A 72,089-nucleotide genomic window follows, 5' to 3' on the forward strand; every position below is an offset into this window, starting at 1 on the left:
TCAACTTGCCCTTGGTGTTGTAAGAGAGTGTTAGAGAGGAATTCCCAAGCTGACTGAGAGACAGAGAGAGAGAGAGAGAAACTGAGGGAGGGGCAGGAAGAGGGGGACATAGAATCCAAAGCAGGCTCCAGGCTCTGAGCTCAGAGTGTGTCAGCACAGAGCTGGACGCAGGGCTCAGGAACCATGAGATCATGACCTGAGCTGAAGTCGGACACTTAACCAACTGAGCCACCCAGTCATCCCTAAATCTATGCTATTTTTATTTTTATTTTTATTTTTTTTAAATTTTCTTTTTTTTTTTTTTAATATTTTTATTTATTTCTAGGAGAGAGAGAGAGGCAGCGTGAGCAGGGGAGGGTCAGAGAGAGAGGGAGTCACAGACTGAAACAGGCTCCAGGCTCTGAGCTGGCAGTCAGCACAGAGCCCGACGCGGGGCTCGAACCCGCGAACCGCGAGATCATGACCTAAGTGAAAGTCGGACGCTTAACCGACTAAGCCACCCAGGCGCCCCAAATCTATGCTATTTTTAAATTAAGGTATAATTGACATATAACATTATATTAGTTTCAGGTGTATAATGTAATGATTCAATATTTTTACATACCGTGAGATGATCACCACAAAAATCTAGCTAACATCTGTTACCATACATTGTTACAAAAAAATTTTTTTCCCTTGTGCTAAGGACTTAAAAATATTTTTAAATGTTTGTTTATTTTTGAGAGAGAGCACGAGCGGGGGAGGGGGAGAGAGAGAGAGAGGGAGCAGGCTCCAGGTTCCTAGCTGTCAACCATGAGCCTGACATGGGGCTTGAACCCACAAACTGTGAGACCATGACCTGAGCCAAAATCAGATGCCCAACCGACTGAGCCACCCAGGCGCCCTACCTTGTGCTAAGGACTTTTAAGATTTGCTCTCTTAGAAACTTTCAAATATGCAATAAAGTATTATTAACTATAATTACCATGGTGGACATTACATCCCCAGGACTTATTTATTAAAGTTTATTTTTGCATACGGTGTAAGAAAGTGGTCCAGTTTGATTCTTTTTTTTATTTTCAGTTTAAGTTTGTTTCTCTGGTTTCATTCTTTTGCATGTTGTTTTCCAGTTTTCCCAGTACAACTAACATCCTGGTCACTAGTGGAAAAACTGAGATCTTTTCCTCTAAGATCAGAAAAAAGACGAGGATGTCCACTTTCATCACTTTTTTTTTTCAACATAATACTGGAAGTCCTAGTCACAGAAGTCAAACCAGAAAAAGAAATGAGGTATTCATATTGGTAAGGAAGAAATTAACTGTCACTATTTTCAGATGATATGATACATACACATAGAAAAACCTGAAGACTCCATCAAAACACTACTAGAAGTAATAAATTTAGTAAAGTTTCAGGATACAAAATTAACACCCAGAAAATAATCTTGTTTCTATACTCTAGCAACAAAGTAGCAAAAAGAGAAATTAAGAAAATAATTGCATTTATTATTGCACCAAAAAGAATAAAATACCTAGGAAAAAAACTTAACCAAAGAGGCAAGAGTCCTGTACTTTGAAAACTATAAAACATTGATGAAAGAAATTGAAAATGATACCAGTGGAAAGACATACCTTGCTCATGTATTGGAAGAGTTAATATTGTTAAAATGTCCATACTACCCAAAACAATCTATAGATTTGATGCAATCCGTATCAAAACACCAACAGGATATTTCACAGAGCTAGAAAAAATAATACAAAAATTTGTATGGAATTACAAAATACCTCAAAAGCAAAAGCAATCTTAAAAAAAAAAAAGAACAAAGCTGGAGGTATCACAATCCCAGATTTTAAGATATACTACAAAGCTATATTAATCAAAACAGTATGGTAGTGGCACAAAAATAGACAGATAGATCAATAGAACAGAATAGAGAGCCCAGAAATAAACCCACACTTACATGACAAAGGAGGCAAGAATATACAGTGTGGAAAAGAGTCTTTTCATTAGATTGCCTTTTCATTTGATGGTTTCCTTTTTTTTTTTTTTTTTTTTTTTGCAGAAGCTTTTAGCATTATATAGTTTCACTTATTTAGTTTTGCTTTTGGAGTCAGATCAAATCCAAAAAATCATCACCAAGACAGATGTCACATAGCTTCCTGCCCATGTTTTCTTCTAGGAGTTTTATGGTTTCAAGTCTTACATTCAGATGTTTATTCCATTTTGAGTTAATTTTTATGCATGGTGCAAGATAGTCTAATGCTTTTGCATGTCACTGTACAGTTTCAAGAGCCTTTATTGAAAAGACTATCCTACTAGCATTTGATGCAGTCTCTAATGGCTTTGTTCTCTGCCATGACAGCTCCTCTATTAATAATCCATTTTCAGGGCGCCTGGGTAGCTCAGTTGGTTAAGCGACCAACTCTTGATTTCAGTTCAGGTCATAATCTCATGCTTCATGAGATTGAACCACACATTGGGCTCTGTGCAAACAGTGCAGAGTCTGCTTAGGATTCTCTCTCCCTCTGCCTCTCCCCTGCTCATTCCTCTCTCTCTCTCACGTGCACGCGCGTGCGCACGCACACACACACACACACACACACACACACACTAAATCAATAACATTTAAAAATTTTTCTTCAGAGGAGAGGAAGGTAATGGCAGCATAGGAGGACCCTATGCTTGTCTCATCCCATGAACACAAGATAACTATCAAATCATCCTAAGTATGCCAGATATCAGCCTGAACACTGACAGAACAAACTCTACAGCTAAAGGGAGATAAGAGGCCACACTGAAGAAGGTAGGGAGTGCAGAGACGTGGTTTAGGGAAGAAACAGATCATGGCTGCTGCAAACAGGAGGGAACCATGGTCCTGGAGAAGGGTGAGAGAGAGGAACACACAGAGGAACACACAATAAGAATGTTTTCCCCAAACTACTGGCTTGGAAAAGAAGAGGGGCTGATTTTTGTGCGTTCTTACAACCAGTGGGGGTTAAAGCGTGGAGTTTTAAGTTCAGCAGGCTTGGCTGAGGTAGAGCCTGAAAGGCACTGTACTGTTCCTGGAGAGAAGAGAATTATGTTCTCATAATTGTTTATATTTCTGTGTTAATGGTTTTTATTTCTCTCTTTCATTTGTGATTTTTATTTATTTGAGTGCTTTCTCTTTTCTTTTTGCTAAGTCTGGCTAGAGACTTTCTACAGTATGGCTATTCCAGCTTTCTTTTGACATTCATTATGTGATAAATGTTTCTCCATCCCCTCACTTTCAATCTGCAGGTGTCTTTAGGTCTAAAAGGAGTCTCCTGAAGGCAACATATAGATGGGTCTTGTTTTTTCATACATTCTGACACCCCATGTCTTTTGATTGGAGCATTTAGTCCATTTACATTCAGAGTAATTAGTGATAGATATGTATTTAGTGACATTTTTTTACTTGTTGTCTCTGGAGATTTCTCTGATCCTTTCTTGTCTTTATCACTTTTGTTCTCTCTTTTGTGCTCAAATTGTTCTTTGTTATATTTCTTACAGGGCTGGTTTAGTAGTCATGAACTCCTTTAATTTTTGTTTATCCGGAAACTCTTTATCTCTCCTTCTATTCTGAATGCAGCCTTGCTAAACAGTGTATTCTTGGCTGCAGATTTTTCCCACTCAGCACTTTGAATATATCATGCCACTTCCTTCTGGCTTGCCAAGTTTCTTTTGATAAATCTGCAGCTAGTCTTATGGGTCTTCCCTTGTAAGTTAAGAACTTATTATTTATTTATTTATCCATTTATTTATTTGTTTTACTGTGAATGTTTTATTTAATCATTTTTTTGTTTACAATGGAAACTCTGGGAACTCAAAGTTAACATCCTTGCCCGTGAGCTTTATCCAAATGAACCCTTATGAGCTGTTGCCATCCAGTTTCACACAAATTCTCTTGCCCACAATCTCACTTGGGAAAACTAAGCCCTCCAGGATCACGTCATGCACAGCTATCAAAGTGTGGCTCCTGGGACACTTTTGCTTATTTTTTGTACGGCTTTTTCAAGTTGGCTTAGGCAGAGTTCTCCTCTGAACAATAAAAACAACGTGCTTCCCACTGAACTTACATGACAACCAGCATAGAGTCTCTATCTGCCCATCAATAAATTCATCATCTGTGTAAAATCTTATTGTTAAGTAATCTCTACACCCAATCTGGAGATTGAAGCCACAACCCCAAGATCAAGAGTTGCATATTCTGCTGACCAAGCCAGTGAGGTACCCCTAGGTAAGACTTCTTTTGTCCTGCTACTTTTAAGAGTTTTTCTTTATTAAATTTTGCAAATTTAATTATAATATATCTTGGTGTTGGCCTGCTTTTGTTGATTTAGATGGGAGGTCTCTGTGCCTCTTAGATATGGATGTCTTTTTCCTTCCCCAGAATAGGATATTTTCAGCTATTATTTCCTCAAATAAATTTTCTGCTCCCTTTTCCCTCTCTTCTTCTTCTTTTTTTAATGTTTATTTATTTTTGAGAGAGTGCAAGTGGGGTAGGGACAGAGAGAGGGAGACAGAAGATCCCAAGCAGGCTCCGTACTGACAGCAACATGCCTGATGTGGGGCTTGAACTCACGAACCATGAGATCATGACCTGAGCCGAAGTCGGACGCTCAACTTAGTGAGCCACCCAGGTGCCCCTTGTCTTTCTTCTTCTGAGACTCCTATAATATGAATGTTATTACATTTGATGGAGTCACAGAGTTCCTTAAGTCTATTCTTGTTTGCATAATTCTTGTTTCTCTTTTTTTTAGCTTCATTATTTTCCATTGGTTTGTCTTCTAATTCCTTTGCTTCTTCCAGCTCACTGTTTATTGTATCAAGCCTATTTCCAATCTCATTTATTGAATCCTTCATCTCTGACTGATTCTTTTTAAAGTCTTTTATCTCCGTGGTAAGGGTCCCACTGATGTCTTCTATTCTATGAATATCCTTATGATTGTTGCTTTAAATTCTCCATCAGACTGGGTGGCTCAGTTGGTTAAGCATCTGACTTTGGCTCAGGTCATGATCTTCCAGTCCATGAGTTTGAGCCCCGCGTTGGGCTCTGTGCTGACAGCTCAGAGCCTGGAGCCTGCTTTGGATTCTGTGTCTCCCTCTCTCTCTGCCCCTCCCCCTCTTGCACTTGGTCTCTCTCTTTCTCAAAACTAAATAAACATTAAAAAAAATTCTCCATCAGGCATGTTAGTTATATCTGTTTTGCTTAGATCTCTGGCCATGTCCTTTCCTTGTCTTTCATTTGGGATAAATTCCTACATCTTGGCATTTTATCTAAGTCTCTGCCTTCTTTGTGTTAGAAAAGCCAGTTATGTTTCCTGCTTCTGAGAATAGTGGCTTTATAAAGAAGAGGTCATGTAGTGCCTCAGGCCTGGTGCTTCAGGGAATATCTCTGGTGTGTGCTGCATGCACTCTGCTCTTGTATTCTAGCTGCTCTGTCCTTAAAACCAGGCATCTGCAGAGGCTCCCCCTTGCTCCTATGGGCAGTGTTTGGTCCCTGGTCTAAATGTAGTGGGTGTTGACTAGGTGTGCTCTGGTCTGCTTGTGAAATGAGACCTGACATCACCCCCGCCAGAACTGAGGCTGCCATCTCCTCAGCAGCTTTCTGATGCCTCCAAATAAATATTGTCTTTTATCCACTTTTTTACTTAACCTCAGCAAGAAACTTGCTCTGCTAAAAGCTGCTCTTTCATCACAAAAAGCAGAAGTTTCTCTAATTAGATTTTTGTTTCTCTTCCAACATTTAACAAAAACCAAGTTGAATGCAGGTGTTCTTTTTTGTGAGCAGAGAAGATGTTCCCACGTATCTTTTCCTCATCACCCAAGGATGGAGTCATGTGTCATTACAAAATCAGTGATGTTTGAGGATGAGGAAGAAACATAGCTTTCAAAACCTAAAAGTAAAAGGTACCATGTAGGACATAATAACCATAAACACCAAATTGCCTGGGGGAGCCTTCCTTGCCCAGGGACCGGGTGGCTGTAATTCTCCAATATCACATCTCCACACAGAGTTTTTTGGTCAGGGCCCAGGTGCTGCCACTCTTGCCAGGTGAAGTCATCAGCCTTATCTTCAAATGTCACTTATCTTGTGATGGCTCCATCTGAAATGGTCATCTGTTAGAGAAGGTCATCAAGAGAATGTGACCACCAGGTGCACTGTGAGCTGGACCCAGGCAGTTGGAGACTCCTCATCTTGTCTCCTGTCCTGATCTGTCTTTGAAATGTATACTCTACCCACCATTCCCACAGTGGGAGCTGTTTGCAAGGATGTACCTTAAGAGAGTGATGTGTTGCAGAGACTACTTGGGTTGTATACATGACTAAATCTCATTAAGGCCTCTGAATAAACTGTTAAGATTCTGGCAGGCAGATATGGAGATCTGATCATCTTAGGACCACCCAAGACAAGCCTCATAAGTTCCCTTGCTTATTAAAGCTGCCACTTACCAATATAGAGTGGGTTGCCTCTTTTTTTTTTTTTTTTTTGGTCTCTCATTGCCCTCCATGAATGGGGGCCAGTTTGTGAAACAATAATTGGTGAGCCTCCAAAAGTCCAGAGAAATGCATTGGTTTGCAACCCTCTTGGGAGCTCCCAGAGTGTAATCTAAAACTGCCCCCTGGTACTCAGAGGGCAGGGAGAGAACCAAGAAAGAGGCAGGCCACTCCAGGTTAGTATGTAGCAGGTTTAATAAGCAAAGGAAACTTACATACAAGATTTGTCTTAGGCAGGAGCAAGATTAGTTGATTCCTGCACCTACCCAGCAAATCTTAAATGTTTATATAGAGAGAAGCTTTAACTGTGTTAAGTCAAGTATATTGTGCAGATGTTCTCAACACCGCATCATTATCTCAAGGCTCTGTCCTCAGAGAAGCCTCTGGGAGCAGGAAAGGCAAGTGGAACCTTCAAGGACAGGATGGTGAGTAAGGATCCTTCAGTTGCCTGGGGTCCAACTCACAGGTTAACTGTCAGACACCTCTTCTTGATGACTTTCTCCAACAAAATGGGCCTTGGGAAAAAGGCATCCACAGGGGAAATCCCGAGGTGGCCATCAACCTCTCTGTGGGTAGGGGTAGCCCGGATATTAGATGCTTGTGGACTTCCATGTGAGTAGGGGGATGCCCCATAACACTGGCTGGTTTGATGTGCTTGTTTGAGGAAATACGCAGAGTGTACTGCAGCAGAGAAGGTAAATAAATGGCTGCCACAGTGGGCTGTCTACCTCTGTAAACAGTTCATCTGCCCAACTAGAGGCTGAAACTCAAATTAGAAAGTTGGGAGAAGGGCTGACATTAGAGAAGGACATGCTTTGCTAGTTGCATGCTGTCCACTACTTTGCTAGTGTTCAGGCTGGTGGACAAGGTGGGGGAACAGGATACTAAGTTGGAGACCTTAGCATGACATTTTGCAAAGCTAGGAGGGTGCAAGCTGCTACAGATTAAGGTCTGAACACTTGTGGAAAAATAAAAATCTGATTAGGATGCTGAGAGGAAGAATCCTGAGGAAAGTGAGGATAGTGAAGAGGAGGGAGTTGTGGTGATTGACAGTGGAAGAGACAAAGTGCCTCATGCTATATGACCCTGATACAAAGGAAAATCTTAAATAGTATTTATCCTAGACTTTTTTATTTTATTTTTTTTAATTTTTTTTAATGTTTTTTTATTTATTTCTAGGAGAGAGAGAGAGACAGCGTGAGCAGGGGAGGGTCAGAGAGAGAGGGAGTCACAGACTGAAACAGGCTCCAGGCTCTGAGCTGGCAGTCAGCACAGAGCCCGACGCGGGGCTCGAACCCATGAACCGCGAGATCATGACCCAAGCGAAAGTCGGACGCTTAACCGACTAAGCCACCCAGGCGCGCTATCCTAGACTTTTTTAAATGTTTTATTTATTTTTGAGAGAGAGAGAGAGACAGAGTACAAGTGGGGGAGGGGCAGAGAGAGAGGGAGACACAGAATCCGAAGCAGGCTCCAGGCTCTGAGCTGTCAGCACAGAACCTGACATGGGGCTGGAACTCACATTCTGCGAGATCATGACCTGAGCTGAAGTCGGATGCTTAACCGACTGAGCCACCCAGGCACCTCCCTCCCCCAGACTTCTGATAATAGAGAAATATGCCCCAAAACTCCTAGGAAAAAAATTGCATTCTTTCTCTGTCGCTTGAGGTTGTAAATCTCATCATATCTTTGAAAAGTAAACAGCCAGGAGATAACTAAAACACTGCCCAGGATTGCCTGAGACTGAAGAGAAAAAAAGGAGAGAGTGTTTTTAATATACTACTACAGAAGCTACCTTGGCCAAAATCCAGCCCACAGTTTCCATAAGGTTACTTGTTAAGGGCAAATACAAATCTTAAAAGTCCCCACAAATGTTAAATGAAAAGTTTTAGCCGCGTAAGTGGGTAACCTTAACTTGTTCCATCTACCAGAGACACAATTTGGATTCAACTATCATCTAGTAACCAGTAAGTTTTGTGTTGTTGTACCTGATTTATGACTCGAGTTTTGGAATGAAAGCTATGAGGTCTCTGTGCCTCTATGTTTAAGTATGTCTGTGGATATATGTTATGTTTATGTGATGTTTTTCTACCTGTGAAGGGTATTGCCAAAATTAATTTGTAAAATAGCTCTAATTGGCTTAAAAAAAAATAAGTTTTAATGTCATTAGTGTGCTTATGTAAAACTAAAACTTAATTTTCTTTCATCAGCTAGAAGTACAAGGTTTTCTTGTACTATTGATCTGGTCTTAACGAAGTTGTAAAGGTTTTTCTTTCCCTTTTAAGAGAACAAAGATTCTGTGTTTTATCAAAATAATTTCCTGTGCTCAATGTTGTCTTTATGTCTTTGATTACTTGAGAAAACAGTATTCCCTATTGAAACAGTTAAGTTTTTTGTAACTACATAACTTTCTGTATTTGCTTTGTCACTGATTAAATGGACAACTAAGTATTGTTTCACAGTGATCTATGATTCTATTTAATCAAGTGTTTGAAATTCTTTTGATATTTTTGACAAGTGTCAAAAAATCAAATTCTGAAGTTATTTTTACTTCAAACTGACTTTGGGACTTTCTAGATGATCCCTGGAACATCTCAAAAGATGTGTTCTCTCTCCTTATAAAAGGAAGATATTAAACTAATTAGGCTTATTTGATATGTTAAATTACAAGGGAAGCATTGTCAAATAAGAAAGAAGTGATGCTGAACTTTCATTAGGTTATATTTGTATATGTTATATTTATATAAGTGTTCCTGAAATTGTATGAAAGTTCTAAAATTCTCATATGCCCTGGCATAATGTTATCAATCATAATTCTAGTTATTTTTAAAGGATATCACAGAAATAGCCAACTTTCCCCCAGAACTTTTTTTAAATTTTTTTTAATGTTTTATTTATTTCTAGGAGAGAGAGAGAGAGAGACAGCGTGAGCAGGGGAGGGTCAGAGAGAGGGAGTCACAGACTGAAACAGGCTCCAGGCTCTGAGCTGGCAGTCAGCACAGAGCCCGACGCGGGGCTCGAACCCACGAACCACGAGATCATGACCTAAGTGAAAGTCGGTTGCTTAACCGACTAAGCCACCCAGGCGCCCCTCCCCCAGAACTTTCTTACCACTTTTCCCAGACTCCTTCTCTCCCAGCAGGGCCTCAGGTAGCCTGTCACCCCCTGCCTTTTCTCCTGGGCCATAGCCACACTTTTCTTGGTGTGTCTTTTGCTAAATATGCCCTTTTTGTATAAATAAAAGATAATTTAGAGTTCTCTCCAAAAAAAATAATAAGAAAGAAAAAAAAGGAAAAACTTTCTTTGTCAATTGCATTTTAATGAACTCTCATCAGGTCTTTAATCATGACCATATTTAAGTCTTGTTGTCATTTATAGACGGTTATTCTTTTACTATACTGCTTTTGCAAAAGTGTTCCTATGAAAGTGCATCGCCTTCAAGGAGATTCATGGAAAAGACTGACAGGTACAGGTTTCATTTGGGAGGGACAACAATGGGCCTTTCAAGGCTTCCCGAAGGCTACTTGCACAGCCCCACAGTATGACATGGGATTGTAGCCGGAGACCTGTCCCTGTTCTCGCTCCCCACATTGGTAAAATGAGCCCATTACATTATTGATATAATATTAACATGTGAAGATTTTCCTCTGCTGTAGGACACTCTACTGACTTTGCTGGAACATCTGTGAGTAAGAGGATGAGCCATTGATCCCACAGATAATTCAAGGCCCAGGCACAACGGTAGCTTTTGGAAGCTGGGTAAGATGTTCATTCTCTCAGACAATGAACTTGTGACAATGTCTTGTGATTGATAAAATACAAGTCTATCCAACCCCTAAGAACATGAAAGAAATGCAAGCCTTTGTAGGAATTTTGGGTTTGGGGAGGACTTTTATTCTCCACCTGGCACAGTGCCTTCTACATCCTAGGTCATAAGGCACTGACACCCCCTGGCCATCAGGCAGCTGATGCCCCAATTTGGGTACAAGCCCTAACAACAGACTCTTCAGTAAATACAACAGATTAGGCGTATAGCAAGAGCGGCCACTGTAGCACCCATGTGGGGTGGCATATTGCCTTTGAAGTGCAGCGACTTGGTCAATGCAGTAGCAGCATATCCTTGTGTTCTCACCTGTGCCCAAGGCAGCTGCTGGTAAAATCTGAGAACATCCATGGGAGTTTTCAACTGGTGAGAGATTAGCAAATTGGTTATTTTGTCCTCCCTCCCTCTGAGTGAAGGTTCTAAATATGCCTTGGTTTGTATGGACATTGCATCTGGCCTAACCTAAGATTTTCCCCATCACTGTGCGAACCAGGCTGCCACTATCAGGGGATTAGAGAAGCTACATACCAAATACAGATAACCTCATTGACTAGACAGTTATGGGGGTCGGAGTTCAAAGGTCATGATGTGCAAGATTGGGCAAAAGAACATGGCATTCAACAGAGGTTCCATCTCCCCTGTAACCCACAAGCAGCAGGGCTGGAATATTAAAGCAGCAGATTAAATTACTAACAGGTAGGGGTGCACCTGGCTGTCTCAGTTGGTGGAGCATACAACTCTTGATCCTGGGGTCATGAGTTCAAGCCCTACATTGGGCATGAAGCCTTCTTTAAATTAAATTAAATTAAATTAAATTAAATTAAAACATTTTTAAGTGAAATAAATTACTAACAGGTAAAACCACATTGGCCAGGTAGACTAAAGTATTGTTGCAGCCTTTAAAACATTTTACTGATGAACTAGTAGGGTCTGTTGCCCCCTATGCCAGACAACGGACAGTTTATGAGACATCCAACACAAATAAGGTATGGAAGTCACAGGAGACAGCCATTGCCCTAACTTTCACCATGGATCAACAAGCTATGCTGCTGAGAACACACCTGGGAAAGGCATTATCTACTGGAATTTGCAATGGGACATTTCACCAGGATGGTCAAGTTCCTAAAACTTCCAATCTGCCTTTCCTCAAGGCCAGGTAGGCACATTCTGTTTTCCACTGGTATGATCATCTGGCCACCAACTTTGTCCCCTCCATTGGCCTGGAGGGTGTTATAGCATACATAGAAACCTTACTAAACTCACCCAACAAAATGATGGATAGCAAAGTCTTCCTTTTATTTAACACTGAAATGTCTTTAATGAAAAAAAACTGTCCTCCAGAATAGGATGGCCTTGGACATTATTACTGCCTTGCAAGGAGGCACCTGTGCTGTTATCCAATGTTGTGTCTATACCTGATGAGTCTGCTAATGTATCATCCTTATTAAATCACATGAGTGTACAAGTGAATGTCTTGAGTGACCCAGCCCCAAGCCTATAGGAACTAATAACTCAGTGGTTTGGGTCATGGGGTTCTTGGTGGAAAAAACTTACTTATTTGGAGAATTATCTTAATCTGGGTTTCCTCTTGCATGTGCCTATACTGTTGCTGTGGGTGTCCGCCTCCGATGCAACCAGATAGCCTCCAAAGGAGTTTCTTTCATGCTAGTGATGCCTTTTGCTGACTGATCAGGGTCCTTGCAGAAGAGGGGCATGTGTAAGACTATAAGAGCCAATCACAAGGGCTGGAATGTTGGAGGAGGTCATCAAGGGGACATGACTTCCAGTGGATCCATGAACTGGACCCAGGCAACGAGAGGCTCCTTACCCTCCTCTCCTGTCCTTGGAATGTACACTCTGTCCACCATTCTCACAGTGGGAGTTTCAAGGATGCAGAATTCAGAGTAATGTGTTGGTATATGGCTGGTATATGTGACTGAACCTAGTTAAGGCCTCTGTGTAAACTTAAGGTCCTGGCTGGCAGGTGTGGAGATCTACCCATCTTGCAGCCAACCCAAGACAAGCCTCATAAGTAAGTTCCCTTGCTTATTAAACTTACCACCTACCAATCTGAAATAGTCTGCCTCTTTGGTCTCTCCTTGCCCTCTGTCTACAGAGGCCAGTTGGCAAACTAAAATCATCCGTAGGTGATGAAAAGATATATGGGACCTTCTTGCCTGTAAAGTGCTAAAAATGTTCAAGGGTGAAAAGATTCTCATCCCTTTTGCACCATGGAGGAGCTTGTTCTCTCATCTCCCAAGGGAAATGGCCAGGCGTGTATATATATACTTCCTGGTGAAGTCTGGCCATATATATGTATATATATACTGGCTCTATACACACACACACACACACACACACACACATATTTGGGCAGCTTTGTTATCTAGTCCATGAAACTATCCCTTTCTCAGTCTTCAGGGGTCCCCAACTCCAGACAGGTGCCTTGAATCCTGAATCATGTCCTCTTATAGTTGATCAAGTTACCAAACCGAACCTGATCTTCATGTTTGAGAAAGAAGAGACTTGGATGGCAGAAAAATCTAAAGTTGCATAGGTGAGTGAGAACTAGGAAGACTGGGGATGTCACATAGAAGGTTCTAGCTGGTGGGAGGGAGGTTTCTTTGACATGCCGTCAACATACCTTTGGTCTTCCTTAAAGGAGAGGAGGTAGGCCTTCGGTGATTATAGGACATGGGTGTGAGCCCCTCAAATTAAATGACCTTTCCATATCCCACCCTCTCCCTCCATATTCTTTGCTTAGCTTTGAGAAAGAACCATGCCTGCCTTCCTTGTCCTCAGAATCTCATCGCTGCCTCTTTCAGCTGGAACAAGCCCTTCTAGGTCATTCTCCCTTTCCCTGGCTTTTTCATTTACCAACCCTCCAGTTATCACCTATCCCTTCTTATGCATTCTGACATTTATAGATCTGTCCTTCACTTTGTGACCTGTTTCTTCTTCCTTCTCTCACCCTTATGAGAAGTCCCAAACTGTTTTCTCCATTTTATAATAAGATTCCACCCCATCCACATGTAAACTCCTTCTTTCAAGGATCTCCATTACATGGACCCATCTGTTAGTTGTTCTTCTCTGTTCCCCAAAATTGAAGCCATGGTGCTTTCCAGTTATTGTCAGTACAAAGAAAAACAATTTCTGTGTTTGAGCTTATATTTAGCAGCCTTGCAAAATTCACTTAAGTCTATTTCTAGATGCTTTTGGATTTTTCTGTGTATATATGTCATCTGTAAAAATTGAGAGCTTTATTCCTTTCCAGTTATGACTCCTTTTTTCTCTTTTGGTGTTATCTCATGAAGGCTTCCAGTACAGTATAGTATTGAATAGAAGTGGGCATAGGAAGCCCCCTTGTCTCATTACTAATCTCAGGGGGAAAGTTTTTACTGTCACCATTAAGTTTTTCTGTTTTCTTAATACACCCTTTATCAGACTAAGCAAATCCCTCCTATGCTAGTTTGCTAAGAATTTATATATGAATGGGTATTGAATCATATGAGATCCCCTTTTCCGCATCTATAGAGTTTATGTGATTTTCTCCATGAATTACATTGACTAAATGATCAACTTTATTGGCATATTTTTTTTTCATAAATCCCCAATTTTTTTGCTTATAAAATCTGTAGTTAGGTCTACTGTATCATTCCTTATTTGAAAATTAGTGTTTTCCCTTTTTTTTCGTGATCAGTCTAGGGTTTCTCACTTTTATTAATCTTTTCAAAGAATTCCCTTTGATTTTCTCTTACTGCTTGTCCTCTAGAGGACATGAAAACAATTATGATGGAGGAAACTCCTCAGTGTTAAGCATAGATAGTAATCTAGGAGCTTGAGATATATCAAAACTCGTAAGATGTGAAGTGTAAAGAATGAGTGAGCAAGCTGCTTTTGAAGCACAGGGAGAAATCATAAGATGTGTTATATATAGTTGGCAAGTAAGTTAGTAGGTGATAGGATACAGTAAAGGTAAATACAATGGAATATATGATGGAACAAACAAGTGTTACTTAAAGATAGTAAGGAATGCAAAGACTAGTTCATAAGGTATCCTAACACCTGAGCCAACAGCTAAGTTTTACTTAAATTCACCACTAGTTGGTGACTGTACTGTTCCATGGATCACAGATAAAACCTGGGACTGTGCAGAAAGCTAATTGGTGAGCTACAGTGAGGGCAAGCAGGGTATGTCATTGGCCCTGAGCATCTTCAGTCTGACTGGGCCCCTTGCTTAAACTTCAAACTCTGGTCCTCATAATCCAGGAGGCTGATACAAGAGATAGGGAAACACAAAGGGAGAGCAAAGATAAGGGTGTATGAACGTTACATAACAAAGGATTCAGGAAATGTGGTCCTTCGCCCTGTTTGTACCCTATTCTAAATGTGTTAACCTACCCATCTCTTCCCCTTTGCTTCTTGGTGGGTTTTTAAATACATATATCTTAGTGTTTTAAAACTGACAATAAGCCACATGACTTGAGCATTTTATTTTGGTCTGTGAGCCCTTGTATTCTAAGACCCGAGATAGCTTGCCTGGTAGTATATTGGAGTCCATCACTGTATCAAGGGAATTTCTCATATTAACAATTCCCAAAGGATGAGGTGAGAAGGGATCATAATTCAGTTTGTGGACAGTCTGTCTTATTTCCTAAAGAAATAATATGAAATAACTGGTTAAAATATTGGGGGCCCAGTACTGATCTGGGTGGTTATAGGGCCAATCAAGGGTCACAGGACTGATCTTAGGGATCCCACGGTAGTCTTGAGGGTTCTAGGAAACAGGTTGAAGAGACATCATTATGTAGATTATTTCAGAGGTGTTAGCTAAAGCAAGACAAATAACAGGCATAAATAATGGGAGATAGGACTCAAGGCTGGCCTATGGGCACACCAGAGCTGATTTGGAGGTGCTATCAGGGATACATTTGTGATAGGGCCTCTCCTTCTCCCAGTGTATACAAATAAGAACAAGAACATTGAACATGGAAGGGACATTTGTTGAGCACTGTGTCTCAAGCATGGGCTGTTCCCGTCTCGTATACCTGTAATCACCGTGGGGTCCTCAGGGCAGCTCCTCTTTGTGCAGAAACCTGTGACCACCTCCTGCCTCCCCAACTCAAGTCTTCAGCAAACCCCTATCACCAATACCGTCAGATCCTGCATCACGGAGACCCCTAGACCCAACTCCATAGATCCCTGTTATTCACCACAGATCCAGTGTTCTGTCCTCATTGATATCCATATTCTTCGTCTTCACACTTGCTAATGCTCTGCCACATTTTGCCACTTGTCTGCACTTTACTCTGCCCCGTTCACCATCATTCCCACTAGGTTGCCTATCCCAACTTACTCCACTCTGTCCACATTTCCAAACCACTCTCTGCCCATTCACTCAAACTACTCACTCCCCTTCTTTCCAGCATTACTCATATTGACTTATACTGTACTCTTCAGTAATTCACCCCACTGGGTTATTTACTCCATTTTCTCCTATTCTTCCCTGTTGGCCCCCATTCTGACCCCTCATTACCTCATTCTCTCACACTCAGCCCTTCATTACCCTTTTCTATTTTCCCTTAATACCAGCCCACTTATCCACATCCTGTTGTTCAACCCCACCCTTTGCCCCTAGGTCTATGCCTCACTCACTTCCACTCACACACATGGCCCATTAGTTTGTCATCTGGGTTCCAGGAAGCAGGAGTCCATAATCAACCTGGAATGGTAAGATCTGACCCCTATCCACACCATACTTCAGCATGACCTTTGATGAACCTGAAACCCCAGGAATATTCTTTATCAGCAGCAAGATGAAATGCTTCATTTCTAGTGCCTTTGGGCATCATCCTCTCAGAAGACTGTGCCAGAAGCAGGTAAAGTTAGTATCACATTTCTTCTTCAATCTTTCTTCTCCCTGTAAAGGCACTGTGATATGTCTGACTCACATAGCTCATAAAAAGTGAGCCCATGTTTCATTTTCTTGGAGGATAACTTAGGGGGGAAAAAGAAGGCTTGGAAGGGCACAAGCAGGGTCTCAGACATCTGATTCATGCACTTGTTTTGTTAAATCCAAACACTGGCCATGCCCAGATTTTACATAGCTTGGGCTACCCAGTGAAAAGCCACAGAATCATGAGGGCCACAAATATGGTCATACATTGGACATCTTCTTCTGCAGCAGACATGCTGTTACCTGGTCTTTGGCTGTGTCCATTCAGACCATGGCTCTCAGTATGTCACCAGCAGCAATCTTATCTAGGGGACAAGCTACCCAATTTCCCTGTGTATTCATGCTTTTTACTGCTTATAATAAAAATACACATACACACAAACACAAATGAAGTAATCTAAATCACTGTGATAAGATATGGAAAGACAATGGTGAGCTTTGCTAGAGAATATTTTCAGATGTCACTGTGCCCACTAAATAAGAATGTATTGCAGTCTTGGGGCACCTAAGTGGCTCAGTCAGTTGTGTGTCTGACTCTTGATTTTGGCTCAGGTCATGATCTCCTGGTTTGAGTTCGAGCCCTACATCGGGCTCTTTGCTGACAGATTCCAGTCTGTTATTTCAGGTTTACATGATGTGGTCCCAGCTGACCTAAGAATCACCTTATTTGACACCCTCAGGAAAGTAACGCCTGTGTGCCTTTGGAACTGCTGCACATCTGTTGTTCTGAGAGATTATTTATTCATTAAAAAAATTTAATTCCATATTGAACATATATGTACTACATGCTATGAAATCCTGGGGCACCTGGGTGGCTCAGACATCTGAATGTCCAACTTCGGCTCAGGTCATGATCTCACAGTTCATGAGCTTAAGCCCTGCAGCAGGCTCACTGCTGTCAGCACAGAACCCACTTCGGATCCTCTCCCCCCACCCTGCCCCTCCCTCATTGGTTCTCTCTCTCTCTCAAAATAAGTAAACTTAAAAAAATGTAATTAAATTTTGGGGCGCCTGGGTGGCTTAGTCGGTTGAGCGTCCGACTTTCGCTTAGGTCATGATCTCGTGGTTCGTGAGTTCAAGCCCCGCATCGGGCTCTGTGCTGACAGCTAGCTCAGAGCCTGGAGCCTATTTCAGAGTCTGTGTCTCCCTCTCTCTCTGACCCTCCCCTGCTCACGCTCTCTCTCTCTCTCTCCTAGAAATAAGTAAAAATATTTAAAAAAAAGTAAATTCTGTATCTAGAATCTAACTTCATTATTACAGCAATGGAACAAAATATGCATTTTAAAAAGTTTTATTGAAAAGTTAGTTCATCCACATAGCACGGTTTTCAAGTTATGAAAGGACATACACAGTTGCCTCCCTCCCAAATCCATTCCCCCAGCCACCCACTTCCCCTTCTCTTTCTCAGAGGTAATTGGAGTTCTCAGTTTCTCGTATATCTTTTCAGAGATAGTTTATGCATATATGCTCAATCATGTACTTGCCATTTGTTCTTTTTATATATGAATGGTAGCGTATTATATTCACTGTCCTGCACCCTGCTTTTTGCACCTAATGATGTATGTTGGAGATTATCCACATCACTGCCCAAATGATATCCAGGTTCTCTTTCTACATTTATTCATTTTGTCTACCTATGAGTTTGCTGTATGAGCATGCCTAGATTTCAGGATCTAGACTCCTGTTATCTGGACAGCTTCTAACCTTTTGTCTTCACAAACAGTGTACCAGTGAATATCTCTGTGTGTTCATCATTTTGTACATGCAAGAGTATATACATTACTAGAAGTGGAATTGCTGGCTCAAAAGCCACTGCACTGGATTTGTGGTTTTCATTACTTTGGAATCATTTTTGTTTCAATAAGAGTTTTTCCTGGACGTGCAGTTTTCTGGAGGTTCATGTGGGGGTAAGAAACCAGGGCCATGTTCTAAGCAGGTAAGAATTTTTCTTACAATTGGAATGGGTTTTTTCTCCCTCCATTTGGGACTTCTTTTAGAGTTGATTTCTCAAGAGTCAGTAAACAGGGGCAGCTGAAAGGTCCTTCACAAGGAACACTCCCTTCTCTTGCTCCAGCCCCTGCCAAGTGCTCTTCTCAGGAGTACAGATTACTTTCTACAAATATGGCTCATCTGAGTGATTCCTTGTTGAGGCCTCTGCCTGTCTCTCCTCAGACCCCACGCGGGTCTAGGAAACATCCTACCTCCCACCTGCCCATGCCCTTTGCTACTGTTGTGGATGTACATTGTCTTACACTCAGAGTATATCCTAAACCTCAACTAAGAGTCCTTCCCAGTGCTGTCTCACACCTGCAGCCTTGAGTGTTCTCTCTAAAATCTGCTACACCACTGCTTGCTTCCTCTGCCTCTGGCAGCACTCCCATCAGGGTTTTAGCTATCTCTTCATTTTGTCAGATACAGAGATTACACTTCTGCTTTTTATCCTGGTAGTTTCTGGGTAAAGACTGAGATGAAAAAAAGGGAGGCTGAACTTCAATCCCTGTACTTAAACCAGAAAGTCCAAACATACTTTTAAAATGTTAAGTAAATTGACAAAAAAACTTCCTTCAGTGAACATTAACATTTAACAGGCACCATTGATATACTCTCTAATGTGCAATGAGCTTTGACTTCCGGCTGTGGCCTTTCCCGTGGGCTTTCTTTCCCGTATGTGTTCTCTGATGTACGATAAGGTTTGATTTTTGGGTAAAGGCTTTCCCACATTCTGTACACTTGTAGGGTTTCTCTCCGGTATGAGTTCGCTGGTGTACAGTGAATGTGGATTTTTCTCTGAAGGCTTTGCCACACTCAGAACATGCATAGGGTTTCTCTCCTGTGTGTGTTCGCTGATGTATTATGAGCTGTGACTTTTGGCTAAAAGCTTTCCAACATACAGGACATTCATAAGGTTTCTCTCCTGTATGAATTCTCTGATGTATAATGAGCTTGGACTTTTCTCTGAAGGCTTTGCCACATTCATTACATTTATACGGTTTTTCTTCTGTATGAGTTCTCTGATGTATAATGAGGTATGATTTCTGGGAAAATGCTTTTTCACATTCACTGCATTCATAGGGCTTCTCTCCTGTATGACCTCTCTGGTGTAGCATGAGATAAGATTTCTGAGAGAATGCTTTCTCACACTCATTACATTCAAAAGGTTTCTCTCCTGAATGAGTTCTCTGATGTACACCAAGGTTTGATTTTTGGGTGAAGGTTTTCCCACACACATCACATTCATAGGGTTTCTCTCCTGTATGAGTTCTCTGATGCACGACGAGGGTTGACTTCTCATTGAAGGACTTCCCACATTCGGTACATTTATGAGGTTTCTCTCCCGTATGAGTTCTTTGATGTATAATGAGAGTTGACTTATCACTGAAAGTTTTCTTACACTCATTACATTCATGGGGTTTCTTTCCTGTATGAGTACTATGATGTATAATTAGATCAAGCTTCTGTATGAAAGATTCCCCACATTTAGTGCATTCGTAAGTTTTCTCTCCTGTGTGGGTTTTCTGATGAACAATGAGGTTTGACTTCTGAGTGAAGGCTTTTCCACATTCGTTACATTCATAAGGCTTCTCTCCTGTATGAGTCCTGTAATGTATGATGACAGTTGACTTTTCTCTGAAAGCTTTTCCACACTCTGGACACTCAAAGGGTCGCTCTCCTGTATGACTTCTCAAATGTATAATAAGCTGAGATTTTTGGCTAAAGGCTTTTCCACATTCAGTACATCCAAAGGGTTTCTCTCCTGTATGGGTTCTCCAATGTACAATGAGGTGTGATTTCTTGCTGAATGTTTTCCCACATGCAGTGCATTCAAAGGGTTTTTCTCCATTTTTAATTCTCTCTTGTAGACTAAGACCTTTCTTTTGCCTGAGGGCCTTCCCATATTCTTTATATACATGAAGTTTTACTGTAGGAACTGATGCCTCATACTCAGTGTGGAAGAATAATTTTGCACATCCATTATCATGATGCTTTCCTATAGTTCTGGTAAATAGGTCTAAATTATCTACCATATCATTTCCAAATGAGTCATGTTTATGGGATCTCTGTAGTGAAGCCACAAGGTTTGTGCTCAGATGAAGTACGTTTCCAAATTCATTATAGTCATGGTCAGTCTTGGTGATAAATGTTTTCTTGTCAGGGAATCCAATTTGCATCGACAAATCCCTATCTTGGTTATCTTGGTGCTGTCTCTCAATCTGTTCATCAATTTGATAGGCTTCTTCTAGAAGGAAATACAATAAACCATTTTTGTAACTTAACATTATGTAATGGACCTTCTTTAAAAATCTCTACCATATGAAGGCCAATACTATTTTTGTTTGTTGGTTTTGATGCAAAAGTGTGATTTTATTAAAGCACTGGGGGAGCTGATACTATTATCTCATTTTATCAGAGTTCCTAGAGAGAATCTTGATGGTCAAATCCTGTTCTTTTACTAAACTTTCACCTGCTAATCTTTTTGTTACCAAAAACAATCTTAGTTTCATATCTTGGTCTTTCTTACTTCTACTTTTACATCATCTCTGATTTCCATCAATTCTGGGGACCTTATCACCCATTATCTTCATTTATTATATGAACTCTTTTAACTGTACCTGACTTACACTAATTCTAACTAGGTAGAAATGCAACAGAAATGCAATTAGTGGACTCAAATTTTATAATAATCGTGAATCCACATTCTTAGTGGATAGGATAAAGATCTAGAATAATTAGCCTTACAAAAACAAAGATCACCTTAAAGATCTTTGCCCAATCTGGATTCATCCAAGCTTGAATTCAGTTTTTCAACACCACCTTCTGCTACTGTCTACACTATTTTCACTAAAAACTATGTCTATATTAATTCCAAACTCATGTTCTATCACGCACATAGCCCAGTCTTCCATATGTTGCTATATTCAGATTCTTGATGACTTTCAAGAAGTAATTCAGTCTTTTCAAAAAAGCTTACTCTGATCTTCCTATATAATTTTTGTTACCTTCTAAAGTAGTCATCTGTACAACTCATTTAGACAAAGTTGCAAAGCCTTGCCTTAAATATACCATATTTCATCAACTGCAAGATGCAGATTATTTCACATTTTAACATCTCTGAATCCAAATGTACCTTATCATCAATGACATGTCATAAATTAACTGGTGGCAATTTTTCTTAGTATTAAAATCAATTGGATTTTGGAACACTTGGATGGCTCAGTCAGTTGAGTAGCTGGCCAACTCTTGATCTGGGCTCAAGGTCATGATCCCAGGGTTGTGGGATCAAGCTCTGTGTCGAGCTCTGCACTGAGCATGGAGCCCGCTTAAGATTCTCTCCCTCCCTCTTCCACTCTCCCTCACTTACACACTCTCTAATTTAAAAAAAATTAAAATCAATTGGATCTTGAAGTCAATAAAATATGGTAAATACTTTTTGCATATATACTGAATTTTAATCATTTTTGTAGTTTACTTTTCTTCTCACCTTCTAAAATTCCGTATGAAAATTAACAAATGTACAGAAAAGAGAAAGAGCAAAATTTAACTATGATAATACTTTACAACAGTAATACTGCATTTTAAAATGGATCATGTTCCTATGACAATCTTAATCCCATTAGCAGAGCACTAGTTCTTAACCAGGCATGAACATCAGAATCACAGGAAAAACTTTTACAAAATACATCTGATGGGACCCAAGGTCCCCCAAGTGTCTACTGAATCTGGACCTCATTAGGTGGTAAGAAACAGCATAGTTAGGGTCATAAGGGTCATCAAATCCTGGCTCAACCATTCACTTGCTCTGTGACCTTAGCAACTTACCTTATCTATTTGTTATTTTATTTCCCACCTGGAAACAGGAGTTACAATAGTGCCCACTCAAATATGTTGATAGGGTTAAATTGCTTATAACAGGGCATGCATGGCACACAGGAAGGACCTTCAACTGTTTGCTAGAACAACTGATGCTATTACCACAGTAACAACTACTATTACGATTAAGAGTCACCACACTCCTATAAGAAGAAATAAGGAATATCTCAATATATTTAACATGTTCTTGACCACTAAGTGAAAAAAAGGTGAATAAAACTGTACATAATAGGCTGCCATTTTTTCTAAAGAAATATACAAATATATATTTATATAGGCTCATCATATAAACAATGGAAGACTATACTTTTAAACTTTAATAAATGATTACCTATGGGAAGAAGGAAGAGAATGAGATAGAGGGAAAGAAGCTGAACTTTATTTAAAAAAAATTTTTTTAGCATTTTCTAATTTTTGAGACATAGAGTGCAAGCAAGGGAGGAACAGAGGTGGAGGGGTGGACACAGAATCAGAAGCAGGCTCCAGGCTCTGAGCTGTCAGCATAGAGCCTGACACTGCGAGATCATGACCTGAGCTGAAGTCGCTCAACTGACTGAGCCACCCAGGTGCCCCTGAACTTCTTTAAGTATTACCTTGTTTTTCTAGATTTGACTTTGGAACCAAGTCAATATTTTATATAATCATAAAACTGAATTTAAAAGGCTTCCATAATAATAATCTATTATACCCTCATCTGTATTTCCAAACAACCATGCTGAAAAGTCTTGATTCTCAATGGGACCAACGTGAGAATACCTCAATTAATTGAAACCAGTATAGACATTCAGCAGTCTCAGAATAATATTAACAATATTACCATCGGATATTAACATTAACAAAGTAAAAACCTTTAAGCCCAGAATTTGATTTGGAAATATCAATTTGAATACATGATATATTTTCTCTTTAAAATCTTTTTTTTTTTTTACATAGTTCCTAGGTCTGTCAATAAAAAGGCCTAGAAACAATTCCATAATGTCCAAATTGTGGTCTCAAAACACTACTTGCCACCAAAAAACAGGGATCCTTGGAAAAATGGCTGATTCCAGGCCAGAGATGGGAAATATATAAAATGAGCCTGGAACATCTTATAACAACAGAAAGCAAGGAAGAAGCAAAGACTCAGGATCCACCTTGAAAGTGTTCCCACTGGCCAGAGACAGGGCAGCTTGACTCACAGTAAGAATAAGGCAGTGGATTAAACCATAAAACATGGACATGGATACTCAAAAAGGACATATTAGTCACCTTTTCAATGATGCTTTAAAACCAACTCCTTATTTTTAAAACTGGCAAATAAATGGAAAAACACATGCAACTCATATGGAACTCATGGAACTAACATATTAACCCAATAATAGATGAAGGCAATCCTCTTTATTGAAATATTCCAGCTAATCAACAAAGAAGGAATGACAGAATATCACCATTTTGCAAACATTAATGAATTAACGGATCTAAGCAATAATTGCCGATAACTCGGAATCACAATAGACAACCACTCCTCCTGATGGAAGAATGTTATACCAGCTAGGAAGTAAACTTGCTAAAAGAAAAAAATAAAACCCTGAATCTGATCAAACTTCAAAATCTAACCACCAATTTATAAGAAAAACAAGGGACAGAGGAATATGTTAAATAACACCATAAGGGGCTTAGCAAAGTCCAGAATGTGGGAAACTAAGACAACCAGTTACTTTATAAAAATAAAAGTAGGGCGCCTGGGTGGCTCAGTAGGTTAAGCGTCCAACTTCAGCTCAGGTCATGATCTCATGGTTCGTGGGTTTGAGCCCCGTGCTGGGCTCTGTGCTGACAGCTCAGAGCCTGGAGCCTGCTTCTGATTCTGTGTCTCCCTCTTTCTCTGACCCTCCTTTGCTCATGTTGTCTCTCTCTCTCTCAGAAATAAACAAAAAACATTAAAAAAATAAATAAATAAAAGGGGAGGGGCGCCTGAGGTGGCTCAACTGGTTAAGCATCCAACTCTCGGCTTTGGCTCAGGTCATGCGCTCATGATTCATGGGATCAAGCCTCATGATATGCTGTGTGCTGAGAGCACAGAGCCTGCTTGGGATTCATTCTCTCTCTCTCTCTCTCGGTTCACACTGTACTTTCCCTGTTTCAGATCAGCAGCTTCTCCAAGGATCTTTGATTCCCTTTAGTGGGGAATGGTATTGAGAAATCAGCATGTAGGTGCTGGGTGTGCTTATAGCTACTTGGATTCTTGTTCCTTATAACCTACAAATGATTCCTGTCCTCTTTTTTTGCTTTTATTTCCTAAGTTTATTTATTTTTGAGAGCAAGAGAGAGCATGCCACATTTTGTACAGTTCCATTTATATGAAATCTCCAGAACAGGAAAATCCATAGAGGAATAAAGTAGATCAATGGTTGCCAGGGGCTGGGAGAAGGCAGAAATGGAGACTGACTGATAAGGGGTAAGGGCTTCTTTTCGGGGTGATGTAATGTTCTAGAATTAGATAGTGGTGATGGTCTCACAACTCGGTGAATATCCTAAAAATCACTGAATCTGTAGACTTCAAAAGAGTGAATTTTATGGTCTGTGCATTATATCTCAATAAAACTATTTTTTAAAAAAGATAGGGGTGCCTGGGTGGCTCAGTCAGTTGAGCGTCCGACTTTGGCTCAGGTCATGACCACACAGCTCGTGGATTTGAGCCCGCATCGGGCTCTGTGCTGACAGCTCAGCGCCTGGAGCCTGTCTTCAGATTCTGTGTCTCCCTCTTTCTCTGACCTTCCCCTGCTCATGCTGTCTCTCTCTCTCAAAAATAAATAAAAACATTAAAAAATTTAAAAAGATAATCAAGATGTTTTAGGAGAGCAAATGTGATAGGAATATCTAAACTGAATGGAATCAGGTAATCCAATATGGAATTAGGGCCTTTGTTCCTAGGCCTGTGACTAATGTGGGCCTGGCTTCAGATAAGGCAGCAAGGGAAATGAGAATGGGAGAAATGGCAGGGCTTGGGGGTGGGGACAGGCAGCTACAGGACTCTTCTATGCCAGGAAAAGAGCTGTACAGACATGTGTGGGTGAGCACCAACTTAAGGGGAGGGGTCTGATGAGTGTGGGACAGGGGCGAGGGTGTCAGTCTTATGTCTGAGGTATTCATGTCCCTGTCTAACAACATCAAATAGTCATAACCTTTCTCAAGACCTTCCTGAAAGCCTTTTCAGAGGCCCTTACCCCTGGGTGACAAGGTGGCATTCATGTCCCCATTGTCTGAGTCGATCCCACTTACCTGGAAAGCCCCAAGTTGAGATTTCTGTCTCTGCCAGGCACAGCTTTTCTACCTCCAATTTGAGGATGAGGTCTGGTTTGGTAACCTGATGCCCTGCTAATAATGAGAAATGACAGTGACACCTCCTTGGTCTTCAGAGCCTCTGAGAAAGAGGAAGGTGGAGTGTGGAGCAGCATAAGAGACCTATCAGTTGACACAACGGTCAAGTCAAACCATTTCACTTGGGTTTTGAGTTCACAAACACCCTATCAGGAAAGCAAAGGGGGAAAAGGAACTTTGATCCCCGGAATTCAATGTCAAACTTTTCAAGCAGTTCAGAGGTCTCACAAGTTATCTAAATTGAGAAAGGAGAGGCCCTCTGTCAGAGACAATAATCACAAACAGCGAAGTTACCTGAGGAAGCCATTCTTACCCACAGAGACCAGGTTGCTATAGGTTTCCAGCATTACTTCTCTGTACAGAGACTTCTGTGAAGGGTTCAGGTATTGCCACTCCTCATGGGTGAAATCCACAGCCACATCCTCAAATGTCACGAGTCCCTGTAATTGCACATTCCTTTTATTCTAAAATACTGACCACTGGGTGATGAGGCTGAAATGTAGGGAACTTCTGACTGGGTTCCCAATTCATGATGATGACTTAATACAGGATGCCTACAATGTTGGAAAATCACAGATCATGGTAGAAAAACTACTCCATTAACTATATGGGATATTCTCTAAGTATATGGAATATACATAAGAAAATGTGGTTATTTGCACAAGGATAGACAAATAGTCCAATAGAACTAAAAACAGAATCCAGGGGTACCTGGGTTGTTCATTCAGTTATGCGTCTGACTTTGGCTCAGGTCATGATCTCACAGTTCATGAGTTTGAACCCTGATTTGGGCTCTATGCTGACAACTCAGAGCCTGGAGCCTGCTTCAAATTCTGGTGTCTCCCTCTCCTGCCATCTCCCAACTCTCAAAAATAAATAAACATTAAATATTTTAAAAAGAGAATCCAAATGTGTATGGATACCTGAGTAATGACAAAGTTGGCCTTGCAAAGCAATGGGGAGAGGATGATCTTTTCAAATAAATGTGGATGGATTACTGGATATCTATACGGGGAGGGGGGGAAATCACACTAAACCACTAACTCACTATACACAAAACCCAGCTACAGATAAATTGTTAATCTAATGTGAAAGATAATACAGTAAGGTGGCTAGAAAACAATAAAGGAACATGTTTTCATAGTCCTGGGGTAGGGAAAGAATTCTAAAACAAGATATGCAAAGAGCTACTCATAAAGAAAAAGCTTTATAAATGTTACAAGATTAATAGCACAACAGTCAGGGAAAGACAAATCAAAACTACAATGAGATATCAGCTCACATCTATCAGAATGGCTAAAATAATAACACAAGAAATAACAGGTGTTGGCAAGGATATGGACCAAGGGTGGTAGGAATGCAAACTGGTGCAGCCACTCTGGAGAACAGTATGGAGGTTCCTCAAAAAGCTCAAAATAGGGGCGCCCAGGTGGCTTAGTCGGTTAAGCGTCCGACTTTCGCTCAGGTCATGATCTCGCGGTTCGTGGGTTCGAGCCCCGCGTCGGGCTCTGTGCTGACTGCCAGCTCAGAGCCTGGAGCCTGTTTCAGTCTGTGACTCCCTCTCTCTCTGACCCTCCCCTGCTCACGCTGTCTCTCTCTCTCCTAGAAATAAATAAATAAAACATTTGAAAAAAAAAAAAAAAAAAGCTCAAAATAGAACTACTCTATGATTCAGCAATTGCACTACTAGCTATTTACCCAAAGAATACAAAAATACTAACTTGAAGGGATATATGCACCCTGATGTTTATAGCAGCATAATCAACAATAGCCAAATTATGGAAAGAACCCAAATGTCCACTGACTCATTAATGGATAAAGATGTGGTATATATATACAACAGAATATCACTCAGCCATAAAAAAGGACAAAATCTAGCCATTTACAACATGGATGGAACTAGAGAGTATTATGCTAAGTGAAATATGTCAAAGATAAATACCATATGACATACATGGAATTTAAAACACAAAATGAACAAGGAAAGGGGAAAACAAAAGAGGGAAAAAGGCAAGTCAAGAAAGACTCGACTATGGAGACCAAATTGATGGTTATCAGAGGGGAGGTGGGCGCAGGGATGGGTGAAATAGGTGATGGGGATTAAGGAGTGCACTTGTGATGAGCACTGGATGCTGTATCCAAATGTTGAATCACTAAATTGTACACCTGAAACTAATATTACACTGCATGTTAACTAACTGGAATTTAAATTTAAAAACTGTCCAGGGAGCCTGGGTAGCTCAGATGGTTAAGCATCCCACTTTGGCTCAAGTATGATCTCATGGTTTGTGGGTTTGAGCCCTGCATCAGGCTCTGTGCTGACATCTCAGAGCCTGGAGCCTGCTTCAGATTCCGTGTCTCCCTCTCTCTCTGCCCCTCCCCTGGTTGCACTCTCTTTCTCTCTCTCTCTCAAAAATAAACATTTAAAAAAAATTTTAAGTACAACAGTAAAAGGCAAGCTTTAAATGGGAGATTATCTGAGACACTCAAAAGTGATAAAGGGTGGGGGGCACCTGGGTGGCTCAGTTGGTTAAGCTTCCGACTTTGGCTCAGGTCACCATCTCACAGTTTGTGGGTTTGAGCCACACGTTGGGCTCTGTGCTGACAGCTCAGAGTCTGGAGCCTGCTTCAGATTCAGTGTCTCCCTCTCTCTCTTTGTTCCTCCCCCACTCACTCTGTCTCTCGCTCTCTCAAAAATAAACATTAAAAAAAAAACCTTCAAAAAAAGTGATAAAGGGATCTTATCTGGAACATACAAAAGCCCTACAAATCAATAAGAAACACACAAACAATACAGAAAACCAGAGAACAGATATGAATATGTACTTCACTAAAAAGGAAACCTCGGGGTGCCTGGGTGGCTCAGTTGGTTAAGCGTCCGACTTCAGCTCAGGTCATGATCTCACGGTTCGTGGGTTCAAGCCCCGCGTTGGGCTCTGTGCTGATAGTTAGCTCAGAGCCTGAAGCCTGTTTCTGATTCTGTATCTCCCTCTCTCTCTGACCCTCTCATGTTCGTGCTGTCTCTCTCTCTCTCAGAAATAAATAAAACATTAAAAATTAAAAAAAAAAGAAAACCTCAATGACCTATGAATATAAGAAAATGTACTTAGCCCCCTTAGCACTCAGGTAACCATTTAAGCATACTCAACCCAATGAGCACTCAGATAAATGAAATTTTAAGTCATGCTGAGACACTACTACGCCCCCACTAGAAAGGTTATAATTAAGCAGACTAAAATATCAGAAGATTGTGTTGAAATGAGGACTCTCACATACTTAGTAGGAATATAAACTGGCCGAGTTGCTTGGGGAAACAGTTTGGTGCTGTTTACTAAAGTTAATGATTTCCATACACTATGACCCAGCACAGTAGAATTTACTTCTAGGTACACAGCTTAACGAAAATCATGTACATATGCTCTAGAAAACAAGTACAGGGATATTTACAGAAGCACTACTTCTAAAATGAAATTGTGGAGAAAATTCAAATGTCCCTCAACAACACAATGGGTAAACTGTGGCACAGTTACTCAATGGGATCCTGGGTGGTAAAATAAATGAACTACAACTGCACATCCAACACAGATGTCTCGCAGATGTACTGATGAACAAAAGAATCCAGACACTAGAATACACATTGCATGATTCTGTTTAAAAATAGTAAGGAAACAGGCAAGGCCAATCCATGATGTTAAAAGTCAGGAGGGTGATTCTGCTTGGGAAAGGACAGGAATAGGGATTCAGAGGTCTTCGTTATGCTTTAATCTTTTCTTTTTTTTTCATTTATTTTAATGTTTTATTTATTTCTAAGAGAAAGAGAGATGGCATGAGCAGAGGAGGAGCAGAGAGAGAGGGAGATACAGAATCTGAAACAGGCTCCAGGCTCTGAGCTGGTTGTCAGCACAGAGACCGACGCAGGGCTCGAACCCACGAATGATAAGATCATGACCTGAGCCGAAGTCGGGACACTTAACCGATAGAGCCACCCGGGCACCCCTCGTTGTTTTAATCTTGACCTGGAGGGTGACTACATGGTGTGTTCACTTTGTGATAATGCAATTTGTTCATTTATAAACTGCATTTCACATATAATTAAACGTACTTTATCTCTTTATATTTAAACATTACTTTTGACAAAAGTGCAAAGGCAGGGGTGTCTGGGTGGCTCAGCCAGTTGAGTGTCCAACTCTTGATTTCGGCTTAGGTCATGATCTCATGGTTTATGGATTCACGCCCCGCATTGGGCTCCATGCTGACAATGCAGAGCCTACTTGGGATTCTCTCTCCCTGCCCCTCCCCAGTTCCCACACTCTCTCTCTCTCTCAAAAATGAATAAATAATCTTTTAAAAAAGTACAAAGGCAGTTCAATGGAAAATGGGGGTTCCCATTTCAACAAACGGTGCTGGAACAACTGGATATAAATATGCATTAAAAAAGAACACTGGTAAATACCTCCAATATATATAAAACTTAGATTCAAAATAGATGGGGCGCCTGGGTGGCTTAGTCGGTTAAGCGTCCGACTTTCGCTTAGGTCATGATCTCGCGGTTCGTGGGTTCGAGCCCCACGTCGGGCTCTGTGCTGACTGCCAGCTCAGAGCCTGGAGCCTCTTTCGGTCTGTGACTCCCTCTCTCTCTGACCCTCCCCTGCTCACGCTCTCTCTCACTCTCTCTCTCCTAGAAATAAATAAAAAATATTAAAAAAAAAATAAAGATTCAAAATAGATCAGAGACCTAAATGTTAAATCTAAACCGGTAAAATTTTGAGAAGAAAATATAGGAGAAAATATGTTTTTTTAATTTTTTTATTTTTTTATATATTTTTTTATTTATTTCTAGGAGAGAGAGAGAGAGACAGCGTGAGCAGGGGAGGGTCAGAGAGAGAGGGAGACACAGACTCTGAAATAGGCTCCAGGCTCTGAGCTGGCAGTCACCACAGAGCCCGACGCGGGGCTCGTTCCCACAAACCGCGAGATCATGACCTAAGCGAAAGTCAGATGCTTGACTAAGCCACCCAGGTGCCCCAGGAGAAAATCTTTTTAACCTTAGCGTAGCCTAATATTTCTTAGGTGGGACAGCAAAATTCAAACACATTATTAAGAGAAGAAAAAGCCACAGAATGAAAGAAAATATTTACAAATCACATTCTGGCCAAAAAAAAAGTTGTATTGGGAATATATAAAGAACTCTCAAAACTAAAAACAAAAAGGTTGGGGCGCCTGGGTGGCTCAGTCGGTTAAGTGTCCAACTTCGGCTCAGGTCACGATCTCACTTGTGAGTTTAAGCCCTGTGTCAGGCTCTGTGCTAACAGCTTGGAGCCTGGAGCCTGCTTCAGATTCTGTCTCTGTCTCTCTCTCTCAAAAGTAAATAAACATTAAAAAAAGTAAAAAATAAAAAAATAAAAAAAAGGCAAAAGAAAGATATTAAGCCAAAACAGATACATAAATAACAAATAAGTACATATAAAGATACTTAATATCAGGAAACTGCAAGAGAGAGGAGTTCAAGGTGGCCTTGTGGGAAGACCATGAAATCACCTCCTCCCGTGGACGCAACAAACTTCCAGCTATATACGGAATAATTTTCCTCCAAAAAGGACCTGAGAACTAGATGAACAGCGCCTCCATAACAAAAGACAAGGAGACACACTGACAAGGGCAGGAGAGGCAATGACAGAGTCTTGCCTGGAAACCCACCCCAGACGTGGTAACCCCACAATCAGAAGGGATCCCAAAAATACGGAACTGTACTCAAAGGGTAAAGGGATTGTGCCCCACTTCAGCAACCCCCAACCCTGGGGGCCAGCATCAGAAAGATAAACCCCCAAAATGTCTGGTTTTGACAACCAATGGGGATTAAGATCAGGAGAATCACAGAACTGTAGGTCCCACTCAAAGCAGCTGCCACAGAGGCAGGAACTTACAAGGACTTTATCTGGGGATGGAGGCACTGGCATTTTAGCAATCTCATCCTAATTTGATGGTGATGAAACCAACAGGCACCATTTTTGGTGCTTACTAGCACCAGAGGGCATGCTCTGCCCATGCCATGCCGTAACTGGGCTGGGCTAGCACCCCACCCATCCTGCAAAGTGCCTAACCCACAATAGGGCTGGGCAAGTGCCCTAAGCACCATGCAACCTTTTCAGAGACCAAGCCACAGGGAGGACAGGTGACCATCCCAAGCCTCATTCTCCTTGCTCAGCGGCCAAGGTGCAAACAGGCCAGGTCAATGAGCTGATCCCTACCTTCCCACATAGTGGCTAAGCTGCAAATGGGAGAGGGCGAGTGCCCCGAGCCCTGCCCTCCCCATGCAGAGCCCAAGCCACAATGGATGGGCACACAGTTTGAATCCCACTCTCCCCATGAAGCAGCCCAGCCACATGCCCTGAGCCCTGACCTCCCCACACAGCGGCTATGGCCCTATCACAAGGGACACCCATAGAGTGCCAGACTCTGGTGGCCAAGAGAGAATTCTGGGCCACATGGAACATTTCCTACACACATGGAACACTTCCTACACAATACTGCTCCCTCAAGACTGAGGGAGATAGCTGTTTTACCTAATATATACAGACAAACAGAGAAACAGGCAAAACGAAGAGACAAAGGAATATGTTCTGAACCAAATAAGAAGGTAAATCCTCAGAAAAAGACCTTAATGAAATAGAGATTAGCAACCTCTCCAATAAAGGATTCAAAGTGATGGTCATAAAGATGCTCACTGATCTCAGAAGAACAGATGAACACAGTAAGAACTTCAACAAAAAGAAAAAAATATAAGTACCAAACGGAAGTTATAACTAAACTGAAAAATACAGTAGAGGGGTTCAAAGGTGAATGGATGAAACAGAAACACAAATCAGAGAACAGTGAGACAAAGCAAACGGAAAACACCCAGAAAGAGCAGCAAGGTTTAAAAAAAAGAACTAAAAGTAATGATACCTTAAAGGACCACTGGCACAACATTAAGCAGAGTAATATTTGCACTGTAGGAATTCCAGAAGGAGAAGAGAAAAAGGATCAGAAAAATTATTTGAAGAAACAGTGGCTGAAAACTTCCCTAACCTGGGGAAGGATACAGACATCCAAGTTCAAGAAGCCCAGAGAGTTCAAGATAAGATGAACCTAAGGAAAAACACACCAGGACACATTACACAATTATAATGGTAGAAGTTAAGGATAACGAGAAAATCTCTTTTTTTTAAAGTTTATTTATTTATTTATTTAGAGAGAGAGGGTACATGCAGATGCATGAGGCAGGGAGGAGCAGAGAGAGGAGAGAGAGAATTCCAAGCAGGCTCCACACTGTCAGCACAGAGCCCGATGTGGGGCTCAAACCCATGAACCATGAGATCATGACTTGAGCCAAAACCAAGAGTCAAAGGCTCAACCGACTGAGCCATCCAGGCACCCCAAGGATAACAAGAAAAATCTTAAAAGCAGTAAGAGAAAAGCAACATATTACATACAAAGGAAACCCCATAAGGCTTTCAGACTTTTCCGCAGAAACTTTGCAGATCAGAAGGGAGTGGAGCGACATAGTCAAAGTACTAAAAGGGGAAAAACTGCCAACCAGGAATTCTCTACCCATTAAGGTTATCATTCAGAATTGAAGGAGATTAAGAGGTTTCCAGATAAGCAAATCTAACAGAATTCACCACTAAACTGGCCTTACAAGAAATGTTAAAGGGACTTTTCTAAGCTAAGAAGAAAAGGCACTACTTAATTAAAAAAAAAACATACAAAAGTGAAAATAGAAACGGTAGATAAAAATTAAAGGTAGTAGATCAATGACTTATAAAGCAAGTATGAAGGGTAAAGAAGTAGTAAAATTAATGGAAAATAATTAGTTAAGAGAAACATAAAATAAAAAGATATAAATTGTATCATCAAAAATCTAAAATGTAGAAAGGAAGAGTAAAAATGTAAAGCTTTGGAATGTGTTCAAAATTAATTTACTGTCGGAGCGCCTGGATGGTTCAGTCGGTTGGGTGTCCGACTTCATGATCTCACAGTCCGTGGATTCGAGCCCCGCGTCGGGCTCTGTGCTGACAGCTTGGAGCCTGAAGTCTACTTCGGATTCTGTGTCTCCCTCTCTCTCTGCCTCTCCCCCACTTGCTCTCTGTCTCTCAAAATAAAATAAAGACATAAAAAAAATTTTTTAAATTAATTTACTGTCAATTCAAAAATCAGTTACATACATGTTGTATCTGAACCTAACAGTAACCACAAAGAAAAAATTACAGTAAATACATAAAAAGAGAAAGGAATCTAAAGATAACACTAAAGAAAACAAACCACAAGGGAAGAAAGAACAGAGAGGAACCATAAAAACAGCCAGAAAACAATTAACAAAATGGCAAAAAGTACACACCTATCCATAATTAAATGTAAATCTACTAAATGATCCAATCAAATAACAAAGGGTGGATGAATGGGGAAAAAACCCTTTTATATGCTACCTACAAGAGACTCAAACCTAAGGACACACTCAGACTGAAAGTAAAGGGATAGAGGAGTGCCTAGGTGGCTTAGTTGGTTAAGCTTCAGACTTCTGCCCAGGTTATGATCTCACAGTTCATGAGTTCAAGCCCTGCATCGGGCTCTGTGCTGACAGCTCAGAGCCTGAAGCCTGCTTCGGATCCATCCTGTGTCTCCCTCTCTCTCTGTCCCTCCCCTGCTTGTGTTATCTCTAAGATAAATAAACATTAAAAAACAAGAGAATACACATTTTTCTCGAGTGCACAGAGAACATTCTGCAGGATAGACCACGTGTTAAATCTCAAAACAAGTCTTAATAAATTTAACAAGACTGAAATCATATCAAGCATCTTTTCCACAACACTATGAACTAAAAATCAATTACAAGAAACAAATGGAAAAACACAAACATTTGGAGACTAAACAACAGGCTACTAAACAACCAATGAACAAATCAAAAAGAAATCAAAAGATAACATAAGACAAATGAAACTGGAAACACAATGTTCCAAAATCTTTGGAACACAGCAAAAGCAGTTCTGAGAGAAGTTCACAGCAATTCAGGTCTACCTCAGGAAACAAGAAAAACATCAAATAAACAATTTGTCTTAACACTTAAGCGAATAAAGAAAAATTAAGTCCAAAGTTAGTATTAGAAAGGAAAGAATAAAGATCAGAATGGAAATAAATGAAATCGAAACTAAAAAACAAAAAAACAAAAAACAATAGAAAAGATCAATGAAACTAAAAGATGGTTCTTTGAAAAGATAAACAAATCTTTAGCCAGATTCAAAGAGAGCCCAAATAAAATCAGAAACAAATGAGGAAAAATTACAACTGATACCACAGAAATAAAAAGGATAATAAGAGAATACAATAAACAATTATACACTACCAATCAGACAACCTAGAAGAAATGGACAAATTCCTAGAAACACATTCCTAGTCTTCCTAAGACTAAATCATGAAGAAAATCTGAATAGACCAATTATTTATAACAAAATTGAATCAGTAATCAAAAAACTCCCAATAAACAAAAGTCCAGGTCAAGTTGGCTTCCTCAAATTATTCTAAATCTTGAAGAGGAAGGAACATCTCCAAACTCACTTTACAAAGCCAGCATTACCCTGATACAAAAACCAAAGACACTACAAAAAAAATTACCAACCAGTATCCCTGATGAACATAAATGCAAAAGTCCTCAAATAAATATTAGCAAACCAAATTCAACGTCAATAATAACATGTAAAGGATCATACCCCATGACCAGGTGGGATCCATTCCAGGTATACAAGAATGGTTCAACATGCACACATCGATCAATGTGATTCATCAAAAAAAGCATCTGACAAACTTCAACATCCATTTATGATAAAAACCCTCAACAAAGTGGGTATACAGAGAATGTATCTCAACACAATAAAGGCCAGATATGACAAGCCCACACCTAATACCATACTCAACAGTGAAAAGCTGAAAGCCTTTCCTCTAAGATCAGAAACAACCCAAGGCTGTCCACTCACCACTTTGATTCAACACAATACTCGAAGGCCTAGCCACAGTAATTATTCAGGGAAAAAAAGAAATAAAAGGCATCTAAATAGGAAGTAAGACTGTCACTATTTGCAAATGACATGCTATTATATTAAAAACCCTAAAGATGCCACCAAATAACTATTAAAATAAGTTCAGTAAAGTTGTAGGACACAAAATTAATAATCAGAAATCTGTTGTGTTTCTATACACTAAAACCAAACCAAGAAAACAATCAGATTTACAAGTGCACCAAAAAGAATAAAACACCTAGGCATAAATTTAACCAAGGATGTGAAAGACATGGATTCTGAAGACCAGGAGCCATTGATGAAGGAAATTGAAGACGACACACAATAAAATGGAAACATACCATGCTCATAGATTTAAAGAAATAATATTGTTAAAATGCCACAGCTAAAGCAATCTATAGATTTAATGTAATCCCTACCAAAATGCCAACGGCATTTTTCATAGAACTAGAAAAAATAATCCTAAACTTCTGTTTTAGGAACCAAAAAACATCCCCAAGCGACAAAGCAATCTTGAGATAGAACAGTTAGATGATATGCTCCCTGACTTTAAACTATACTACAAAGGTGTAGTAATCAAAATAGTATGGTAATGGAGGTTACCCCCCACCCATCAGCACACACAGAGCCATCTGTGGGAAGCAGCAGAGTACCGACACTAACTACCTAGCTTGCTTACACTAAGCTCCGCGCCCCTGCTTTCAGGTGGAACTGCCCTTCTCAGTCAGGTCGGCCTCAGTCTCACCACGGCAAGCCCCTCCTCCTGAAGATCAGCACAAACCCCTGTCCATACCACGTCTCCCAACCAGAGAGTTCTGCAGGGCCTCAGTTCTACTGAAGGTGGTGACAAGTCTCATTTAACAAGAAAACCAGAGGGGCGCCTGGGTGGCTCAGTCAGTTAAGCATCCGACTTCGGCTCAGGTCATGATCTCGTGGTTTGTGGGTTTGAGCCCCGCATCCGGGTCTGTGCTGACAGCTCAGAGCCTGAAGCCTGCTTCGGATTCTGTGTCTTCTTCTCTCTCTGCCCTTCCCCTCCTCGCACTCTGTCTCTCTCAGAAATAAACAAATATTTAAAAAATGTAAAAAAAGGGGCGCCTGGGTGGCTTAGTCGGTTAAGCGTCCGACTTTCGCTTAGGTCATGATCTCGCGGTTCGTGGGTTCGAGCTCCGCGTCGGGCTCTGTGCTGACTGCCGGCTCAGAGCCTGGAGCCTGTTTCAGTCTGTGACTCCCTCTCTCTCTGGCCCTCCCCTGCTCACGCTGTCTCTCTCTCTCTCTCCTAGAAATAAATAAAACATTAAAAAAAATAAACAAATAAAATTACCTTAAAAAAATGTAAAAAAAAAAGAAAAAAACTAAAAAAATAAAATAACAAGAAAACCAGAGCACAACTAGTTAAAACTCACCACATTCAGGCCAGTGACCTAACACTGTTCACAGCAGGCAAGGAGAGCCTCTGCAGATGACTGGCTGGAAGGACAGAGCAGCCAGAACCTAAGAGCAGATACAGGCAGCACACACCACAGACACCCCCTAAAGCACCACGCCCTGGGCACTACACAGCCTCTTCATAAGACCATTACTTTCAGGAGCAGGAGACATAACTGGCTTCTCTAACACACAGAAAAAGACAGAGACTTCGACAAAATATGAATACAAAGGAATTTATCTCAAATGAAACAAGGTAAGGCCATGGCCAGAGATCTAAGCAAAACAGATATAAGTAATATGCCTGATGGATAATTTAAAGCAACAATCATACAGATATTCACTGGGTTTGAGACAAAAAATAGACGACATCAGTGAGATGCTTATCAAAGAGATGAAAGAGTGAAAAACAAATCAATCAGAGATGAAGAATGCAATAAATGAGATCAGAAACACCCCTAATGCAATGAACTGCAGGTTGGAAGAAACAGAAAAACAAATTAGTGACCTAAAAGACAAACTAATGGAAAGTAATATAGCTGAAGAAAAAGAAGAATTATATAACATGAGAACAGAATTAGGGAACTCAAAGTGACTCCATCAAACATAACATTTGCATTATAGGAGTCCCAGAAGAGGACAAAAAAGGAGGCAGAAAATTTATTTGAAGAAATAATAGCTGAAAACTTCCCTAATCTGGGGAAGGAAACAGACATCCATAACCACAAGGCACAGAGATCTCCCATCAAAATCAACAAAGGCAGGTCAACAGCAAGACATATTGTAACTAAATGTGTAAAATATACTGATAAAGAAAAAAAATCATAAAAGCAGCAAGACAAAAGAAGTCCTAAGGGGTGCCTGGCTGGTTCAGTCAGTAGAACATCTGACTCTTGACCTCAGGGTTGTGGGTTCAAACCCCAGGTTGGGTGTAGAGGTTAGTTAAAACACAAAATCATAGCTTTGCGCAGTGGCAGTATCGTAGCCAATGAGGTTTATCCGAGGCGCGATTATTGCTAATTGAAAAAATAAAATCATAAAAAAAATAGTCCTTAATTAGAAGGGACGATCCATAAGGCTAGCTGATTTATCAACAGAAACTTGGCAAGCCAGAAGGGAGTGGCAGGATATATTCAAATTGCTGAATGGAAAAATCTGTTGCCAAGAATACTCTATCTGGCAAGACTATCCTTCAGAATAGGAGAGAAAAAGTTTTCTGAACAAAAACTAAAGGAGCATGTGACCACTAAACCAGCCCTGCAAGAAATATTAAGGGGGAGCCTTTGAGTGGAAAGGAGAGGCCAAAAGTGACAATATAGGGGTGTCTCGGTTGCTCTGTTAATCATCTCTTTTTTAAAATATTTATTTATTTTTTAGAGAGATACAGACAGAGTGAGAGTGGAGGAGAGGCAGAGAGAAGAGGCTCCAGGTTGTCAGCATAGAGCCTGATGTGGGGCCTGAACCTAAGAACTGTGAGAGCATAAACTGAGCCATAGTTGGACGCTCAACTGACTGAGCCACTGAGGTGCCCCTGAATCTTTTCTAAAAATGTTTTTATTTATTTTTGGGAGAGACAGAGCGTGAGAGTGGGAGGGGTAGAAAGAGAGGGAGACAAAGAATCCAAAGCAGGCTCTGAGCTTTCAGCACAGAACATGATGTGGAGCTTGAACTCAGGAACCATGAGATCATGACCTGAGCAGAAGTTGGCTGCTTAACTGTCTGAGCCACTCAGGTGCCCCAATCATCCGACTCTTGATTTCAGCTTAGGTCATGATCTTGCAGTTCATAAGACTGAGCCTCGCATCAGGCTCTGCACTGACAGCATGGAGCCTGCTTCAGATTCTCTCCCTCTCTGTCTCCCTCACCCGTGCATGTACTCACTCTCTCTCTAAATAAATTAAAAAAAAAAATTAAAAGGGGTGCCTGGGGTGGCTCAGTCAGTTAAGTGTCCAACTTTGGCTCAGGTCATGATCTCACCATTCATGAGTTTGAGCCCCATGTCTGGTTCTGTGCTGACAGCTCAGAGCCTGGAGCCTGTTTTGAATTCTGTGTCTTCCTCTCTCTACCCGTCCCCCACTTATGCTCAGACTCTCTCTCAAAAATAAACATTTAAAAAGAAGTTAAATAAACAAAACCCCCAAAAGTGACAGTATACGGGCAGGAAACACAACAAAAGCAGTAAAAAATATTTCTGTAAAATCAGAATATTTCTGCAAAAAATCAGTGAAGGAACTCACACAAAAAAGGATATAAAATATAGTAACACACCTAAAATGTGGGGACAAGAAAAGAATGGGTTCAAACCGGAATGACCATCAATATATACTGCTATTTGCAGAAGATGTTATACACAAACCTACTGGTAAGTTTCTATCAAAAACCACTAATAACCATACAAAGAATAAAAAGAAATCCAAATATATCACTAAAAGAAAATTAACAAAATGGGGGCGCCTGGGTGGCTCAGTAGGTTAAGCATCCAACTTTGGCTCAGGTCATCATCTCATGACTCGTGAGTTCAAGCCCCACATTGGGCTCTGTGCTGACAGCTCAGAGCCTGGAGCCTGCTTCAGATTCTCTATCTCCCTCTCTGTCTTCCCCTCCCCTTCTCACACTGTCTCTTTCTCCTTCAAAATAAATAAACATTAAGAACAATTTTAAAGAAAATTAGCAACACATGAAAAACAAGAAAAGACCAGAGAAAATTTCCAGAAACAACCACAAAACAAGTAATACAAATAAAATACATATTTATCAATAATTACTCTGAATGTAAATAGACCAGGCATGATATATTCACAGTGCTGAGTGGGAAAAATCTGCAGCCAAGTATATACTCTATCTAGCAAAGCTATCATTCAGAACAAAATGAGAGACAAAGAATTTCCCAGACAAACAAATATTAAAGAGTTTGTGACCACTAAACATGCTCTGCAAGAAATACTTAGGAGATGCTTTGAGTGGAATGGAAAGGCCAAAAGTGACAAAGACCAGAAAGGAACAGAAAAAATCTCCACAAACTCTGACAAAGCAAGAAATAAAATGGCAACAAATACATATCTATTAATAATTGCTCTAATGTAAATGGACAAAAAACTCCAATCAAAAAACATAGGGTGTCAGAATGGATAAAAAATACCAAGACCATCTATATGCTGCCTACAAGAGACTCATTTTACTTCTCACTTTTTGAAGATTTTATTTTTTCAGTAATCTCTACACCCACTGTAGGGCTTGAACTCACAACCCCAAGATCAAGAGTCACATGCTCTACCCACTGAGCCATCCAGGCACCCAATACAAGAGACTCATTTTATTGTTTATTTAATCTTTATTTATTTCTGAGAGAGTGCGAGAAGGGGAGGAACAGAGGAAGACACAGAATCCAAAGCAGGCTCCAGGCTCTGGGGTGTTAGCACAAAGCCCAATATGGGGCTCGAACTCAGGAACCATAAGATCATGACCTGAGCTGAAGATGGATGCTTAACTGACTGAGCTATGCAGGTGTCCCCAAGAGACTCATTTTAGACCTAAAGACACCTGCAGATTGAAAGTGAAGGGACAGTGAAAAATTTATCACACAAATGGATGTGAAAAGAAAGAAGGAGTAGGAACATTTATCCTGGACAAGTAGGCTTTAAAACAAAGACCGTAACAAGAGATTAAGAAGGGCACTACATCATAATAAAGGGGACAACCCAATAAGATCTAACCATTGGGGGCACCTGGGTGGCTCAGTCAGTTAGGCATCCAACTCTTGATTTTGGCTCAGGTAATGACCTCACAGTTGTGAGATTAAGTTACACAAGCTCAGCATGGAGCCTGCTTAAGATTTTCTCCCTCTCTGTCTCTCTCCCTTTCTCTCTCTTCCCCTCATCCCTCCCCGACTCAAGCACATGATCTCTCTCTCTCTCTCCCAAAAATAGATCTAACAATTGTAAACACTGATGTACCCAACATGGGAGAACCTAAATACTTAAAACAATTAACAATAAACATAGAGGAATTAATTGATAATAATACAATAATAATAGGGAACTTTAACATCCCACTTACATCAAGGAACAGATCACCTAAACAGAAAATAAACAAGGAAACAATGGCTTTGAATGACACATTGGACCAGATGGACTTAACAGATACACTCAGAACATACCATTCCAAAATAGCAGAATATACATTCCTTTCAAGGGCACGTGGGACATTCTCCAGAATAGATCACATATTAGGTCACAACATAGGCCTCAACAAATACAAAAAAAGACTGAAATCATACCACTCATACCATGTGGTTCTCTGACCACAATGCCATGAAACTTGAAGTCAACAAGAAAAAATCTGGAAAGATCACAAATACATGGAGATTAAACAATAATGCTACCAAACAATAATGGGTCAACAAAGAAATCAAAGAAAAAAATTAAAAATACATGAAAAGAAATGAAAATTAAAACACACTGGTCCAAAGCCTTTGGGATGCAACAAAAGCAATCCTATGAAGGAAGTATGTAGAAATACAGGCCTACCTCAAGAAGCAAGAAAACTCTCAAATAAAAACCTAATCTTACACCTAGAGGAGCTAGAAAAAGAACAAATGAAGCCTGCATTCAGCTTTGGCTCATCAGGTCATGATCTCACAGTTTGCACGTTCAAGCCATGTGCTGGTCTCTGTGCTGACAGCTCAGAGCCTGGAGCCTGCTTCATATTCTGTGTCTCCCTCTCTCTCTGCCCCTCCCCTGCTCATGCTCTGTCTCTCTCTCCTTCAAAACTAAACAAACATTTAAAAAAATTTTAAAACCCAACAGAACAAATCAGTGAAACCAGGAACTATTTCTTCGAAAAAATTAATAAAATTGATAAACCTCTAGCCAGACTTATCAAAAAGAAAACAGAAAGGACACTAATAAATAAAATTACAAATGAGAGACAACAAAGAACAACCAATATCACAGAAAAGCAAACAGTTATAAGAGAATACTATGAAAAACTATACACAAACTAACTGGACATCCTGGAAGAAATGGATAAATTCCGACAAATATATAAGCTACCAAAACTGAAACAGGAAGAAACAGAAAACTTGAACAGACTGATAACCAGCAAAGAAACTGAATCAGTAATCAAAAAACTCCTAACAAACAAAAGTCCAGGGCCAGACAGCTTCCCAGGCTAATTCTACTAAACATTTAAGGCTTTTTAAAAAATTAATTAGCTAAAGTTTATGTATTCACTTATTTGGAGAAAGAGAGAGAGAGAAAATAAAAAAAAAGTGGGGGAGGGGCAGAGAGCAAGGGAGAGAGAGAGAGAGAATCCCAAGCAGGCTCCACACTGACAGTGTGCAGTGTGCCAATGCAGGGCTCAAACTCATGAATTGTGAGATCATGACCGAAGCTGAAATCAAGAGTCAGATGCTTAACTGACTGAGCCACCCAGGTGCCCCTAATTCTACCAAACATTTAAAGAAGGGTTAATACCTATTCTTCTCAAACTATTCCAAAAAACTGAAAAGGAAGGAAAACTTACAAATTCATTCTATGAAGCCAGCATTACCCTGATACCAAAACCAGACATAGAAAGCACTAAAAAAGAGAACTACAGACTAGGGGCACTTGGGTGGCTCAGTTGGTTAAGTGCCGACTTCGGCTCAGGTCGTGATCTCATAGTTCATGAGTTCAAGCCCTGTGTTGGGCTCTGTGCTGACAGCTCAGAGCCTAGAGCCTGCTTCGAATTCTGTGTCTCCTCTCTGTGCCCCTCCCCGACTCATGCTCGCTCCCACGCTCTCTTTCTCTCGAAAACTACATAAACCAACAAAAAATTTAAAAATAAAAAAAAGAACTACAGGCCAACATTCTTGATGAACATGGAGGCAAAAATTATCAATAAAATACTACCAAACCAAATCCAAAAATACATGAAAAATATCATTCACCACAATCAAGTGGAATTTATTCCTGGGTTGCGATATTTGCAAATCAATCTACATGATACATCACATTAAGAAAAGAAAGGTTAAGGGGTGGCTGGGTGGCTCAATTGGTTAAGTGTCCAACTTCAGGTCATGATCTCGCCGTTTGTGGGTTTGGGCCCCACATCTCGCTCTGTGCTGACAGCTCAGAGACTAGAGTCTGCTTTGGGTTCTGTGTCTCCCTCTCTTCTCTGCTCCTCCTCTGCTCGTCTCGGTCTCTTTCTCTCAAAAATAAATAAATGTTTAATAATTTTTTTTAAAAAAGAAAGGTTAAGAACCATATGATCATTTCAATGGATGCAGACAAAGCATTTGACCAAGTTCAACACCCATTCATGATAAAAACTCTCATGAAAGTAGGTTGAGAGGGAACATACCTCAACATTATAAAGGCCATACGTGAAAACCCCACAGCTAATATCATCCTCAATGGGGAAAAACTAAGACCTTCTCCTCTACAGTCAGGAGCAAGACAGGGACGTCCACTCTCACTTTTATTCAACATCGTACTGGAAGTCCTAGCCGCAGTGATTAGATAACAAAAAGAAATGAAAGGCATCCAAATCAGCAAGGAAGAAGTACAACTTTCACTATTTGCAGATGACATGATACTATACACAGAAAACCCAAAAATTCCACCAAAAAAAAAAAGAAACAAAACAAAAACGCTAGAACTGATAAGCAAGTTCAGTAAAATTGCAGGAAAGAGAATCAACATACAGAAATCAGCTGCATTTCTATATTCCAATAATGAAGCAGAAGAGAAATTGAGGAATCAGTCCCATGTACAACTGCACCAAAAACAATAAGATATTTAGGAATAAACCTAACCAAAGAGGTGAAGGATCTGTGCTCTGAAAACTATAAAACACTGATAAAAGAAACAGAAATGACACAAAGAAATGAGAAGACAATCAGTACTCACAGACTGGAAGAACAAATATTGTTAAAATGTTTCTACTATCCGAAGGACATTTAACTCAACCCCTATCAAAATACAAGCATTTTTCACAGAGCTAGAACAAATAATCCTAAAATGTGTATGAAACCACAAAAGCCCCTAAACAGCCAAAGCAACAGTGAAAAAGCAAAGCAAAGCTGGAGACATCACAATTCCAGACTTCAAATTATATTACAAAGGTTTGGTGATTAAAACAGTGTGCTAATGGCACAAAAATAGACACATAGATCAATAGAACAGAATAGAACCCACAACTATTATATGGTTAATTAATCCCAGACAAAGCAGGAAAGAATATCCAAAAGGAAAAATAGTATCTCTTCAACAAAAGGTGTTGGGAAAACTGGACAGTAATATGCAGAAGAAGGACACTGGACGACTTTCTTATACCACACACACAAAAGTAAATTCAAAATGGATAAAAGACAACATATAAGACCTGAAACCATAAAAATCCTAGAAGTGAACACAGGCAGTAACTTCTCTGACATCAGCCCCAGCAACTTCTTTCTAGATATGTCTCTATGGCCAGGGAACAAAACCAAAATAAACTATTGGGACTACACCAATATAAAAACCTTTTGCACAGCAAAGAAAACAGTCAAGAAAACTAAAAGGCAACCTACAGAATGGAAGAAGATATCTCCAAATGGCATATCTGAGAAAGGGCTGGTGTCCAAAACATATAAAGAATTTATAAAACTCAACATCCAAAAAAACAAATAATCCAACTAAAAAATGGGCAGAAGAAATGAATAGACATTTTTCCAAAGAAGACATCCAGATAGCAAACAGATCCATGAAAAGATGCTCAACGTCACTCATCAGGGAAATACAAATCAAAACTACAATGAGGTATCACTTCACACCTGTCAGAATGGCTAAACTCAAGAACACAAGAAACAACAGGTGGAACCCTCTTGCACTATTGGTGGGCAAACTGGTATAGCCAGTCTGGAAAACAGTTTCAGAGGTTTCTCAAAAAGTTAAAAATAGAACTACCCTATGATCCAGCAATCACACTATTAGGTATTTACCCAAAGAATACAAAAGTACTAATTCAAAGGGAAACTTGCACCCTGATGTTTATAGCAGCATTACCTGCAATAGTCAAATTACAGAAACAGGCCAGCGTCCATCAACTGATGAATGAAAAAAGAAAATGTGGTGTATATATATATATAATATATATATATTATATATATATGGAATATTCCCTAGCTATTTAAAAGAATGAAATCTTGCCATTTGCAGCAACATGGATGGAGCCAGAGAATATTATGCTATGTAAAATAAGTCAGAGAAAGACAAATACCGTATGATTTCACTCATGTGAAATTTAAGACACAAAACAAACAAGCAAAGGGGAAAAAGTGAGAGAGTCAAGCCAAGAAACAGATGTGAACTACTGAGAACAAACTGATGGGTTACCGGAGGGAAGGTAGGTGGGGGGATGGGTTAAACAGGGCATGGAGATTAGGAGGGTACTTGTTGGGATGAGCACAGGGTGTTGTACGGAAGTGTTGAATCACATACTGTACACCTGAAACTAATATTACACAGTATGTTAACTAACTGGAATTTCAATAAAAACTTTTTAAAAAAGTGTGGTACTGGCAGAGGGTTAGATACATAAATCAATACAACAGAGTAGAGTCCAGAAACAGATCCATAGATACGGTCAATTTATTTATGACAAAACTGCAAATGCAATTCAAAAAGGAAAAATGATCCTTTTAACAAATGGGGTTAGCACAAATGGAATTCCATATACAAAATAATGAACCTCAACCTAACTCTCACACCTTATATAAAAATTAACACAAAAGAGATCATAGATCTAAATGTAAACCCTATAACTATGAAACTTTTAGAAGAAACGGGAAAAAATTATTGTGACTTAGGATCCAATAAAGAATTATTTTTTAATGTTTGAGAGAGAGAGAGAGAGCGCGCGAGTGCAAGCAGGGGAAGGGCAGACAGAGGTGAGAGAAAGAGTCCCAAGCAGTCTCTGCACTGTCAGCACAGAGCCCAATGCAGGGCTTGAAGTCGTGAACCATGAGATTATGACATGAGGCAAAATCAAGAGTCAGATTCTCAACCCAATGGGACACCCCGGCACCCCGGACCCAGCAAAGAATTCTTGAACATGATGCCAAAATAATAATACATGAATGAAGTAATTCATGGATTGGCCATTTTCAAATTTAAAAATCCTTGCTCTGTGAATAACACTGCTAAGTGAATAAAAAAATGAGGCTTGAAGAAATATTTACAAATATGTACAAACGTACCTGACAAAGATATGGATCTTACATATCTGACTAAAAGACTTGTAAACAATATACATAAATAAGTCTCCAATTTCAAGAGCAAGAAAACAAAAAATCCAATTTTAAGATGGGCAGATGACTTGATTGAATACTTCACCAAAGAGGATATACAAAAAGTAAAGAAACATAAATAAAGGTCTTAACATCATTAGCTATTAGTGAAACACAAATTAAAGGTATGATAAGACACTGACAATACTACTAGAATGACTAAAACTAAAAATGCTGATAATACCAGGGCACCTGGGTGGCTCAGTTGGCTACGTGTCCAACCCTTGATTTCAGCTCAGGTCACAATCAGCCTGCTTGGGATTCTCTGCCCTCTCTCTGCCCCTCACCCACTCACACTTGTGCTCTCTCTCAAAATAAATAAATAAACATTTTAAAAAATACTTAGAATACCAAGTGCTGGCAAAAATGTGAAATAGAATTCTTATACACTGCTGGTGGAAATGAAAAATGATTCAACCATCCTGGAAAACAATTTGGCAGATTCTTAAAAAGTTAACCATACTTATCGTATGACCCAGAAATCCAATATTTATTCTAGAGAAATGAAAACACATGTTCACACAAAAACCTGTGTATGAATGTTAAAGTAGTTTTACTCCTAATTGCCAAAAACTGGAAATAATGCAAATGATTTTCAACAGAAGAATAAATAAGTAAGCTATGGTACATCTATACCATGGAATACCACCCAGTAATAAAAAGGAAAGGACTGACACACACAACTTGTCTGAATCTCCAGGGAACTATGCGGAGTAAAAAAATTTTCTCCAACTTTGGCTCAGGCCATGATCTCACAGTTTGTGGGTCCAAGCCCCGTGTCAGACTTTGTGCTGACGGCACGGAGCCTGGAGCCTGCTTCAGATTCTGTGTCTTCTTCTCTCTCTGCCCCTCCCCTTCTGTCTGTCTCTCTCTCTCAAAAATAAACATTTAAAAAAATTTTTTTTAATTGCTGTGAGCATATGTAGGACTTTGTTTCTTGGCCAAAGGAGAATCCAAAGTCCAACCGATAAAATCACTTTGGAAAAATGATCTCAAGAAAAGCAAGTTCCCTGAGATATTTCATTCCCAAAGGACACTTCGACATTATGTCTCCAGCTCAGTGAGGAGTGCTGCAAGAAATATCTGCAGGAACCCAGGGACTGCATTTATCACCAGGCTGTGGTTGAAGACAATTCTACCATCCACGTGAAGATTCAGAAAAGAAATGCTTTGGAAGGCAATTACAGGAAACCTTTACTTCCCTGAATTTGGTGTGCTCTCTCCTGATGAATAAGGTGAGCTAGGTTCTTGGTTAAGTTTCCCTCTGGCTGCCAGAGGCTCAAAGAGAAATCTGTAGGTCAGTGTTAGTATCTGCCACACCCTAAGTATTCCACATGTCTACCTTCTATCTTGGCCTTGCTGCTGTCTCTCATTTTCCCTGATCCTAACGCTTATTTACAAATAATTTCCTATTTTAGGTCAGAGATTCCTAAGTAGCTCATCATGTCCAAGGTAAAAAAAAAAAAAAAAAAAAAAAAAAAGAGGAAGAAACTTACCTGGGGTTTGGCCATTTCCTACTCTTCTCGGGAAAAGGCAGAGATGTGTGAAGGCTGAGCTGGAAGAATGGAGAAGTGTACAGCATATGAGAGAACCCATCAGGCTTTTCTGCCCAGAATTATCTGCCTAGAAATCTCTTCACGCTAGTGGGGCATGAGCCCATTCTGTGCAAGTCTGGGCAACCATGTGGTTTTTTTTAACAACACCAGTGGATATTCTTGACTCTTTTCCTCACGTGAGCATCTAACACAAAAGGGTTTTTTCTATATATACTTGTGTACCGACCCAGAAATTGTAATTCTAGGCATTTTGTCTAATGAAAGAATGTATTCTAATGCATCACAATTTCTCTGTTTAAGTCCCTTCACCTCAGCACTGACTTTATGAATGCCAAAGTTAATCTTATATGACTCAGAGTAAGAGATCAGTAAGGAAATACAAGGGGTGAAATGCTACGGACCTATTAAAAATGTTGTATGGAACTGTATGCTTTAGTATCTGTATATTTCTCTGTACGTATATCTAAATTAAAAGTTTTTACTGTTATAGGATAAATTTTTAAGCTGAATCACAGTAAACTCCTAAATGAAAAAAGGGTAGGTTATAAAACTGCAGGAACCCTTTTCAAACTGTTAAAAGTTTAAAAACGCATACCCCTAACACTGACTAAAAACTTTCTAAGAATGGACCGGACACTTCAATGCAAGGGGATAAAAATCAATTCCTTTTGATTTTTCTGTTCCTCTATTTTTAATTAATCTGTAATTAAAATGTTAGTATTTGTTATACACCAGGTAAAACGAACTTTTAAAAACTATTATCCCCATGACGTTTTATGCCCGATGATCCTCTCAGACGCCGCGGCACCAAGCCTCGCCCACCCCACCCCCAAGCCGAGTTCGCTGAGGTACCTCTACCTTCTCCTCACCTCACTGGGGCCGGCTTGCCCAGGAGCCAGAAGAAAACCTTCGGGTGCAGATTCACTTCGGCTGGATCATTCACGCCAGGCCCCTACGTTGGGGCGTGGGCAAGGGGAGAGGGGGAAGGGAAAGGTCGGGCGCGCCTAAGGAGGGGCCTGAGGAGTGCGTATGAACGCTTAGCGCAGGTCACTAGGCTGGAAAACGTGTAAAAGTCAACGTTTAATAAGCCCCATTCAACCCTGACTAGTCCCATAACTTTGGCCACCATCATGCCCAGAGACCTTCATTCAGTCTCCAATCACTCACCCCACAACTCCCCACATCAATGACCCTCCAAATCTTCCTTCCTTCGATCCCCCAGAACTCCTCATTACTTAGCCCATCACCGCTAGCACTCGTCCTCTCGACCCCCCTCTCTTTCTCTCACCCTCTCGACAACAGACTTTCTGCTCACCGCTGAGGAGACCATCGCAAGAACTGGCTCTGAGAAGCACTTCCGCCTCGGGACCGACTCGGGCTCGGCAGCCTACAGGGCTGCAGCAGCCGAGTGTGCGCACGCTCAGAAGGGGCTATGAGCCCGCGTCCGCCAACAGTCGCCACTGGGCCCCCCTCCCGCCGGCGGGACGCGAATGAGATGGGAGCCGCGGCACGTGTGCGTGTGCGTGCGCGTGCGTGTGCGCCTGCGCTTGCGCCTGCGCATGCGCGAAAAGACGATCTCTGCGCCCGCGCAGTCGCAGCTTTGAGATGGCCGTTCCCACCGTGTCTCTTCACCTCGCTGACTGCTAACTGCCTATGGAGCAGTTGTTTATTTTGTTCTACAGAGGTCGTCACTCCTGAGATTTCGAAAACCGTTTTCCTTATGGCGGGAAGAGGAATTGTCCAATTAAGAAAAATTCAGGCAGGCGGGAATTTGGTGTCTTGAACCCGAAGGGCAGCATCAGGTTTGCAGGTGTAATTGAACAGGAAGACCCGGGATGCGTGGCAGCATTGCCCAGCGTGCACAAAGGCTGGGAGGTAAGGAAAGGTCACACTAGCTCCACCCAGTGGCTAGAGCTGGGAGTTTGAAGGACCGTATATAAATAAGTTAAAGGGTAAATAAATGGCCACCTAGAACACACACACCCCAGGGTGTAGGGAATTTATTAAGTGGTGACTGACAGGATGCTTTCTCTGGATGGGCAGGAGAGAACTCCTTTCCTTGGAGGTGGCAGATACGCTGACCAAAAGGAGCCGGTCACACAACTAGCTGAAGCAAAGAGCTTTCTGGTGGAGGGCACGGCTGTTCCAAAAGCCCAGAAGTGAAACCTACATTGGCATGTTAGAAGAACGGAAATCATGGCAGTGTGTTGGGAGTGTAAGAGGTGGGAGAGTGGGAGAGTGGGAGGGGTGGGTGGGGCCAGATGCTGTGGGGCCACCTCTGGTAGGAACCCAGCTCGTTTCATTCTAGACGTAATGGGAAGCCATAAGAGGGATAAGATTTTTTAAAGATCCATCGGAAGCAATCTTGCATTGTCGGTGATTGTGAGTCTTGCACCACTAGAACATGAGCTTCACGGGGATTTGCTTAAGCACTTCCTGACCACAGTATTCTAGACTTTGGGAATATAGCAAGGAAGAAGACAGAACCAACCAACCAAACATGATGGAGACAGCCTGGTTTCAAACACCCACCTACCAGCTTTGTAACCTAGGGCAGAACTCTTCTCTGTGCTGTTTCCTCATCTATGAAATGGGGATAATGACAAATGAATCGATACTTGTCAAGGGTTTAGAACGATGCTTGGCACATAGTAAGTGCTTTGTGTTTTATTTAAATAAAAATAGAAATGTTTATGTATAAAGCTTTTTTTTTAAATAAGAAGGAAAAATTAGAAGATAACCTACAGGATACTTTGGAGAACAGACCACAGAGGGCAAGGGGGAAAAGCACTGTAGTTTCTTACAACAAGCCCAGCAAATGATAATGAGACTCAGACCTAGCTCAGTATCTCCTGTGTGCTACACGCCATGTGAAGCATGCGACATGACCTACCTCAGGTAGTCCCCGCTATTTGTGTGAACAGTCTCATGGCCCCCACTTGTCAGATGAGGAAACTGAGTCCCAGAGAGACTTAGTAATTTGCCCAAGGTCACAGAATTTTCCAGGGTTGGATCCTTAACTTCTACCCAATAATAATTTTCTTTTGTTTATTCACTATCCCACAGAACTTCCAGAAAGTGTCTGAGTCTCCTCATCCCAGAACCATTAAAACTAACCAAGGAACATTTTTACCAGAAATACAGATGGAGTGGGGTGCCAGGATGGCTCAGTCAATTAAGTATGCGACTCTTGATTTTGGCTCAAGTCATGATCTCACCAGTTTGTGAGTTTGAACACTGCATCGGGCTCTGTGCTGACAGTGCAGAGCCTGCTTGGGATTCTCAAAATAAAAAAATAAACTTTTTTTAAAAGGTGGGGGAGGGTGCCTGGATGGCTCAGTCAGTTGGTGTCTGACTCCTGATTTTGGCTCATGTCATGATCTCGCAGCTCATGAGATGGAGTCCCAAGTCCATGAGTTTGAGATTCTCTCCCTCTCTGCCCTTTGCCCTTTAAAATAAGTAAATAAACACTAAAGAAAAGAAATATAGATGGAGCTCTCTAGCAGACAAAGCAAAGAGAAAAAACAGAGGAGTAACTCCTGTCTCTTGCTCCCTGAAGAATCAGCACTTCTCGAGTATAAAACATGTCAGCTCTCTAAATGCATTAGAAGGTGGGGAGTTGGAAGGGCTGGACCTGTAGGTCCCATCCCAGCTTAGCCTCTTCCATCTTACAAACACCATTCCCCCACCACCTTGTACACACACACCCCTATGTTTAGGGAGAATCCTTTAGGGTTGGTGGGTATTGGGGTACAGTGATTGCCAGCTCCAGAAGTGTCCCTAAGTCAGGATACGGCCCCTCACAACTGTTCCAGAGTTCATAGTTCACAACCACAAGCTATGTCAAGCCAGCTTTTCTGCGCTGAGAAACTCAGACTCCCACTCTGTCCTGGGCATCCTCTGCCATCAGTCCTTGCAGATGCAACCTCCTCATACAGTGGTCTAAGCAGCAGGTAGCTAGGTGAAGGTGTGGAGAGCTAACACTGGTCCCACCACAGAGTCTGTACAATGTGACACTCCCACCCACAGGCCCCCCACCTCACCAGTGAGTCCTCATTACAATTGCTCTTAAGATACATTTTATCAAGGGATTCCTGCCTGGCCCAGTCAATAGAGCATGTGACTCTTGATCCCAGGGTCATGAGTTCAAGCCCCACATTGGGTGTAGAGCTCACCTTTAAAAAAAGAGAGAGAAACATTTCATCAAAACTATGGAAGTGTGGCTAATTGTGAGTAATCATTTTGGACCATAAGATAGCAGATGAGTTAGTCAGAGAAACAGCACAGGAGCCATTTCTTTGGTGATCTTGAAGCTGCCTTACTAGCCCTGAACTACCTGCTTGCAAAAGAGGAATCCCCTTCCATCCTTTTGAAGCCACTGGTATTTGTAGTATATACCATCACTGGTAATATGAATCCTAAACAATATACCAGTCTTTTCTGTCTTGGACAATCTGAGTGTCATTAAATGGGAGATCTATAGGATTGGTTGGGGTGTGGGGGTGAATACTGGTGAATGAAGGACAAATTGGGAATGGGGGCAAAGAGGGAAAAAGGGTGATGGGAGAGAAGTGAAAGAGTAGAGTGGAGTGAAAGTGGGCAGTGTGGAACAGCATAAGGGAATGACTATGTATTAGATTTTGAATTAATTTGAGCTTAGGGATGAGATTGAGTAAATGATGGGAAGATGAGGCATAGTCTAAAGTGACAAAAAATGAAAGTGGAAGCCGACTGAGGACTGCAGCAATTCAAGGCAGTGAATGTGAATGGAGTTGATAAAGCAGTAGAGTGCAAGTTGTTTTGAGTACTAAGGGTCAGAGTGTGAATAAATAATGGTTTATGGAGCACGTAAGAGTGAGAGAGGTGGATTCAGGAGGAGAGTAGGAGTGAATGGAGGTAATATGGGCCATAGGAGGAAGAATGGGGAGCATGAGGGACAGAATAAGAGGGATTGAAGATATATACGTGGTACAATGTGAATATGTGAATCAGGTCGAGTTTGAGTGGCGATACTATGAGGGAGAAGGAGAGTGGCTAGAGGTGAATGAGGGGTAGACTGGGACTAGATAGGGGTGATGTGGGGCTCCAGGAATGTCCAGGAATCCTTGTGTCAATCAGCCCCGGTGAATGAGCTGATGTATGTGCATGAATGGAGCTAATGTTGGCCAGAGTGAGAGGGAATAGAAGCAAAGAGCAGAAGAAGGTGAGTAACTGTGGGTATTATAAGCCAAAGGGAAAGATGAAGGTCATGTGGCCCCAAATGAATGAAGTGGGGGAGGGATGGGGCCCGGTATTAGCATAAAGTGGCAAGTTCAGGGCAGAGTGTGACTAAACGAAGGTTCTATGGAGCAGAATGGAAACAACTAGACATGAAATCAGGAACCAAACAGGAGTGATATGTGGGAAGAGGGGTTACATTGGAAATGAGTTTAAATGAAGGAGAGGCAGTGAGAGTCAATGGAGTCAATGAAGAAAAAATGAGGAATAGGGGTGGCCAAGCATAGAATGAGTATATATGGGTAATTTGAGCTAGTTTTTGGGAGTATAACAGGGCAGATTTCCAGGAAATGGGGGTAACATGGGAACAGTATTTGAGAGAATAGAGGTGAAGAAGGGGCAGACAGAGTGAATGAGAGAAAGAATGAGGCCCAGAGTCAATGAACAAAGCTGAAGGATGGGCCATGTGAGAATGAATGGCTGTCATTTCATGCAGTGTCAAGAAGTGGAGGAGAGAGTAGAAAATGAGAGTCTGAGAGTGAATGGTGGTGAAGGAATATGATGTGAGAGAGAACTGAGGTAATATAAGGAGAGCATTAAGAAATTGTGGTAACATGAGGCACAGTGTGAATGAATGTAAGTGGATGAGAGTCAGTATAAGTGAATGGGGGAATAAAAGTACAAGAATGGAGGTGGAAAAGTAGTAGAGTGGGCATATATATGTAATGTGCCATGTGTAACATAATGCAGGGCAGAGTGTGATTGAATAGGGGTAATGTGGGACAGATTCCAATAAATTAGGGTGGAACATTGCATAAAAGTAAAGGAGGTGCCAAGAGTGGGTAAATGGAAGTAATGAGGGTCAGAAGGTGAGGGCATGGTGGCCATATTGTGCAGAACATGAGAAATCGAGGGGGTAGTAGGCACAATGCAGTGAACAAAGCTGACTGGTGAGCAGAATAGGAGGAATGGAGGTGATGAGGGGCAGAGTGAGTGGATATGGAGGTAATCAAGTGGTACAGCATGATTAATGACAGCAGAGTGTAACAGTGTTAAGGAATGTGGGGGGATGTGGGCTGAATGTGAGGCCCAGTGCCTGAGTTCCATCTGTCCTTTGTGTCACTATCCCCTCTCTTCCTGCATATCTTTGTGACATCTCAGGGTTTCTCCCTGTTTTTGTCTCCTCCCATCTTTATGTATATGTCAGTATCTTTCTCTTTCCTTGTGTATATGTCTCTAACAGAAATGGCACTGGGAAAGATGGTGAGGTGTCCAGCCTTCTGGCTTCTCTGTTCCAGAATCTATTGTATAGCCATTTGCTCATAGAGTCCAGAGTTCCAGAATGCCCTTAGTTCTGAACATAGCAGGGTGAGTCTGGAGCAAAGAGTTGGCCAGGAGGGCCTGTGGGTATTATAATGAAGGCCTTCATTAATGTGGAGGTTGCCTTGGCCATGCTGATGGCTGCCATTGTGGATGCTAAGATCTATGAACGCTGTGAACTTGCACTGAAGCTGGAGAGGGAGGGCCTCAACGGCTTCAAGGGCTACACCGTTGGAGACTGTGAGACCCCAGCTGCCCTAAGTCCCACCCACACCCCAAGCTGCCCACCATACTCAGACCCAGTCCCCCTTCTTGTCATTTATCACTTCCCCAGGCCAGGGCATGATCCTCTTGGTCACCCCCTGACTGACTGTGATGGCTGATTCAACTTACTCTAATGTCATTACCATCATTGCCTTCACAACCATCACCCTCATCTCTACCATCAACACCATCACTGCCATCAAAGTCATCACACATACTATCACCACTTCCATCACTGCTATTTCACCAGAATCACCAACATCAAAACCACCACACCAAACCAAGATCATCACTCCCACAACTGAGATGACAATGATCCCTGTCCCTTCTCCTTCATCCTACCATCCTCTATTCCCAGGACCCATGCCTACCTGATACCTACTCTTTATTTGCCCCAGGGCTGTGCATAGCACACTATGAGAGTGGCTTTGACACCTCCTTCGTGAACCACAATCCTGATGGCAGCAGTGAATATGGCATATTCCAGCTGAACTCTGCTTGGTGGTGTGACAATGGGGTTACACCCACCCAGAACCTCTGTCACATAGATTGTCGTGGTAAGGCAGCACTGGGGACACCCTGAAGCCCTGCCTGGCCCCACTGCCCAACATACTAGAGTGCAGGGCTGTCTAAGCCATGATCTCTAGTAACAAGCAGAAAAATGACAGGGAAAAGAGCAGAGTTGCCTAGGCTGTTAAGAAACACCATCCTGTATCCTTACCAAGTACATTTAGATGTTGTCCAGGTCAGGAAGGCTCAGAACTCCTATGCCTCACCCAGAATGGAGGCTGCAGTTTTCTGGGACTCAGGAGACAGAAAACATAGCCCCATGCAGAATGGAGGGGGAGATTGTCCTGATTTGTGGTTGAGGTTGTTCAGGTCCTGGGGGAAGAAGCAAATATCTGGCTGTAGGAACAGAAATAAGGTACCACCATGCAGAAAGGAGAGAACTTTCCAGACAAGAGTATGGTGTTATTAAGGACAAAATTTTAATAGCAGTAGTTGTTCAGGGTTGGCCAAAATGGTGCTTAAGGTTGTCCAAGACAGTACAAAATGGAGACTGAGGTTACTAGGGGCCAGATCAAATGGAGGTTGAGGCTCCCCAACTCCTGCAACAGTAACAGGTGAGGTATCTCAGGAATGGCCAACTTGAAGGTTGAGGTTGTCAAGGACTGGCCACCACAGAGGTTGAGGTTATCTAGGACAGGGTAACATGAATAGTAAAGCTTTTCAAGACTAGCTAAAATAAAGGTTAAGGTTCACTTTGAGCCAACATGGAAGTTGAGGTAGTCCAGGATCAGCTACAATGGAAGTTGAGGTCCTAGACCGGTCAACATGGAGAATGGAATTATTTATAACCAATCAAAATGGCAATTGAGGCTGTCCAGGACCGGCCAACATGGTGGTTGAGATCATTAACCAGTCAAAATGGCAGTAAGGTCACCCTGGTTGAGCAGCTGAGATCACCTAGACCATGATGGCTGAGGTTGAATGGAACTAGCCAACATGGAGATTGAGGTCATTTGTAACTAGTCAGAATGGGAATTGAGGTTATCCAGGACCTGACAACATAGTGTTTGAAATCACCAAGACTGACCAACCTTGCAGTTGAGGAGCTTCCCAACCAGCCAAGATAGTGGTTGAGGTGATGTCAGACCAGCTGCCATTACAGTTGAGATCATGCATAACCACACAAAATTACAGCTGAAGTCATCCAGACCTGGCCAACCAGGAGTTTGAGGTCATTAGAACCAGCCAATATGGTGTTTGAGGATATTCGTAACCAGCCAATATGACAGCTAAGGTCATCCAGGATCAGTCAACATGAATTAAGGTTCTACAGAAACAGCCGACATGGCAATAGAGGTCATTCATAACCAAATGACAAGTGAATCAAGTACAGTAAGAATCAGCCAATGTAGTGATTGCAGTTATTCAGGCTCCAAGGAACCCAGAATCCCTGGGCCCACCATACACTGTCACTCTGTCCCCCAATGCACCAGATTACTATATTTCTCTTTTCTTCCCATCCTCTCTACCAGACCTGCTCAACCGCCATCTTCTGGATGATATCTTGTGTGCCAAGCAGGTGGTGTCCACACAGAACAGTATGACTGCTTGGTAAGTTCATGGGGGTGTCTTGGACCCTGGGCAGCTGGGATAATGGCACTGCCACTGCATTAGCCTGTCCACTTCATCCTCCCTCTCTTCATTTCCCAGGGATTCTTGGATACAGCACTGCTATGGGCATGATTTATCTCAATGGCTCAAAGGATGTAATATGCATGCAAAACATCACTCAAAGAAATTAATTCATGACTCAGATTCCAAGAGATAGAAATTTTATTTTCCTTTCTTTGCTATCTTCTGAGGATTTAATAGTGCTATCTATAAACAGTACAAGAGGCCTCGGATGCTCAACTCTTCATTTTCCCAGTGGAGGTACCCCCATTTAATCACTTCCTCCATATATTCAAACTCTAATCAGGGACACCAGATCAGTCAGGGTGAAGATAAGAGCATAGCTTCTCCTGAGTTCAAATACCATCTCTACCACTTATTAGCTGTGTTGCCTTGGGCAAGGCATTTAATTTCTCTATGCCTTAATTTCTTCATTTGCAAAATGAGGATGATAATGGTAGTAACTATTTCATGGGATTATTGGGAGAATTAAGTGAATTAATGTTTATAAAGCTCATAAAGTGCTTAGTACACAAGGCAGTTATAGGTCTGGAGATAGAAGTGTGGGATGAGGGGCTATGAAAAGTGGCTCCCCTTAAAAAGCATCACCCTTGGGGCGCCTGGGTGGTTCAGTCGGTTGGTTAAGTGTCCAACTCTTAATTTCAGCTCAGGTCATGATCTCACAGTAGTGGGATCGAGCCCCCACATCTGTGCTGGGCATGGAGCCTGATTAAAATTCTCTCTCTCTCTCTCTCTCTCTCTCTCTCTCTCTGTCTCTGTCTCTCAAAAAAGTCACTACAGGGTCTTCAATTAAGGTAGATACAACCTCTCCAGGGAAAATAAGGTTGGTTTCAGCTTACACAGGAAGATCAATGGGAATTAGTTTAAAGTATTCACATTCTCCCACATCTCCCCATTCTACACTCAGCCCCCTACCTACTCTTTGACCATAAGTATCCTAAATTTCAAATGATAGACTGGGAATTTTGGCCAGGAATTCAATGGATGCACAAGTAATAATTTCTTTTGTCAGAATGGCTGGATTCTAGCCTCTGTCTTGGGCAGAGAATTTTAGGAATTTAAACTTGCCGTTCCTTCTCTTTGTACTAGCCCCATGAGAAACAGCCACCCCAGGTAGTGGGGGAAGCAGTCCCTCACATTTATAGTATATTTATAATCATCGTTCATTGTTCCTTTAGTGGTTATCTTTAAATCTGTTAACTTTGGTTACAGATATCATTTGGTAAACCTTTTTGTCATGTGGATGGCACTTATTCCCTATCATAAGAGATGTCAAAATAGTTACTTTTTTTAAAGATTTTTTTTAATGTTTTATTTATTTTTGAGAGAGAGAGACAGCATGAGCAGGGGAGGGTCAGAGAGAGAGGGAGACACAGAATTGGAAACAGTCTCCAGGCTCTGAGCTGGCTGTCAGCACAGAGCCCGACACGGGGCTCGAACCCACGAATCGTGAGATCATGACCTGAGCCGAAGTCAGACGCTTAACTGACTGAGCCACCCAGGCGCCCCCAAAATAGTTATTCTTAGTAGATTTTATAGAGGTGCCTGGGTGGCTCCGTCAGTTGAGTCCAACTTCATCTCAAGTCATGATCTCACAGTTAATCGGTTCGAGCCCCACATTGGGCTCTGTGCTGACAGCTTAGAGCCTGGAGCCTGCTTCAGATTCTGTATCTCCTTCTCTCTCCCTCCCCCATTCTCACTCTGTCTCTCTCTGAAAAATAAATATTCAAAATAAGTTTTAAATAGTTTTATTAATTTTTTCTAAGAGCTTGGTATTAAATTTGGAATAGTTCCCTCATATCAATCCCAGAGTACTATGTTTATTGAAATTAATTAAATTGAGTTTCTCTTGTTATCTGTACCCAAATATACAGTGAGGTTTCGCTTCCAGCTGAAGCCTCTCATATATTCAAGGCCCCAGGGACTGTATACTTGAACCACCTCTCTGATGTAAGGTAGTCATTCAACATAAACCCATGATAGCAAGTACAGAGGCCAAGTTTTTTGCATCAAGATCTTGGCTCATGCTATTCCTTCCTCCTGGAATGTTCTTACCCCTAGTATGGCTGGCACCTCATTTTCAGGTCTAAGCTCAAATGTCACCTCCTTGGAAAGGCCTTCCCTGACCATCTTAAGATCCCCCCAACCTAACTTTTTTCCCTTTGACTCACTCTATGAAGGATTTCCCATGTTCAGTTCTGTCACAAAGTTTCTCTTCTCTCTGAGGCCTTTAATCTATGATGACCTTTAACCTTTGGAAGAAAGTTTTTCTCCGATTCAAGAGGAGTCAGAGGGTTTCTCTCCTCTGCGACTTCTCTGATGTTCAGTGAGTTTTGACTTCTGTCTGAAGGCTCTATGACACTTATCACACATATAGGGTTTCTCTCCTGTATGAATTCTTTGATGTATAATAAAATATGATCTCTGGGAGAAAGCTTTCTCACATATATTACACTCATAGGGCTTCTGTCCTATGTGAATAATGAGATGTGATTTCTGGAAGAAAGCTTTATCACATTCATCACATTCATAAGATTTCTCAAATTTCTCTCCTATATGAGCTCTCTGATGTAATGTGAGATAAGACTTCCAGGAGAGGACTTTTCCACATATAGTACATCCATCAGTTTTTTCTCCTGTGTCAATGGATTCTTTGATGTACACTAACTCATCTTAAGGGTGAAGTCTCTTCCACAGTCTGAATACACACAAAGTTTCTCTCTTGTGTGAATTCTTTGATGTCTATGCAGTGTTGATTTCTCTCTGAAGGATTTGCCACATTCATTACCTTCAAAAGATTTGTCTGCCAAGTGTGTACATGGAGATGTGCCATCTTTTTAAAAAATTTTTTAATGTTTGTTTATTTTTGAGAGAGGGGGAAGGAAGGGGCAGAGAGAGAGGAGACAGATATTCCCAAGCAGGCTCCACACCGTTAGCACAAAGCCCAACACAGGACTCAAACCCCCAAACTGGGAGATCATGACCTGAGCTGAAGTCGGACGCTCCACAGACTGAGCCACCCAGGTGCCCCACAGAGATATGCCTTTCTTGATGAAGGTTTTTCTGCCTTCTTTAAATTCATAGGGTATTTCTCTTGCATGAGTGATCCAATGAAGCAATAAGGAGTGAATTCTTGCTGAAGATTTTCTACATTCAGGAAATTCAGAGGTTTTTCTCTCCAACTTGTGTTACATTATGCTGAACACACGCTGGGTTATGATTAGACATTTCCCACCCACATTACAGTCAGGGGGCTTCATTCCATAATTTTTCTCATGCCTGCCATGAATTAATAATTTACCACATCCATTACATTCATAATATCTCTGAGCTGCAAAGCCTCTATTGTGACCGATTAAGCCTAAATTATCTTTAAAACTTTTCCCATAAGAGACATATGCATATATACACACATATATAGGGTATGTATAATAAAGAAAAACCAACCATGTGCTCTGAGGAAGTGGGTTTAGAAATCCATTACATTCATGACCTTGCTCCGTAGTCTCCTTTTTTCTCTTTAATGGCTATAGCTTGCCTCAGGTGTCTGTTTCAGTTTTTCTCGTGCATCTCCAGCTGGTCAACTTGCCCAATTTCTAGAAGGAAGAATAATAAACCATACCCTGTGAATATACCTTTTGTTAGAAGCAGACCTCTGGTAAGGTTGGCTTATTTTCTTTTGGGTGCAGATACCAGGCAGAAAGAAATTCCAAGTGCATGTCTCCTATACTCTGAGCTTAAGGGAAAGAAAGCACACATTGCTCTAACAGAAATTGGAACAAGAAAAGAACAATAAATATAAGTGACTCTGTTTAAGAAAAATACCTTCAAACTGAGGAGAGAAGGTGAAAATAGGTTTAGAGAGCCATGAGTAGGAAAAAGGATTTTGAAAAAATGGGAGATCCAGGAGTTGGAGGGAGAGGATTCAAATAGAATGGAAAGAGTCTTTCAGAAAGGCTGAAAGCAACGACATGGCAATGAGAAAGAATGAAATCTGGCCATGTGTAGCAACATGGATGGACCTTGAGGGTGTTATGCTGAGCGAAATAAGTCAGGCAGAGAAAGACAAATACCATATGATTGCACGTATAGGAGGATTAGGAGGAACTTAACGGAGGACCAAGGGGGAGAAGAAGGGGGGAAATAGTGGGGGAGAGGGAGGGAGGCAAACCATGAGAAACTCTTGAACACTGAGAACAAACTGAGGACTGATGGGTGTGTGGTGGGGGAGTGGGGAGATGTGCATGGAGGAGGTTACTTGAGGGGATGAGCACTGGGTGTTATATGGAAACCAACTTGACAATAAACTAGTTGTAAAAAAAACAAAAAAAAATTAAAAAATTAAAAATTAAAAAAAAAAGAAGCTAAAGCAACCATCCATAAAAAGAAAAAAAAAAAAAAAAGAAAGGCTGGAAGCAATGAATGTGACCAGGAAAATGAGCAGAAGTACGAGCCAGATTATAGTCTGGTTCCTCACCACTTCATTCCAAGATTACCATGAAACGGGAACCCACAAAACTAACAATTTGGAGTGAACAGAAAAAATTCATATGCCTAAGGAAGATATCTTCCAGCTTTTAAAGATGTCTAGCCCTCACTGACCCACTGGGGTCTTACTCATCATCCCCATCTGTCCATTTCTTATTTACCTGTATAACTCAAGGTTGGAATTTCTCTCTCTATGATCCAGGGTCCTCTCTTCTCCAAACAAGGAATCATATCTGGTTTGGTAACAGGATACCCTGTAATTGAAATGATAGATGAACTGAGCACACCCATGTGGGCTTCAGGGCCTCAGAGTAATTAGGAAGGTACCTGTTGATAAGCATAAATTTCACACAAGAGATGAAAATACACTCTGTTCAGTCTAAGAGGGATTAGGAATCTTTAATCCCTGGAAATTGAGGACAAAGTATTGAAATACTTCAGAGACGTAAAGTTATCCTATTTAGTATACCGTATATTACTCAGGGAAGCCATCCTCACACACAGTGACCAAATGGCTATAGTTCTATAGTATCACATCTCTGTGAAGTGTCCACTGAGAAGAGTCCAGATGATTCCACTCTTCCTGCATGAAGTCCACAGTCACATCCTCAAATGACACCAATCCCTGGAACTGCATACTTCTATTCAATCAGTTTGACAGAAATTTAAATGATAACATATTTTAAGATACAGAGAATATTCTTCAGAGAGAGGCTACTGTTTAATAATTTCAAAAAAAAAATCTTCTCTGAGATGTTTGCAATACCTATCGCTAGAGAAGGGCTTTTATATTCTAGAAACCATAAAGAACTCCTACAAATCAAGATGATAAGTACAGACAATCCAATAGAAAAACCAGAAAAAGGGGCACCTGGGTGGCTCAGTCGGTTAAGCATCCGACTTCAGCTCAGGTCGTGATCTCATGGTTCGTGAGTTCCAGCCCTGCATCGGGCTCTGTGCTGACAGCTCAGATCCTGGATCCAGCTTCCGATTCTGTGTCTCTTTCTCTCTCTGCCCCTCCCCCACTCACACTCTGTCTCTTTCAATCTCTCAAATAGAAAAAAATAAACATTAAAAAAAGAAAAAGAAAAACCAGAAAAAGGTGTGAACAGATACTTTACAAAAGATGATAGCCAATTGGCCAATAAACATATGAAAAGGCGCTCACCATCTTTAGTCATCAGGGAAATGCAAATTTAAACCACAGTGAGATATGACTATATACCAAGAGAATGGCTAAAATTAAGACCAAAAACCCAAATGTTGGCAAGGATGTGGGGCAACTAGAACTGTCATATATTGCTGATGAGAGTAAAATGTAAAATAGTATAGCCACTTGGAAAACATTTTAGCTGAATCTACCAATGCTGAGCATACATCTGACCTGGGACCCAGCAATCCCACTCCTGGGTATATATCCAATCAAAATGCACACATATCAAGACATGTACTAGAATATCCATACAAGTATTACTTGAAATAGCCAAAATGTAGATATCCATCAGCCATAGAATGGACAAACTGTGATACAATTATACCATAGAACAGTATACAGTAACGGACAGAACAAACTAATGATACATAAAATAACAAGGATAAATCTCAAAAACATTATGATAAGTGAAAGAAGCCAGACACAAAAGAATAAATGTATGATTCCATTTATGTGACATTCAAGAACAGGCAAAAATAGTCTATGATCATAACAATCAGAAAGTGGTTACCTATGAGTCAGGGGTTAGTGATTGGAAGGGATGAAGGAAGCTTCTGAGTGGCTTCTTACTTCCTGTTTTCTTGATTCAGGTACTGTTACACAAGTATTTCCAATGTACAGTTCATGAAACTACACACATTATAAACTTTTCTCCATATGCTATGCTTCAATAAAATGTCTACTGATGTCTACCTCCAAAATTTTTATCTAAGTAATATTTCCATAAAAGCTTTAAAAATAGTAAGACAAAGATTTAAGAAACATGCAACTCTTTTTTTTAATAGTTTATTGTCAAGTTGGTTTCCATATAACACCCAGTGCTCATCCCCACAAGTGCCCTCCTCCATGCCCATCACCCCCCTCTCGCTCCCCCCACCCCATCTGCCCTCAGTTTGTTCTCAGCATTCAAGAGTCTCTCATGGTTTGCCTTCCTCCCTCACCCCCACTATTTTTGCCCTTCTTCTCCCCCATGGTCCTCCGTTAAGTTCCTCCTAATCCTCCTATACGTGCAAACATATGGTATTTGTCCTTCTCTGCCTGACTTATTTCGCTCAGCATAACACCCTCAAGTTCCATCCATGTTGCTACACATGGCCAGATTTCATTCTTTCTCATTGCCAAAGAAACATGCAACTCTTGATCTCAGGGTTGTGGGTTCAAGCCCCACCTTGGGGCTTAAATTTTTTTTAATTAAAAAAAAAAGAAGGGCGCCTGGGTGGCTCAGTCAGTTAAGTGTCTGGCTTCAGCTCAGGTCATGATCTCGCGGTTTGTGGGTTAGAGCCCCGTGTCGGGCTCTGTGCTGATAGCTAGTTCAGAGCCTGGAGCCTGTCTTTGGATTCTGTGTCTCCCTCTCTTTCTGTCCCTCTCCTGCTCATGATGTTTCTCTCTCTCTCTCTCTCTCTCTCAAAAATAAATAAAACATAAAGAAATAATAAAAAAATTAAAAAGAAAGAAAGAAACCATAGGAAAAAGAGCAATGTATGTAAAAGAACAATTCACAAAGAAAAGAATATGGAAAGCTGCTCAACCTCACTGCTACCTAAATAAACACAAATGGGCTCCTGTGTGGCTCAGTTGGTTAAGCATCTGACTTCGGCTCAGGCCATGATCTCACAGTAAGTGAGTTAGTGCTCTGCATTGGGCTCTGTGCAGACAGCTCAGAGCCTGGAGCCTGCTTCAGATTCTGTGTCTCCCTCTTCCTCTGCCCTTCACCCATTCACACTCTGTCTCTCTGTCTCTCAACAAATAAACATTAAAAAATTTTAACGAACACAAAAGAAATGAGATATCTTCAACTAGCAAATGGCAAGGATTAAAAACATGACAAAAGGAATAGAAAGGTTATTTTCATTCAGAGATAGATATAGCTAGAGTATTATGCTAAGTGAAATAAGTCAATGAGTGAAAGACAAATACCATATGATCTCACTCATATGGAGAATTTAAGAAACAAAACAAAAGAAAAAGGGAAAAAAAGAGAGTCAAACCAAGAAACAGACTCTTTTTTAAAAAAAAATTTTAATGTTTATTTATTTTTGAGAGATAGAATATGAGCAGGAGAGGGGCAGAGAGAGGGAAACACAGAATCCGAAACAGGCTCCAGGCTCTGAGCTGTCAGCACAGAGCCCAACGCAGGGCTCAAACCCACGAACTGTGAGATCATGACCTGAGCTGAGGTTGGACACTTAACCGACTGAGCCACCCAGGAGCCCCAAGAAACAGACTCTTAACTATAGAGAACTAACTGATGGTTACCAGAGGGGCGGTGGGTGGAGGATGGGTGAAATAGCAAATGGGGATTAAAGAGTATACTTCTCATGGTGTAAAAAATAAAATACCATAAAATGAAAAAAATAAAAATAAATAAAAGTATTGAAAACAAAGAAAAGTATAGTGAAGAAAACATAAAAAAGAAATAAAATGTCTCTTTCCAACAAAAATAAATTTTTAAAACACGACAAAAGCATTAGAAAGGGTGTTTTCATTCTTAGTGGGAGTATAAACCTGCACTAACTTTTCAAAAGGCAATTTGGCAGTGTCTTTGAAAGTTCAAAAATGTGCCCACCTTTTGAACCAAAAATTCTAGAAATTCTCACCAGAGTACAAGAAAGACAGAGGACAAGAAGGTCACTGCCATGCCATGCATCGTGGCACATACATACAAGGGAAAAACATGCAGCTGTCTAAAACATCTGTCTTGATAGTGAAATACCTTCTATCAAGTATTCATGGAGCAGGGACTATCCCAGCTACGCCACTAAGCAGCTCTGCAACCCCATGCCACTTGCTCATCTATTCTGGGTCTCAGTTTCCTCATCAGTAAGATGTGGATAATAAAGGTACCCATTTCTTAGGGTGGCCGTGAGGATTAAGGTGGTCATGTGTATAAAGTACTTGGTAGAGTGCCAGTGCAATCCAAGTTCTTTATGTGTTAGTTTCTGTTACTGCCACTAATATTCTCCTCCTCCTCATCTGTATTATCACGATCATTATTCCTTACTACCTTCATCAATATTATTATGTAAAGGAAAGACAGGGAGTTGCAAACAGTTTGTATATCATGAGCAAATCTTACCAAAGCAAGGTTTATAACAACTAATTTTTTTATGTGTATGTAAATATAAAGAACAAGGGACAGGGGCGCCTGGGTGGCTTAGTTAAGCCGGTTAAGCGTCCGACTTTCGCTTAGGTCATGATCTCGCGGTTCGTGGGTTCGAGCCCCGCGTTGGGCTCTGTGCTGACTGCCAGCTCAGAGCCTGGAGCCTGTTTCAGTCTGTGACTCCCTCTCTCTCTGACCCTCCCCTGCTCACGCTGTCTCTCTCTCTCTCTCTCCTAGAAATAAAAAACATTTAAAAATTAAAAAAAAAAAGAACAAGGGACAGAGAAAGGTATATAGATGGAAATTAAATTCACCATAGAATTGGTTATCTGGAATGAGGGGTGATTCGAAATCTTGAGATATCTTCTCTTTTTCGCTTGTACATTCCTAAAAGAGTTTGAATTTTTGGTGCTGCTACTTTGGTAGTGAGAGGGGGGAAAAATGACAAAACAATACAGACATTTGTTTAAAAGGGCAAAAGGGAAAGAACTGGATATAGTCAGGGACATCATGAATTCTCAGCCTGAAAAGGAAAAGGAAACCTGTGGATTGCTCAGGCTGTGTTGAAATCCCAGATGAGGGGGGAAAAAACCACATTGGAGGGGGGGAGTGGATTAAGAAGTATAAATACCCAGTTATAAAATAAAGAAGTCAAGGAAATGAAAAAAGTATAGCATAGCTAATGTAGTCAATAATATTATAATAATGTTGTTTGGGGACAGATGGTGACCACACTCACTGTAGTGAGCATTGTGTAATGTCTAGAATTGTCAAATCACTATGTTGTACATCTGAAACTAATATAACACTATATGTTAAATTATACTTCAATTAAAAAAATGGAAAATAATTTGAAGGGCGTGGCGTTTATTGGTTCTTTCCTGACCATCAAGGTTTTATCCCTGTATTGAGCCAGAACATAAAACAGCTGCTTGTGCTGACATGGCTTTGGTTTCCTGAAGAGTCACATCCCCTTAGTTCTGCCCCAGCAGGACACCTTTGGCTGATATGAAGACATATTTTAAGTCGTATCCCTGAAATTATCACAAGATTACTGATGAGGACATGGCTGACCCATTAGAGAAATATCTTGAAACTTCAACATCAGAAGCCTCTGCTGCTGAGGAAGTGGCTTACTTTCTCTCTATAGGTAAGAGAAATAAAATGAGTGTTCCTACCCTTTAGGTCATAGCTTCCAGGAAGCTCAGAAAAATAACTGTAGCTCCACATAATTATGTAGGATCCTATGACCTATATATACACATTTCAACCTTGCTTTGGTATTGCTCTACTTCTCTAACCCTAACTTTTTATGTGCTTATACATGTGCATTTTATGGCATAAATAATAGTGTCAAACCCATATATAAAGCTTATGTGTGTACCCGGCATTATTGTAAACACCTATTCACTCAATTGATCTTTACAACAACCATAAAGGCATAGGTATCATCATCACCATCATCGTCTCGTCGTCGTCATCATCATCACCATCATCATCATCATCATCATCATCATCATCATTTTACAGATGGGGAAACTAAGGCCCCAAGAAGTTTGAGACTGCCTAAGCTCACAAAGCTATTATGAGCATTTTGGCCCCAGAGCCTGTGCTCTTAACCACTACACATTACTGCTGCTTTGCTTCTAAGTGTTTTAACATAGATCTGGGAGAGGGGAGCAAATAAGAACTTACCTGGAAATTAGTCATGTCTGGTTTGTGGAGAAAGGGCAGTGACCTAAAAAAGCAAAGCTGTTGAAAGAGGGGATAAGACAAGAGAAGAGTTTGTAATGGCAATGGTAAACCCAAATGCACAGTTCACCGAATCATCAGGCTAGCAATCCATAAATACCAACTGGTTAAATGGCCATGCAGTAGCCAAGAAAAATGGGAAAGAACATTTGTTTACCCTCCACAGAGCCCCATCATTCAATGACACTGCTTCTTTACAAAGCCCACACTCTAACGTGTCGCTCTGCCCACAGACTACCAGCTCTGTCTCACTTCTGCTCCAAGGGAACCCTCTGCCTTCCTTCATCCCCTACTCTCCTGTTTCCAACTGGATGCTAATTCTGGCGAGGTCCGCCTGGAGTTTCCCAAATCAGTCACACTTCCTCCGACAACCACTTTCTTGGTCCTTTACCCCCACAATCGGTACAAGCCGTCACTATTCCTCCTCACCCGCAGTTGTCCTCCCTGAAGTCATGTGCCAGTCGCCAGTAGCATGGTTGTGCGTGTGTGGTTCTGTTACGGGGCCGCGACCGTATGGGAGGGTGGGGGGGGGGGAGCGCAGAGAAATGGTCCCACCAATAAACTGGTTTCTCCGAGAGCAGACATCTTTCAAAGGTTCCAATTTCGTCCAGAGGAGAAATGTGCCTCTTAAAGTTTAGAAGAGATGGGACTTCGGGAGGACTTTGAAAACCTGCGATGAGCAGGGCCCTTTGCGCAAAGGCTAGTAACGGGCGAGTTTTGCGCGTAATTGGGGTTTTGAGGCGAACTGATACAGACAAACGTAAAGCTGAGGACAAGACCACGCCCTCCGCGGGAAGATACCACTGCGGAGTTGGGAGTGGAGAGACCGGGAATAGCACAGATATCCCTGGAACCATTAGTGGGAAGAATTTTTTAAATGTTTAATTTATTTTTGAGAGAGAGAGAGAGAGACAGCATGAGCAGGGGAGGGTCAGAGAGAGAGGGAGACACGGAATCGGAAACAGGCTCCAGGCTCTGAGCTGGCTGTCAGCACAGAGCCCGATGCGGGGCTGGAACCCACGAACCGTGAGATCATGACCTGAGCCGAAGTCGGATGCTTAACCAACTGAGCCACGCAGGCGCCCCCAAAATTTATTATTTTAACCATTTTAAAGTGTACAATTCAGTATCATCTAGTACATTCACAACAGTGTGCAACCATTACAACTATCTAGTTGCAGACTATCTTCATCACCCCAAAATTAAACTCTGTACCCATAAAGCAGTCATTCCCTATTCTCCCCGCCCTCAGCCCCTGCTTAACACTAATCTGTTTTTGTCTCTATGGGTTTGCCTCTATGGGATATTTCATATAAATAGAATCAAACACTATGTGGCTTTTTGTGTCTGGCTTTCTTCACTGAGCATAATATTTTCAAGATACATCCATGTGGTGGGTTGCCCGGGTTGCTCAGTTGGGTAAGTGTTCCATTCTTGATCTCCACTCAGGTTGTGATCTCATAGTTTGTGAGCCCTGCATTAGGTTAAATGCTGACAGCCCAGAGCCTGCTTGGATTTCTCTCCCTCCCTCCCTCTCTGCCCCTTCCCAGATGGCTCTCTCTGTCACTCTCACTCTCACTCTCTCTCAAAATAAATAAATAAACTTAAAAAAAAAAGATACATCCATGTGGTATCATGCATCACTATTCATTCCTTTTGCGGTTAAGTACTTTATTTTAGAGATATACCACATTTGGTTTATCCATTCATCAGTTGGTAGACATTTAGGCCACTTCCACCTTCTGTCTATTATAAATACTGCTGTTATGAACAGTTGTGTACAAATTTTTATTTGAACACCCGTTTTCAACTTTATTGGGTATATACCTAGGAGTGGGATTGCTGGATAATATAATATATCTATGTTTACTTATTTAAAGAACTACCAAACTGTTTTTAACTATGGCTGCACTATTTTACATTCCCATCAGCAATATAGGAGGGTTCCAGTTTCTCCACATCCTGCTGACATTTGTCATTTTCTATGTCTTTTTATTATAGCCATCTTAGTATTATGAAGTGATATCTCCTTGGGGTCTTGATTTGCATTTCCCTGATGACTAACGATGGTCAGAATCTTTTCATGTGTTTATTGGCCGTGTGTATATCTTCTTTGGAGAAATGTCCTTTCAAATCCTTTGCCATTTTTTAAATGGGTTTTTCTCTTTTGTTGTTAAGTTGTAAGGGCTGTTTATATATTCTGGATACCAAACCCTTTTCAGATATATGATTAGTAATACTTTCTCCCATTCTCTAAGCTGTCTTTTTACTCTCCTGATAATGTCCTTTGATGCATAGAAGTTTTCAATTTTGATGAAGTCCCATTTATCTATTTCTTTCTTTGTTACTTATGCTTTTGATGTCACATCTCAGAAACCATTGCTAAATCCAAGGTCATGAAGATTTACCCGTATGTTTTCTTAGAAGAATTTTATACTTTTAGTTCTTATATTTAGGTCTTTGATACATTTTGAGTTAATTTTTATATGTGCTGTGAGGTCAAGATCTAACCTCCTACTTTTGTGTGGGGATATCCAGTTGTCCTAGCACATTGTTGAAGAGACTGTTCTTTCCTCCATTTAATTAGCTTGGCACTCTTGTCAAAATCAATTGACCATACATGTATAGCTTTGTTTCAAGACTTTGAATTTTATTTCACTAATATATATGTCTATCCTTGTGCCAGTACCGCACCGTTTCAACTATTGTAGCTTTGTAACAATAGTTACAATCAGGAGTGGGAGTTCTCCAATTTTGTTCTTTTTCAAGAGTTTTTTGGCTATTTGGGATCCCTTGCAATTCCATATAACTTTCAGGATCTGATTTTCTGTTTCAGGAAAAAAAGGCCATTGGAATTTTTATAGGGATTGCATTAAGTATGTACATTGCTTTGGGGAGTATTGCCATCTTAACAATGTTAAGTCTTCCAATCCATGAACACTGGATGTCTTTCCACTATGTAAGTCTACTTTCATTTATTTTACTGATATTTTAGACTTTTCCTTGCACAAGTCTTATACCTGCTTCGTTAAATATATTCCTATTTTATTTTATTCTTTTTGTATTTTGTATTTACTCTTTTTGTATTTTATTCTTTTTGCTCCTATTATAAATAGAATTGATTTCTTAATTTCCTTTTTGGATTGTTGATTGCCAGTGTATAGAAATACAAGCGATTTTGTGTGCTGATCTTGTATTCTGCCACTTGGCTGACTTCAGTGATGAACTCTAATAGTTTTTTTGTGGATTCTCTAGGATTTTATATATATAAATATTATATATATAAGATTATATTATCTTGGAATAGAAATAGTTTTATTTCTGTTCTAATTTGAGTATTTTTAAATTCTTTTTCTTGAGTGAAATTTGCTCTGGCTAGCACTTTGAGTATAATGTTTAATAGAAGTGGCAAAAATGGGCCTCATTGTCTTGTTCCTGATGGTAGGGAAATGATTTTGTTCATTTACTATTGAGTATGACATTAGTGGTGCATTTCCTATAAATGCCTTTTATCAGGTAAAGGAAGTTCCCTCCTATTCCTAGCTTGTTGAATGTTTTTATCAAGAAAAGATGTTGGATTTTTGTCAAATTTTTTTCTGCATCAATGAGATGACATATTTTCCTTAACATGTGGTCCAAGACATTTTCTAATTTTTACTGTGATTTCTTCCTGATTCATAAGTTATTTACAAGTGTGTGACTTATTTTCAAACACTTGAGGGGTTTCTAGTTATCTGCTATAGATATATAATTTAATTCCATTGTGGTCAGAGACAATATACTGTAAAACTTCATCCTTTGAAATTTGTTGAGACTTTCTTTATATATCAGCCTGAGATCTATTTGGGCATATGTACTCTGTGCACCTGAAAAGAATGTGAATTCTTCAGTTGTTGGATATGGTGTTGTCTATGTACCAATTAATATGAAATTTGTTAATTGTGTTATTCAAATCTTTTTTTTATCATTTCTGATGTTTTTTCTGCTTCTTCTATCACTGAGAAAGGTATGTTACAGTCCCTATATTTTGGATTTGTCTATTTCTCCTTTGAATTCCATCAACTTTCACTTTATATATTTTGTACTTATGTTATTAGTTGACATACTAAGCAGAATAATGGACACCCAAAGATATCCTGTCCTAATTCCCAGAAACTGAATATGATGAGTTGCCATATACACAAATATGTTTTGTCACATGACAAAAGTGATTTTGTAGATGTAATTAAAATTATTAATCAGTGTATCTTAATTTATAGGATTATCCTGGATTACCCATTTGAGCCTAGTGTAATTACATGAGCCCTTAAAAGATAATGTTAGGGGGTGGAGGCAGGAAGATGGCAGCATAGTAGAACCATAGGCTCGCCTCATCCCTCAAACACAACAAAATAACTATTAAGTCATCCTAACTACCCCAGAAATCGACCTGAGGACTGACAAAACAAACTCCGCAACTAAAGCGAGAGAAGAGGCCACATGGAAGAAGATAGGAAGTGCAGAGACCTGGTTTAGCAGAGAAACAGATGGAGGGTGCTACAGAGGGGAGGAAGCCATGGTTGCATAGAGACTAACACACAAGGGAACACAAAAGGAGGTTTCCCCAAAGCCATTGGCTTGGAAAATGAGAGGAGCTGAATGTCATGAGTTCTTGCAACCAGTGGAGCTTAAAATCTGGAGTAATAGATCAA

The 72,089-nt window shown here is 40.8% G+C and overlaps 2 protein-coding genes, 1 non-coding gene and 1 pseudogene across 6 annotated transcripts; 2 read left to right on the plus strand and 2 right to left on the minus strand.

The window, feature by feature from the left end:
* Positions 1-4,064: 4,064 nt before the first annotated feature.
* On the minus strand, positions 4,065-4,129 carry LOC120221048. Its single transcript, XR_005525717.1, has one exon. It is a non-coding gene; the product is annotated as a small nucleolar RNA SNORD43 (small nucleolar RNA).
* A 13,423-nt stretch (positions 4,130-17,552) lies between these two features.
* On the minus strand, positions 17,553-49,314 carry ZNF182 (zinc finger protein 182). Of its 4 annotated transcripts, XM_039218283.1 has the most exons (6): positions 49,158-49,314; positions 48,712-48,897; positions 47,783-47,841; positions 25,816-25,942; positions 25,404-25,499; positions 17,553-20,514 (listed from the first exon to the last, which is right to left on the minus strand). In XM_039218283.1, exons 3-6 carry the CDS (start codon positions 47,795-47,797, stop codon positions 18,884-18,886), a joined length of 1,869 nt encoding a protein of 622 aa, XP_039074214.1. In that variant the 5' UTR covers positions 47,798-47,841; positions 48,712-48,897; positions 49,158-49,314; the 3' UTR covers positions 17,553-18,883. The 4 variants fall into 4 exon arrangements, with proteins under 4 accessions (XP_039074214.1, XP_039074215.1, XP_039074217.1 ...); XM_039218284.1 differs by lacking the exons at positions 47,783-47,841; positions 48,712-48,897; positions 49,158-49,314 and having other exon boundaries at positions 25,797-25,899; XM_039218286.1 differs by lacking the exons at positions 47,783-47,841; positions 48,712-48,897; positions 49,158-49,314 and having other exon boundaries at positions 25,404-25,545; positions 25,816-25,895.
* On the plus strand, positions 37,936-38,089 carry LOC120221044 (annotated as a pseudogene).
* Positions 49,315-54,421: 5,107 nt separating the features above from the next.
* On the plus strand, positions 54,422-57,042 carry LOC120221039 (sperm acrosome-associated protein 5-like). Its single transcript, XM_039218304.1, has 4 exons — positions 54,422-54,619; positions 55,042-55,200; positions 56,686-56,764; positions 56,864-57,042. The coding sequence occupies exons 1-4, from the start codon at positions 54,475-54,477 to the stop codon at positions 56,979-56,981; spliced, it is 501 nt and encodes a 166-aa protein (XP_039074235.1). The 5' UTR covers positions 54,422-54,474; the 3' UTR covers positions 56,982-57,042.
* The last annotated feature ends 15,047 nt before the right edge of the window (positions 57,043-72,089 follow it).

Source organism: Hyaena hyaena, unplaced genomic scaffold, assembly GCF_003009895.1.
Source record: "Hyaena hyaena isolate Hyena2069 unplaced genomic scaffold, ASM300989v1 scaffold_754, whole genome shotgun sequence".
Lineage (NCBI taxonomy): Eukaryota > Metazoa > Chordata > Mammalia > Carnivora > Hyaenidae > Hyaena > Hyaena hyaena.

Excerpts from the sequence above, each read along its gene's own strand:
- ZNF182 (XM_039218283.1), bottom strand. Across the intron at positions 25,500-25,815 it reads TAGCAACCTGGTCTCTGTGG|CAGGGCATCAGGTTACCAAA; the intron begins GTAAGAATGGCT and ends TCTCATTATTAG. Across the intron at positions 20,515-25,403 it reads CTCAACTTGGGGCTTTCCAG|AAGAAGCCTATCAAATTGAT; the intron begins GTAAGTGGGATC and ends ATTTCCTTCTAG.
- LOC120221039 (XM_039218304.1), top strand. The coding sequence starts at position 54,475 with ATGAAGGCCTTCATTAATGTGGAGGTTGCCTTGGCCATGCTGATGGCT. Across the intron at positions 54,620-55,041 it reads GGGCTACACCGTTGGAGACT|GGCTGTGCATAGCACACTAT; the intron begins GTGAGACCCCAG and ends TATTTGCCCCAG. Across the intron at positions 56,765-56,863 it reads CAGAACAGTATGACTGCTTG|GGATTCTTGGATACAGCACT; the intron begins GTAAGTTCATGG and ends TTCATTTCCCAG.